Genomic DNA, 72089 nt, shown 5'->3' with positions numbered 1-72089 from the left:
TTATTGGAGAGTACAAAATGTTCCAACAGTTTATTCCACTTATTGGAGGGAAGGTGGTTGGGATGTTTATTCATTAGAGACTTTTGGGGAGAGAGAGACTGATTCCAATCATAGTAGTGCTAAGAGGACTCTTGAGCTTCCTACTCTTTGGAAGGTTTAACTTTTCTTTATGTTGATCTATTTATTCTTTTAACACACTGCATATATGCCAGTGATGGAAAGTTGATGTTAAATTTATGTTAAGTTTCAACTAAAATAAATCAGGGAGCATAATCTGTTTTGTGAACTCTTTGAAATTAAAAAATAAAAATGTATGTTCAGAAGTAATTGTAATTGTTCTTTTGTAATTGTTAATTTCCATTACTTTCACTGTTAAGAAGTCTCACATCGGATGTGAGATATTCAGGCCAACTCACATCGGATGTGAGACTTCTTAACAATTTCAATAGACTTTAACATTTTAAAATCCAATTTCTCTATTTATTTTTTTTTTGACAAAAAAATCCAATTTCTCTATTATTATTATTATTATTCCAAATAATCAAACTTTTACTAGTCTGATAGCACTATCAATACACTTTTCTTTTCATTCAAGCTTCTGCTTTCATTAGCAGCAGAATAAAAATTCAAACCAAATAATCCAAGAGTAAGAGACTTGAGAATGACAAAACAAAACCACTTTGTTTTATAGGGCTTTGATTTAGAATGTGATTGAGAGTGAAAATAATGTATCGTGATTAGAAAGCTTCTCTACCCCCTAAAATCCCATTTTGCCCCTAAAAATATGAAAAAATTGGGAACCAAAAAATTCGGATTCTACGAACCGACCAATTAAAACTTCGGTTAATAGAAACCGCTGGCTAAAAATTTTGGGGAACGTTGCCCGAACAAATGGCTATAAAGACAGGAACAATCAGAATACCATTGTCACTTCTTATTCTTCATCAATACACTACCAAAAGTGTATTGCGAATCCAATCCGTGTTTCCTTCAATTGGTGGCCTCAAATCAACATTGGAACATATGCTAAGGATTTCTACATGCATTGAAGCTCAATCTTAAGGTAATCTTTGCTTTAATCTCGTTATTTTGAGCGATACCAGGTGCTAATTTCGTAGGTTTTCTGACACCCTAATCGTTCGGTAAACAGAAACCGAAGTTTTTCCAAAATTCGGGTTCTACGTACCGAAGCTTCCTGGGACTTGAAATTTCATGCGCCCCTGACATTTCCTTGACTTTGTCAACGTAGGGGAATGAATTCTCCTAGCTGAAATATCATATGTAAGGAAATCAATTCTCACTTCATTGAATCTTATGTTCCAAGCAAACAAAACGCAAACTCTTTCCTTCTTCTGTGATCTTAAAAAAATTGAATCTTCCACAGACTCAAATATAACGTTATACTAGCAAATAACCTTCTTATGGATTATCCAAAATACCATACAATATTAGTACAATGATTACACCATTAAATTGAGAACTGTGGGTATACACCATGGGACATTGTGGTGATAACAGTGACAATTGCTGAAAATACATGGAACAATATTTTGCACATATTACAGTGGCAATTATTTAGAAACTGAAAACACATGACAATGAAATGAAATTAGAAAGCTACTAGTAGTAGGTTGCATGCAAATCTACACTGAACACAATCATACAGAATCAAATGTTGCTAACCCAATTCACTGAATAACAAAATAGTAAAATAAACATTGCCACAATGTACATCAAGCTGAATATTCTTCTCTTTCCACAAATCACAGTTCAGCTTTAATAATTAATAAAGTCAAATTATAACGCCATAAGGATTTAGTGAGTTAATTCTGATACAAATAGGCATATAAAACCATCAGTTTACCTCACCAGCGAGAAAGGCCTTTTTGATTATGATAAGCTCTCTAGTGACATCCACAATATTCATTCTTTCTTTCGGTGATTCCATTGAACAAACAAGTCCAATCTTAAAAAGTGAAATTAAGCACTCCTTTGCACTTGGAATAAGATTCTCATTGTTTCAATCTTCTATTGCTACTTCTGCATCTCTTGATATAAGATTTGGGCCCAAAATTTTTATAAGATTATCATGAAATAAATTCCCCACAAAGTTATGCAGATTTTGTCCATCTTCAAAAGCTTCATCAGTGGGTCTTTTACCAGTAAGCATTTCCAACATAAGGATTCCAAAGCTATGCATGTCACCACATGTGGACACTTCAGAACCCATTCCATACTCTAAGATATGTAGCAAAAGCTGTTAATAACATGTCCCTAGCTAGTATAATATTAAATCCACACTGAAACGTAGAAGTATTCAAAGAAACAATGTAAGATTCAAGAATTTAGAACATACCTGGAGGAGCATAACCAACAGTTCCTTTTATTCCAATTGTACTGGAGTATTTATGAGAGGTGCCGTCGATGACTGAGACGAGTCTTGCTATGCCAAAATCACTCACATGAGCAACCATATCTTCATCGAGAAGGACATTGCTTGGCTTTAGATCACAATGAATGACCAATTGCTCACATTCTTGATGAAGATAATGTAATTCAGAAGCAACATCAATAATGATGTTTAATCTATGACTGAGGTCCAATGTTGTTGGAGGCTCTGCACTTAAAATCTCAGGATGAAACCATTGTTCTAAGCTTCCATTTTTCATGTAATCAAAAACTAAAGCTTTAAATTCTTGACCTTTGTAATCTGTACTAGAACAACATGTTAAAACCTTAACTAAATGCCATGATGGTCGGAGCTGCACATCTGCATGAATTGGATGAAGGTGCAAATGCAACCAAGACAGATGCAGTCAAATTGACAAAATTTTCTCAAACTAAAAATCAACTAAAAGTATCACTGTGATGTAATGCATAAATCTCTCATGTTATCAGGAGAAACAATAAGCCATAAACCCCAAAATTGAAGATAACAATAGTGGGTCAGAACTCTGAAATATTATTCTAAACAAGCAACTTGAGTATCAAAATGATAAAATCCATGAAACCCTCAAGTTATCAGAATTCAAAAGAGAAAAGAAGACACAAGACATAAATGAATCACAAAGTTGTTTAGTTAATATACCACTTTGAAACAAAACTAGACGTCGCGAAATAGAACGAGAAATAAGTACCTTATCTCCCATAAGAAGCCCAACAGCACATTGCAGAAGGAGGTGGCTTCCCACTTAGTTGATAGAGTCTGGAAAGAATTAAAAACATAGTAGCAAATTCATCAGTTATAATCTGGGTGTTTTAACACTTTTCTAGAACAACTTTACAGACAAAAACATAGGTTTAAGATTATGTTTTCTGATCTTGGGTCCTCCTTTCAGTTATTAAATGTTCTATTATGAACCATTGTGTGGGATCAATTACAGGTCTAGACGTGGTGGAATCTTTCTTTCGACCTATGGTGAAAGGGAAAAGTAGAGTCACCCTTGAGAGATTCCTCGTAGATATCTTAATACCAAACTACCTTTCTAAAGACTACAAATAATGAAGATATCTTAATCAAAATCAAACTTTTTCACATATAAGGTTTCTTTTATGCAGGATCAAATCAAGTTAAAAAGATAGAGTAAAACTAACCAATCAGAAATCCTAATTAAAAGAATTTGAAAAGGATGAAATGATCCTAATCAGTAGTTCAAGAATTTTACTTTCTCTGGTGTTATATCCACCAATATCACATTTGTTACGAAAGCTAGCAAAAGTAACAAGCCTTAACCTATTTCAAAGATGCATTGATATATTCAAGAGTCATGGATAATAGTCAATAAGATGCATGCATCACTTTCATCGAAATATAGAAAAGAAATACACATATGTTATGACTAATTTCAATGTGAATGAATGAATCATGGAAGTCAAATATTTAACATTTATATATTGATCATATACTGTAACGGCAATGAAAATTACAATCGATGAAAATTAAAAGTATCCTAAAAAAAGAAAGCTAATCATCAGCAATTGATTCCCTTAGGAACATGATGGTGAAGTGCAAATTGATATATGCATTCGGCACGGTGAGTCTCATTGCAACTTGCTTCAAAGTCTGCAAAAGCCACAAAAAGCTTCTGAGCTTCTTCATCATCCTCAGCAGCAACAACCTTATCCAAAGCTCTTTCAAAAACATTTCTTGTTGAACAAGCATCACCGTTCTTGATCTCAAATTTTGCATAACGTATCCAAGAAGCAACAGCAGGATGGCATAGAACAAAACGCTCGAATAAATCTCTTGCATGTTGGATTTCTTTGTATTTGAGTTCAAATTTAATATAAGAGAGCCAAGCATGACGATCAGGCATCCATTCCATCCACATCTCGAAAATCCTTCTAACTCCGGCGACATTGCCAAGCATGTTCTCCATATGAATGTACTTGTACCACAATTGATCGACTCTGGGCAAAAGGGTAATAGCACGATGCCAGACATTCCTTGCATGATTATCCCATATTTCCTTTGCCGTTTGACATGTTGAAATACGGAAAAATTCATCCATGCTAAGTGCACTTTGAACTTTGAAGTATATTGATTGCCTTTTTGTCGTTGAGTACTTTTTTCTTATCATCTTCATCCCATGAACTTTGGATTTTGGGTGTACCAACTCCATTGACAACACTCATAGGAACAAATGGCCCTTCTACAATAGCCTTCCATATATCATCTCCTTGCGCTTCTAAATGTGCCTTCATACGAATTTTCCAAAAATCAAAATATTCTCCACTGAACAATGGAGGCTTGTTACTACTACCACCGTCTCTAAAAACAGGTTGTGAATTTGCGGAAGCCATTCTGGATCTTTTAGGAACAGGTTACCTATAACCTGCTCTGATGCCAATTGTAAGTTTAAGAGTGCAACCTAAGAGGGGGGTGAATTAGGTTATGAGACTTTTTGTTTATTTTTAGAGATGTTATGGTAATTTTATTTTTCTTTAAGGTTTGTGATGAATATATGAATAAAGTGCAGAAAAATAAAAGTGCAGGGAAAGAGAAAATGGGCACAGGAGATTTATAGTGGTTCCACTAATGGTACGTCCACTCCCTTCACACCCCGTGAAGGATTTCACTATGATCTTTATAAAGTGAAACAAGAGAACAATCCTCTCTTTTTCACTCTCTTGCTTCCAACAATCCTGGACAGCAAGGTGATTCCCTACAAAGTGAAACAAGAGAACAATCCTCTCTTTTTCACTCTCTTGCTTCCAACAATCCTGGACAGCAAGGTGTTCACACTAATCTGAATTTTATACAAGAGTTTGAGTACAAGAGAATTTTGATACAACAAAATTCCAAATTTGTTTTCACTTAATATAACAATTCAGAATGATAAACTCTAAGTGCTCATGAAACTTTTATCTGATATGAAAGTTAGCAGGAAAGTTTCAAAGAGTTTTGTAAAAGTTTGTACAGAGAATTGTTATAAAAAGTTAATGAAAGTGATAAGTTGTTTTTGAGAAAATTCTGATGTATATTTATATAGAAAATGATACCTCTTTGAAAATAAAATTGCAATGATTTGGAAGAGGTATAATAATGAAAAGGTGTGTTTACATATCAGAATTTTCAAATGGATGCAGAGGTAAATCGATTTCCATTACCAGGTAAATCGATTTCCCTTTCCTTTTTAACGTTAAAAGAAGTTTCAAAATTGCACAGGATAAATCGATTTCCCTGTTTGGTAAATCGATTTACCTGTCAAAAATTCAGCAACAGAGTGTTGGTAAATCGATTTCCCTGTCAAGGTAAATCGATTTACCTGCTTGAAAAACAGCATTTCAGAAACAACAGACTGTAGGTAAATCGATTTCCCTGTTTAGGTAAATCGATTTACCTGCTTAAAAAACTTGAAAAAATTCTAAGTTAAAACCTTTTTTGATGGGAATCATGCAACATTATTATTGTTGTTTTCGGATTTAAAAAACCTTTTAAAAAATAATTTTTAGCCACCGAAGAGATTACTGGGTTGAGTCGCGGACTAGGTCGCTCTCTTTAAGACGTTTTGTGGCACTGCCCAAAATTGTGCAAGCAGACTATCAACCACGCCGTCCCCAGGATAAAACAGCCCAGTTACAACTGTATACCGATATGCTACTGCACGGTAGAAATCGGTCAAAGAATACACCTTCTTGAATGGTACTACAATACCACTCGAATTGATGCTACGACATCAATCTATGATTCATCGGTGATTCAGTGGTACTACAATACCACTCAAATTGATGCTGCGACATCAATCTATGAATCAACGGTACTACGATACCACATGTGGTACTACAATACCACATGTATTGATGATACTACAATATCAATCAATATAATGACACTAAGGTCATTCCAATATGGTACTAAAACCATTCTCAAATCAAAGGGATAATGGTACTAAGATCATTCTTTATTTGAAGGAACTAGTGATACTTTGATCACTCTCAAATCAATTAACACTAATAATAATATTATTAGTATCATATATAATACATAGAATAAATATTGTTTTTCTATAAAACAATTACGAATGCAAATCTTTCTAATAAAGAAAATAAAGAAACAATATAAACTATATTTTCATTAATCCAAAGTCATATAGAGGACAGATTATGAACTATAAACAAATAGAAAATTATATTCAACTTATATAATATCAAGTTATTCAATTTCCTCTATATATGATTCATCGACCCACCGCCAAGTTAGACTTATATAATGAATTATCACAACAAATAACAATATAAATTAATTACTTCAAGCTATCACCAATCTAAGTATATACTATACATATTCCTAACCAATTAAACAGATTAAGAATATAGCTTCAAAGTAATGAACATGATCATTTATCAATGACCAACATATCTAATAATAATAGTCATATAAGCATAATTCTTATAATAACAAAGTTGTGTTACCTGATCATGTTCTTAAGACATAATGGCACTAGATGCCTCGTCAACGAATTGGATGTTTAATCCTCTGAATCTACCAAATGGTTTTAGCAAGGGAAATCAATACAATTGAGTATATGAAAATGCTAAGCTGATTATAATGGTGGCTTAGCAACTGGTTTTTTTTTCTTGTTAGCAATTAGCAACCCAATTTAAAAATAGATTAAATTATATCTCTATACTTGGCAGCAACCAATACACCATATATTCCGTAGCCATGCTTGTATCTCATTTTCTATATATTTCAAGGAATCTACTCCTTCTTCAATGATATATTGGTATCCACTAAAAAAGAACATAGAAAAACTATGGTAGGTAGTCTTAGTGTAGCCATAAAATAGAGTTATTCTCCCATCAACTTAACCGTTACAAATTAATGGAAAATAAATCACAATAAATCAAATAAATAATTGTGAGACTTAATAAATTTATTTTCTCAAAATACACACTAATATGCTACAACACACTAGTATGTTCTAGTACCCGATATGGGACTCAATTTTATTTTCAATTCACACACCAATGTGAACTTTGTTCCAACAATCCCCCACTTGAATTTAAAAGAAAATTCCAAAATATCGTAGGACGCTTCTAAAAGATTGTGCATAAGCAAAGGTGTCTATGACTTGAACCTTTACATAGCAAGTAAGAGCCCGATTTAGTAAGAGTGACACTTGTCTTGAACTCTATCTCGGATTTTTCTCAAACCCGCACACAACCTTTTCTTAAGGTGTATCTTTATAGCCCGTGCTTTAATAGCCCTGCACGTGTATCCCAGTTTCATGAACGCTCTAGGAATTCGCCTCTAAATTCCATAGGAACCGGCCTCAGTTCCACATTCATATAGGTGAGTCTATCAAGAGTACTCCTGAAGCTCAGTACTCCACTCATACAGAGTATAGATCTCATTAAGAGTTTTATTATCTCATCCTTTCACTTTCAGGAATCATGCTTTTCTTATTTTTACTTGCATGATCATCTTTAACTCCTCACAACTTGTTATTACCCATTGAACCTATTTCTTGGGATCTCCAGTCATTTAGGTTGGGTTTCCATCATGAGAAATTCATTTAGGCATTAGTCCCATATTTACAGATGTATTATGGACTTCCACTTTAGCTATTCCTTTCGTCAAAGGATCTGCTAAATTTTTCATCAGTGTGTTCATGATCCATTCTTACAACACCTTTAGAGACTAGCTATCTCACTGTGTTGTGCTTTCTTTTTATTCGACGTCTTATACCGTTATAATAACGGTTCTCAATTTATGCAATAGCCGCGGTACTATCGCAATGGATCAACACATCTGGCATAGGTTATTCCATAAATGAATCTCAAATAGCAAGCAACCAATTGCTTCTTCACTAGTTGTGGCTAATGGTATCATTTCAGACTCCATATTGGATTAAGCCAATATATATAGTTTGTTTCTCTGATTTCCAAGATACAGTTTCTCTACTATATATTTCAAATATATAGTCACTAATTGTTTTGGAATCATATAATAATGTATTCCAATCTACATCACTGAATCCTTCAAGAACATCAGAAAATCTATAATAATGTAATATGAGATTCATGGTAATTTTTATCTCATGAATCTCTCAATAGCATACCAATGCTAGTTCTTCGGTTTACTAACAAACCGGCACAACAGTATCACGACATATAATGCCGGGTCAAGTACAATTAGTGACATATTGAATGTCAATAATGCTTTCATATTCTGATTGTATTATACTTTCAACAGTGTTCCTCCATAGTTTTTAAACTAGGATCATATAGTATGCAAACAAGTTTGCTTCCGTAAATATATTTCTTTAAAACTTTCTCATCATAGTGAGATTGATTTAAGGAAATTCGCATTCATGAATCAGTAATCTCAATATCCAAGATTACATTTACTTCGAAAATCATTTGACAATCATCAACTTGTCAAACTTTTCATGCCATTTCTTATGGCTTGTTTAAGCCTCTACAAAGTCTTATCTAACTTATTGACTTTAATTTTCTTGCCCATGAGTTAAAATATATTTAGGTTGTTCCATAAAAATTTCTTCTTCCAATTCACTATTTAGAAAAGTAGTTATAACATCCATTTGGCCGTATGGATATTATTCTTGTTATTGGAGAAAACATGTTGAAAAGATATATATTTGTTTTCCTTTCTAAAATTTATTTATAATCATTCAATTTGTACTCATGAGGCAAGTCTACTAAATGTCAAGTCTTATTAGACAATAGATAATTCATCTCATTATTTACGGCTACCACCATAAATCAACATAGAGAATCTATCTCATCATTTACGGCTACAACCATAAATCAGCATCCAATAAAGACAGTTTCTTGGAGGTTCGTTGGATCCTTTTCTAATCTATAAACCATGTAATCAGGTTCATACTTTTTAGCAACTTTTGCTATCTTACCTCTTCGAGGTTCTATTACATATTGTTCGATGTTCTCATTACAACTTCTGATCACTGGAATGTGACCAGGTACAATGCCCCCACTAGAGCCCCCACTATTTCTCAATTTTAAAGAGAAATTCATTTTCATAGAAATCATTTTTTGATTCTATGACCATTTTAGCATTTAGGCAACAACCTATAAGCTTTGATGTTAATTGTGTATCAACAAATACACATTCACAGGCTCTACTAGTGAGTTAAACTCTCTTGGAGTTGAGAATTTGAACCTACGTCAAATTACTCCAAGTTCAAAAAATAAGACAAGTTAAATTGTCTTTTCTACAAAATTTCACAAGTGAATTTTGTTCTTGCACTTAGGCACTCTATTTAGCACAAAACAATCAATTAATTGAATTCCCCCACTAATGAGACGCAATGCCGAAATTAAACATGACTGTAACAACTAGCTCGGCAAAAGGTTCTTTATTTTTATTTTATTTTTCTTTACCGTTCAACTCAAAAGAGTAAGTTGTAGTTGTTTCATGTATAATTTCATTCTCATTAAAAAATGTGGGAATCATATTTTGTGCCTTATAACAAAATGAAGTTACTTGACTTTCTTATTGAACTAATTTTCAATTTCAATTCCAAAGAATTGAAACATGTCAAGAACATTATTTATCACTTTTATTTTCCATAAGATTTATGAAAAATAATCTCAACATTCATCAACAAAAGTGATGAGTATCTTTTTCTGTTTCTAGTGTTGTTGTTCGAGACAACAAGCACTTCGTTATTTTTCTGATCTTGCTTTACAACTTTTTCTTTCAAAAGAAGACAAGTTATCAGACTTTCAAGTGCATCTTCTTTAGACTTTTTATCATTTTTAAACTTGTTCAATTATTTCAAATACAATTGAAATATAATCCTTCAACACGTTAGCAACTCTTTTATTGTTCTAAAAATATGATTTATTTTGTTGCTAATGTTTGAAGTGATTCCCTTTAAACCAAAATGGTTTGCCATAGTCAGCGACATAATAATATGAACCAGTAATTTCTTCGGTAGTCATGGCAGAAAGAAACGTCTTAAAATTGTTGTTTTCGGATTTAAAAAACCTTTTAAAAAATAATTTTTAGCCACCGAAGAGATTACTGGGTTGAGTCGCGGACTAGGTCGCTCTCTTTAAGACGTTTTGTGGCACTGCCCAAAATTGTGCAAGCAGACTATCAACCACGCCGTCCCCAGGATAAAACAGCCCAGTTACAACTGTATACCGATATGCTACTGCACGGTAGAAATCGGTCAAAGAATACACCTTCTTGAATGGTACTACAATACCACTCGAATTGATGCTACGACATCAATCTATGATTCATCGGTGATTCAGTGGTACTACAATACCACTCAAATTGATGCTGCGACATCAATCTATGAATCAACGGTACTACGATACCACATGTGGTACTACAATACCACATGTATTGATGATACTACAATATCAATCAATATAATGACACTAAGGTCATTCCAATATGGTACTAAAACCATTCTCAAATCAAAGGGATAATGGTACTAAGATCATTCTTTATTTGAAGGAACTAGTGATACTTTGATCACTCTCAAATCAATTAACACTAATAATAATATTATTAGTATCATATATAATACATAGAATAAATATTGTTTTTCTATAAAACAATTACGAATGCAAATCTTTCTAATAAAGAAAATAAAGAAACAATATAAACTATATTTTCATTAATCCAAAGTCATATAGAGGACAGATTATGAACTATAAACAAATAGAAAATTATATTCAACTTATATAATATCAAGTTATTCAATTTCCTCTATATATGATTCATCGACCCACCGCCAAGTTAGACTTATATAATGAATTATCACAACAAATAACAATATAAATTAATTACTTCAAGCTATCACCAATCTAAGTATATACTATACATATTCCTAACCAATTAAACAGATTAAGAATATAGCTTCAAAGTAATGAACATGATCATTTATCAATGACCAACATATCTAATAATAATAGTCATATAAGCATAATTCTTATAATAACAAAGTTGTGTTACCTGATCATGTTCTTAAGACATAATGGCACTAGATGCCTCGTCAACGAATTGGATGTTTAATCCTCTGAATCTACCAAATGGTTTTAGCAAGGGAAATCAATACAATTGAGTATATGAAAATGCTAAGCTGATTATAATGGTGGCTTAGCAACTGGTTTTTTTTTCTTGTTAGCAATTAGCAACCCAATTTAAAAATAGATTAAATTATATCTCTATACTTGGCAGCAACCAATACACCATATATTCCGTAGCCATGCTTGTATCTCATTTTCTATATATTTCAAGGAATCTACTCCTTCTTCAATGATATATTGGTATCCACTAAAAAAGAACATAGAAAAACTATGGTAGGTAGTCTTAGTGTAGCCATAAAATAGAGTTATTCTCCCATCAACTTAACCGTTACAAATTAATGGAAAATAAATCACAATAAATCAAATAAATAATTGTGAGACTTAATAAATTTATTTTCTCAAAATACACACTAATATGCTACAACACACTAGTATGTTCTAGTACCCGATATGGGACTCAATTTTATTTTCAATTCACACACCAATGTGAACTTTGTTCCAACAATCCCCCACTTGAATTTAAAAGAAAATTCCAAAATATCGTAGGACGCTTCTAAAAGATTGTGCATAAGCAAAGGTGTCTATGACTTGAACCTTTACATAGCAAGTAAGAGCCCGATTTAGTAAGAGTGACACTTGTCTTGAACTCTATCTCGGATTTTTCTCAAACCCGCACACAACCTTTTCTTAAGGTGTATCTTTATAGCCCGTGCTTTAATAGCCCTGCACGTGTATCCCAGTTTCATGAACGCTCTAGGAATTCGCCTCTAAATTCCATAGGAACCGGCCTCAGTTCCACATTCATATAGGTGAGTCTATCAAGAGTACTCCTGAAGCTCAGTACTCCACTCATACAGAGTATAGATCTCATTAAGAGTTTTATTATCTCATCCTTTCACTTTCAGGAATCATGCTTTTCTTATTTTTACTTGCATGATCATCTTTAACTCCTCACAACTTGTTATTACCCATTGAACCTATTTCTTGGGATCTCCAGTCATTTAGGTTGGGTTTCCATCATGAGAAATTCATTTAGGCATTAGTCCCATATTTACAGATGTATTATGGACTTCCACTTTAGCTATTCCTTTCGTCAAAGGATCTGCTAAATTTTTCATCAGTGTGTTCATGATCCATTCTTACAACACCTTTAGAGACTAGCTATCTCACTGTGTTGTGCTTTCTTTTTATTCGACGTCTTATACCGTTATAATAACGGTTCTCAATTTATGCAATAGCCGCGGTACTATCGCAATGGATCAACACATCTGGCATAGGTTATTCCATAAATGAATCTCAAATAGCAAGCAACCAATTGCTTCTTCACTAGTTGTGGCTAATGGTATCATTTCAGACTCCATATTGGATTAAGCCAATATATATAGTTTGTTTCTCTGATTTCCAAGATACAGTTTCTCTACTATATATTTCAAATATATAGTCACTAATTGTTTTGGAATCATATAATAATGTATTCCAATCTACATCACTGAATCCTTCAAGAACATCAGAAAATCTATAATAATGTAATATGAGATTCATGGTAATTTTTATCTCATGAATCTCTCAATAGCATACCAATGCTAGTTCTTCGGTTTACTAACAAACCGGCACAACAGTATCACGACATATAATGCCGGGTCAAGTACAATTAGTGACATATTGAATGTCAATAATGCTTTCATATTCTGATTGTATTATACTTTCAACAGTGTTCCTCCATAGTTTTTAAACTAGGATCATATAGTATGCAAACAAGTTTGCTTCCGTAAATATATTTCTTTAAAACTTTCTCATCATAGTGAGATTGATTTAAGGAAATTCGCATTCATGAATCAGTAATCTCAATATCCAAGATTACATTTACTTCGAAAATCATTTGACAATCATCAACTTGTCAAACTTTTCATGCCATTTCTTATGGCTTGTTTAAGCCTCTACAAAGTCTTATCTAACTTATTGACTTTAATTTTCTTGCCCATGAGTTAAAATATATTTAGGTTGTTCCATAAAAATTTCTTCTTCCAATTCACTATTTAGAAAAGTAGTTATAACATCCATTTGGCCGTATGGATATTATTCTTGTTATTGGAGAAAACATGTTGAAAAGATATATATTTGTTTTCCTTTCTAAAATTTATTTATAATCATTCAATTTGTACTCATGAGGCAAGTCTACTAAATGTCAAGTCTTATTAGACAATAGATAATTCATCTCATTATTTACGGCTACCACCATAAATCAACATAGAGAATCTATCTCATCATTTACGGCTACAACCATAAATCAGCATCCAATAAAGACAGTTTCTTGGAGGTTCGTTGGATCCTTTTCTAATCTATAAACCATGTAATCAGGTTCATACTTTTTAGCAACTTTTGCTATCTTACCTCTTCGAGGTTCTATTACATATTGTTCGATGTTCTCATTACAACTTCTGATCACTGGAATGTGACCAGGTACAATGCCCCCACTAGAGCCCCCACTATTTCTCAATTTTAAAGAGAAATTCATTTTCATAGAAATCATTTTTTGATTCTATGACCATTTTAGCATTTAGGCAACAACCTATAAGCTTTGATGTTAATTGTGTATCAACAAATACACATTCACAGGCTCTACTAGTGAGTTAAACTCTCTTGGAGTTGAGAATTTGAACCTACGTCAAATTACTCCAAGTTCAAAAAATAAGACAAGTTAAATTGTCTTTTCTACAAAATTTCACAAGTGAATTTTGTTCTTGCACTTAGGCACTCTATTTAGCACAAAACAATCAATTAATTGAATTCCCCCACTAATGAGACGCAATACCGAAATTAAACATGACTGTAACAACTAGCTCGGCAAAAGGTTCTTTATTTTTATTTTATTTTTCTTTACCGTTCAACTCAAAAGAGTAAGTTGTAGTTGTTTCATGTATAATTTCATTCTCATTAAAAAATGTGGGAATCATATTTTGTGCCTTATAACAAAATGAAGTTACTTGACTTTCTTATTGAACTAATTTTCAATTTCAATTCCAAAGAATTGAAACATGTCAAGAACATTATTTATCACTTTTATTTTCCATAAGATTTATGAAAAATAATCTCAACATTCATCAACAAAAGTGATGAGTATCTTTTTCTGTTTCTAGTGTTGTTGTTCGAGACAACAAGCACTTCGTTATTTTTCTGATCTTGCTTTACAACTTTTTCTTTCAAAAGAAGACAAGTTATCAGACTTTCAAGTGCATCTTCTTTAGACTTTTTATCATTTTTAAACTTGTTCAATTATTTCAAATACAATTGAAATATAATCCTTCAACACGTTAGCAACTCTTTTATTGTTCTAAAAATATGATTTATTTTGTTGCTAATGTTTGAAGTGATTCCCTTTAAACCAAAATGGTTTGCCATAGTCAGCGACATAATAATATGAACCAGTAATTTCTTCGGTAGTCATGGCAGAAAGAAACGTCTTAAAATTGTTGTTTTCGGATTTAAAAAACCTTTTAAAAAATAATTTTTAGCCACCGAAGAGATTACTGGGTTGAGTCGCGGACTAGGTCGCTCTCTTTAAGACGTTTTGTGGCACTGCCCAAAATTGTGCAAGCAGACTATCAACCACGCCGTCCCCAGGATAAAACAGCCCAGTTACAACTGTATACCGATATGCTACTGCACGGTAGAAATCGGTCAAAGAATACACCTTCTTGAATGGTACTACAATACCACTCGAATTGATGCTACGACATCAATCTATGATTCATCGGTGATTCAGTGGTACTACAATACCACTCAAATTGATGCTGCGACATCAATCTATGAATCAACGGTACTACGATACCACATGTGGTACTACAATACCACATGTATTGATGATACTACAATATCAATCAATATAATGACACTAAGGTCATTCCAATATGGTACTAAAACCATTCTCAAATCAAAGGGATAATGGTACTAAGATCATTCTTTATTTGAAGGAACTAGTGATACTTTGATCACTCTCAAATCAATTAACACTAATAATAATATTATTAGTATCATATATAATACATAGAATAAATATTGTTTTTCTATAAAACAATTACGAATGCAAATCTTTCTAATAAAGAAAATAAAGAAACAATATAAACTATATTTTCATTAATCCAAAGTCATATAGAGGACAGATTATGAACTATAAACAAATAGAAAATTATATTCAACTTATATAATATCAAGTTATTCAATTTCCTCTATATATGATTCATCGACCCACCGCCAAGTTAGACTTATATAATGAATTATCACAACAAATAACAATATAAATTAATTACTTCAAGCTATCACCAATCTAAGTATATACTATACATATTCCTAACCAATTAAACAGATTAAGAATATAGCTTCAAAGTAATGAACATGATCATTTATCAATGACCAACATATCTAATAATAATAGTCATATAAGCATAATTCTTATAATAACAAAGTTGTGTTACCTGATCATGTTCTTAAGACATAATGGCACTAGATGCCTCGTCAACGAATTGGATGTTTAATCCTCTGAATCTACCAAATGGTTTTAGCAAGGGAAATCAATACAATTGAGTATATGAAAATGCTAAGCTGATTATAATGGTGGCTTAGCAACTGGTTTTTTTTTCTTGTTAGCAATTAGCAACCCAATTTAAAAATAGATTAAATTATATCTCTATACTTGGCAGCAACCAATACACCATATATTCCGTAGCCATGCTTGTATCTCATTTTCTATATATTTCAAGGAATCTACTCCTTCTTCAATGATATATTGGTATCCACTAAAAAAGAACATAGAAAAACTATGGTAGGTAGTCTTAGTGTAGCCATAAAATAGAGTTATTCTCCCATCAACTTAACCGTTACAAATTAATGGAAAATAAATCACAATAAATCAAATAAATAATTGTGAGACTTAATAAATTTATTTTCTCAAAATACACACTAATATGCTACAACACACTAGTATGTTCTAGTACCCGATATGGGACTCAATTTTATTTTCAATTCACACACCAATGTGAACTTTGTTCCAACAATTATAGTAACTTTAGAAAGGTTTAGATGAAAGTTTGTGAGCACCTAAAGCTTATAACAATGAATTGCATATTGTACCTAAGATTATTCCCCATAACTTGATCAACATCTTCATGTGATAAATTGAATTTCTTCAACCTTGAGCACTTGAACATATCAATCTTTATCTTCTTTTCACATATTTGTCTTCATCAAAATAACTTTAATCTAGAAGTTTGTCTTCACATTCTCCCCCTTTTTGATGATGACAAATGCATACTTGATGTTTGTGAGTTTTCCGTAATACTCCCCCTAGGATGAATACCTCCCCCTTAATTCATGACTTGTGTTCATTTGAAAATTCATGATGTACCTGGATATCAAGGAGACAAGGAAAACACACATACATATATACATCCTTCTCCCCCTTTTGACATTATCAAAAAGAAGGGAAAGATGGGTAAAAGTGAAAGAAAGTCCAAGAATAAATGTATATAGACATAATCTTCTAGACGACATAAGTAATTCAAACATAGAAAATTTTAAGCAAAAAATGTCATCATTAACTTTAAAAGGTTTAATTTGAAAGACAAAAGCCATATTTAAACATGCCTCACATAATTTATCTTTAACAAACTTAATCTTTGGCAAACCAATAACTAGATTATGTTTCACTAATTTAAAAGATTCATATGAATATGGATTGCCCTTTTATGCCAAAGTCATGAGTCATTGTTGTTTATCATGAGACATTTTACTTTCAAAGATGGATCATCTAAGGAAATCATGAAAATATTATTAATTCTTTTACCTTTGAGTTTTACCTCATGCTTGGCTTCATCTTTGATCAAGCATTCATCCTTGGTGAACTTGATTTCGAAGTCTTAGTCACAAAGTTGGCTTATACTTAGAAGATTGTACTTTTAATCCTTTAATATTAAGAACATCTTCAATGGATGTGAAAGGTGGTGCTCCAACTTTGCATATGCCAAGAATTTTTCCTTTGTTGTTGTCTCCATAAGTGACATAATCCTTGGCTTTAAACACTAGATTTGAAAATTTGTGTATTCAAAAAAGATTTGAAAATTTGTGTATATCTCCCGTCATATGCTTGGACCAACCACTATCAAGATTCAAGATACCATAGATTTGTAGTGGTCTTCAAGCAATCCTACAAAACAAATTAAGTTTTTCTAGGTACCCAAATTGCTTTGGGTCCTTCATAATTAGTTCCTTTCTTTACCCACACATAATGCCCACTTGGTACACTAAAGTTTCTAACATAGCAAACATTAGGTGTATGGCCATTTATACCACAATAAAAACAAGTAGGAACAAAATTACTTCTATATCTAGGAATATAGGATTTCTTTTTAGAAAATCTTTTCTTAGGATAATGATGAACTTTTGGTGCTTTATTCACTTTCTCTTTGCTGGATTGATCAATTGCCTTAACAAAGATAGTTTTATTTGTACTTGGTTTGTCAAAATTAGAATAACCAAGTCCACTTTTATCATTAGAAAATCTTTGTTGACTAAGGATATTGTCCAATCCAACTTGTCATTTTTCATATCTTTCAAGAACTCTTTTCAATTGGACAATTTGGAAGGAAAGTGAATCACACTCTTTGCATGTAAAATTTTGTTTTTCTTTTTCAATATAACTTTGTTTTTCATTTTCAAAATTCTTTTCCATGGTGTCAATCTTTTCTTCAAGAGATAAAATTTGTTTCTTTTGTGTTGACACCGTTTTATATAGAATTTTACATTCATTAAGTAATTCATTAATAGCACCTTGATAATCATTACTATAAGAAGAAGATTTACTACTAACCTCTTCACTTTCATCATCAGAATGATGTGATGCCATTAGTGCAAAAATTGCATATTCTTCGCTCTCTGATTCAGATGATGAACTTATGTCATTATCATCCCATGCAATATAGGCTCTTTTGGGCTTTGACTCATTTCTTCTTTTGAAAGTACTTTTCTTTGCAAGATTTGGACAATCCGTCTTTATGTGTCCTTGTTGCCCACATTCATAACAAATGATATTTTGTGTGGATGTAGATGCTTCCTTCTGGTCAAAAAATTTCTTCTTTTTCACAAAGTTAGAATTATCATTATTAATAAGAAATTTACCTACCCGTTTTACAAGAAGCATGAAGTCCTTGTCTTCCTCCGGATTATCTTCTTTTCCATCTTCCTTGGAATCAACCTTTAATGCAATACCTTTAGATTTTTTATCTTGATTCTCATGCTTTTCAAGTCTTCTAAGTACTGTCTCGTATTCTTGAAGTTTTCCGAACAGCGTTGCGGAAGTCATTGTGGATAGACTTTTCTTCTCGGATATTGCCGTCACTTTTGGTTGCCATTCCCTGGTTAAAGATCTAAGCACTTTAAGATTAAGTTCATCGTTAGTAAGAGTCTTACAAAGTGCTTTTAAATGATTTGTCAAATGCACAAATCTTTTCTGCAAGTTGAGGATTGATTCTCCGGGTTGCATTGTGAATAATTCGTATTCTTGACTCAAGGTCTTCAATCTTGATCTTTTAACTTCAGCAGTTCCTTCATGAGTTTCAACCAATGTATCCCATATTTCCTTTGTCGTTTGACATGTTGAAATACGGAAAAATTCATCCATGCTAAGTGCAATTTGAAGTATATTGATTGCCTTTTTGTCGTTGAGTACTTTTTTCTTATCATCTTCATCCCATGAACTTTGGATTTTGGGTGTACCAACTCCATTGACAACACTCATAGGAACAAATGGCCCTTCTACAATAGCCTTCCATATATCATCTCCTTGCGCTTCTAAATGCGCCTTCATACGAATTTTCCAAAAATCAAAATATTCTCCACTGAACAATGGAGGCTTGTTACTACTACCACCGTCTCTAAAAACAGGTTGTGAATTTGCGGAAGCCATTCTGGATCTTTTAGGAACAGGTTACCTATAACCTGCTCTGATGCCAATTGTAAGTTTAAGAGTGCAACCTAAGAGGGGGGTGAATTAGGTTATGAGACTTTTTGTTTATTTTTAGAGATGTTATGGTAATTTTATTTTTCTTTAAGGTTTGTGATGAATATATGAATAAAGTGCAGAAAAATAAAAGTGCAGGGAAAGAGAAAATGGACACAGGAGATTTATAGTGGTTCTCCTAATGGTACGTCCACTCCCTTCACACCCCGTGAAGGATTTCACTATGATCTTTATAAAGTGAAACAAGAGAACAATCCTCTCTTTTTCACTCTCTTGCTTCCAACAATCCTGGACAGCAAGGTGATTCCCTACAAAGTGAAACAAGAGAACAATCCTCTCTTTTTCACTCTCTTGCTTCCAACAATCCTGGACAGCAAGGTGTTCACACTAATCTGAATTTTATACAAGAGTTTGAGTACAAGAGAATTTTGATACAACAAAATTCCAATAATTTGTTTTCACTTAATATAACAATTCAGAATGATAAGTGCTCAGGAAACTTTTATCTGATATGAAAGTTAGCAGGAAAGTTTCAAAGAGTTTTGTAAAAGTTTGTACAGAGAATTGTTATAAAAAGTTAATGAAAGTGATAAGTTGTTTTTGAGAAAATTCTGATGTATATTTATATAGAAAATGATACCTCTTTGAAAATAAAATTGCAATGATTGGAAGAGGTATAATAATGAAAAGGTGTGTTTACATATCAGAATTTTCAAATGGATGCAGAGGTAAATCGATTTCCATTACCAGGTAAATCGATTTCCCTTTCCTTTTCAACGTTAAAAGAAGTTTCACAGGGTAAATCGATTTCCCTGTTTGGTAAATCGATTTACCTGTCAAAAATTCAGCAATAGAGTGTTGGTAAATCGATTTCCCTGTCAAGGTAAATCGATTTACCTGCTTGAAAAACAGTATTTCAGAAACAACAGACTGTAGGTAAATCGATTTCCCTGTTTAGGTAAATCGATTTACCTGCTTAAAAAACTTGAAAAAATTCTAAGTTAAAACCTTTTTTGATGGGAATCATGCAACATTATTATAGTAACTTTAGAAAGGTTTATATGAAAGTTTGTGAGCACCTAAAGCTTATAACAATGAATTGCATATTGTACCTAAGATTATTCCCCATAACTTGATCAACATCTTCATGTGATAAATTGAATTTCTTCAACCTTGAGCACTTGAACATATCAATCTTTATCTTCTTTTCACATATTTGTCTTCATCAAAATAACTTTAATCTAGAAGCTTGTCTTCACACTTATTAGGTTTACCACTAAGTCGTATCAATTAATTTGATATATTTTGTAACCAACATATATAATCAATATGCGCTAAATACACAATTTTTCTTATCCTATATATTTATTGTCTTATATCACCTGCCACGTTTTTTTCTTTTTTTTTAGATACAATCCCTTTTTTTTATCTACAAATCCAAATTTATGTATGTAATCCAAATTCAAATTACCCCATTTTATTTGTTACTTCTCCCACTTTTATATCAAATAAATGTATTTGTTTGCAATAAGTCATTTCACATTGGTAACGATTTAACACTTTTATTGATTTTATTTTAGGGCGCGTAGTCATGTTGCCAAAAATGTTTTCATCGAATTTTCGTGACAGTGTAAATCATATGTTACACTAATTGATCCAAACGGAAATCAATTTGATGTTTTCGTTGAAAAAATTAATGGCACTATATATTTAACACATGGATGGTTTGCGTTGCCTAATTTTTATAATATTCAGTTAGTACTATTTATTAGTTATTGGACAAGATCAAGCTTTTTTCTAATAGGTGGTTGAAGACGACGAATGTTACTTTAGTCTCCAACTACCATAGTTGGTGGTCTAGTCCTTTTTTATGTTTGGGCCTTGTATGATTGCTTGTATTTCTTTCTGTGACTATTTGTAAACTCTTGTAGTCTTCTTGGCACATCTTGTGCTGAAGAGGCTTTGTTACTATATCTCATTTTGGCTTGTTCAAAAAAAAAAAATAGTAATACTAATATTATTCATACTAACTTAAATATGCCGATATAGTAGGTTAAAAGGCTTTTCTAATGGTCTGCAGTCTGGCCTATTTAACTAAATAGGCTTATAAAAAAGCCTTGATCTGCTCTATTTAAAGAAATAGGCTAGTCTGATATGAGCTATATAAGCTAGGCCTCTGCCAATTCCCACCTCTACTGCCGCCTCCGTTTGGAACAACTTCTTTATCAATGCCTAACAACTCCTAATTGACGCATATATAAACCACCTTTCATAACATGACAATGGTATGCTTTCATATATATCCCTTAAACCTCTCACTCTTGCTCTCATATTGACTTAAACTTCAGAGTGTATAGGTACACCACCCTCCATTTCAACGGACATATAAGTTAGCATTTTAATTGTTTCATTTTTTTGCTAATGATTGTTTGTACTAACAAAACACACTAGCAGCCAAACAATTGTAAAGTACTAGTCATAGAAATTGACAGCTACAGTACAAAGAACCATAACATGAACATACATTTTTATTCTGTAATCTCAAAGAGTTCAGAAAATAGATTATACTCTCTGATATTTATTTGATTGAAATTTAACAACAAATTTCCATCACTGGAAGCATATATGCAGTGTGTTAAAAGAATAAATAAATAAATCAACATCAACAACAAAAATAAAAATAAAAAGAAGCTAAACCTTCCAAAGAGTAGGAAGCTCAAGACTCCTCTTGGCACTACTATGATTGGAATCAGTCTCTCTCTCCCCAAAAGTCTCTAATGAATAAACATCCCAACCACCATCCCTCCGATAACTAGTATAAACTGTTGGAACATGTTGTACTCTCCAAAAGTCTCTGCCTACATTTGGACGTAGTTTCATAAGCAATTCATCAGGCATATCAAAGAACTCGATTGATTTTAGCTTTGTTAGGTGTTCAATGCCTAATGGTACATTCTTGAATGAACCACAGCGTTGGATGATCAACTTTTTAAGACCTTGCATTGCTCCTTTCTCAATCGTTATAGATTTCAGTACTTCTAAATCATCAAGGCCTAACACCTTTAGACTCGGAAAACCTGCTGCTTTGAAACACAATGTCTCCCCAACATATACTTGAAGAAACTCAAGATGTCGAAGATTTGGCAAACCTTGAAGATACACCAGTGGATCCTCCTTTAACCTGCTCCATTTTAAGAAAACTCTGACTAAATTATTGCAAGATTTTATCCATTGTGGAAACTTCTCTAGACATCCGCTCAAGTATAACTGCTTAAGATACCGAGGAGGCTTAATGGCATGAATATCGAGTATCTCATCCTCTGTTATTGTAGATATCGACACTGATCTAAGATGGATCATTTTCTCAATAGATGAACACAAAGTGGGACCATCTTCTTTCCTCAGTTTTTGAATGCCTAGTCTCCTAAGTTGAGTAAGTTTTCCCAACTCAACCATGATTGCTCCACTTCCTTGATCTACCTCTATATAACAAAGCTTTTGCAATGATTGCATGTTTCCTATAGGTGCGGCCACTTTGAATCCATGCTTTGCGTGGAAATGAGCATAGGATACAATATCATAACGGTACACGAGGAGATGGCGTAATCTTTCCAGTTCCACAATTTCAGCAGGCAATTCAGTGACATAAGTGTGTTTAAGATCCAATGTCTCCAGGTACTTCAACTTCTTAATGGAACATGGAATGCTTTTCACCTTTGTATTCTTCAAACTTAGATACTTCAGTAGGTAAAGGTCGACAATTTCAGCGGGAAAATCCTCCAAAGGTGCATCCTGCAAATCTAACACCCTGAGCAAATTAACACCAGTGGAGGAGCATAGTTCACGGATAGAAAAATGATTAAGTGAATCTGATAATGCAAACATTAGCAGAGACCTAAGTTTGAATATGGTCTTATTCTGTTTAAGTACATTATGAAATGAATTTATGATTGATAAACGACGAACTTGTTCCGTCCATTCTGTATCTTGTTCATCTTCTCTGGCTATTGTTGCAAAGTTTTGATCCATCGACTTCAAATTAACAATTTCCCTTAGAAGGTCATGCATGCGACAAGTCTTCATCCTTCCATCACTTGTTTTTTCTACCACTTGGAGAAAACTTCTGTTCAAAAGCTCCTTAAGGTAACTATCTGCAACTTCCTCCAGTGTCTTGCCATCTTCACCATTTACAAACCCTTCAGCTATCCACAATCGAATCAATCTCATATGCTCAATAGGGTGAAATTCGGGAAAGACACTTAAATACAACAAACATGATTTAAGATAATAAGGCAACTCATTGAAACTTAAGGAAAGTACTTTCTTCATATCCTCCAATTTGTCATTGCCTCTAATTTCAGATCCAATGCTTCTGCAAACTATCTTCCACTCTTCTTCAAACTTTCTTGTAGCCATAACGCCACTGATTGCCACAATTGCTAGTGGCAACCCTCCACACAATTGTAAGATCTCCAGACAAACTTCTTTAAGATCAGGAGGACATGAGTTACCCTGAAATGTTTTCCTAAAAAAAAGATCCTGAGCTTCTTTCTCAGGTAAGAATTCAAGGTGAAAATCCTTACCCAATTCTGTTATGTTTGTCTTGCGCGTTGTAAGAATCACTCTACTTCCGAGGTTGTTATTAGGCAAAGCAAGCTTTACAGCATTCCATAGAGTCACATACCACACATCATCAAGCACAATTAGATACCTACTCTGAAGCAAATTCTTGATCAACCGTTTTAGCTCGTCATTTTTCATCATTCCAATTGCTTCTGGAACTGGCTTTCCAATGAGAATATGAAGCTGTTGAACAAGGTCCTTCAGTAACTCTTCAATCTTGGAAGATTGAGAAAGATTAACCCAAGCATGAATCTTGAAATGTTTCTTGACTTCTGGATCATCATAGACTTGTTTTGCTAATGTTGTTTTCCCTAAACCTCCCATACCATTGATTGAAATCACTTCTCTTTTTGATTCATTGTTGAAGAGCAAATCACAAAGCTGCTTCTTTGGTTTTTCAATTCCAACTAAGTCAGCTTCCTCTAGCAAAAGGGCATCACCTGTTGAAATTTTTTTAATTAAAATATTATATTTAAACATATATTTAAACTAATCATACCATCCATTTATCATTTAGGAGTCATAATTGATTAGTGATCAAATCAAATAATAACACTAATTACATTTCTAATTGAATAATTAATTGATGGTTCATTTCAGAATAACGAGAACTTAATTGGTCCTCATTCTAAACAACATAACACACCTTGCCTCTTCTCCCCATCTAAAAGCTATCGATCATCGGTCATAAGCTAACTTATCAGCTATCCGCTATTTTTGTCAAATAGAGTCTAATGTTTTTTTTTCTATTATAGTCTAAATTTATTACCCACTCTTTTTCCAACTCTTCAACTTATCTTTCACATATCATTATCATTAATGAACAACAATTTTATAAACTAACTCATAATTTCTCTCTTTCATACAAAGATAATTACAATTCTTAATTTGTTTCGATCAATCAAACTGACTTACTCCCTTCGTCCCTTATTATAGGAACTTTTGACAAAAATAACAGATATTAAGAAAAGTTGTTGAAATAATAAATTTGTTTTAAAAGTATGTGACTATTACTCCATCCGGTACTTTTTATAACGAACACTTTAAAATTCTTTTTAGTCTTTTTTATAAAAAACACACTTTAAATTTAAACTTTATTAAATATATTAAATACACTATTCTATTTGTATCTTTATTAAATAAAAACAAATACAGTAATTCATTCCACCTAAAATCAAATAATTTATTGGCGTGAGTGAATGGATTCTGTATTGCCGTGAATGAATATTTTGTTGTGGTAATTAGCATGATTATTCATGTGAATAGGAAGAGACATTATTGGAATTAAGGACAGTGGTTTATTGATAATTACAAAATAATAATAATAATAATAATAATAATAGGATTAATGTTTTATCATTAGTTTGGAGTAAAACATAAAATTTTAGAATTATTTAAAACAATTAGTTTTTTTAGTTTGTTTGATTTTTTTAAAACGTTCCTTATAAAAATAATCGGGAAAGTACTAAATTGTTCTTTGTGTATAAGTGTATTTATTTTTTTATTTTTTATTTATTATTTTCACCACCAGTTGAATCTGATTCGGGGGTCAGTTCTGGCATCAAGTGGTTTCAGTCCCCTCCCAATCGCAGTTGCGGGGATCGAACCGTGGTCCTCCCTACCAAGTTCAGCGTCAATCACTACTGAACCAACTAAAGATTGGTGTATTTATTATTCATTTTTATATTCCCAAGACAAATTAATAGTATTAATAAGGGGTATTATGTTTGAAACAAGAGTAATAATTAATAAATGCATTTAGAAATTCGTAAAAGATTTTATATTTAGGGACAATTTTTTTTTTTTATTTTATAAAAGGGTCTTATGATTATAGATGAAAAAAGTATAATGTGAGACATGTGAAGTAATACAGTTATAATCAATGTACTCCCTTCGTCTCAAAATATAAAGGAAAAAAACTTTTTTTTTTCTTGTCCCAAATTATAAGAGAAAAACATAAATATTTATCGTTTTTAAGATTTTTTTTGCTTATTCTCATGAAATTAAATACAAACTAAATTTAATTTATTCTCTCTCTTATCTTTTCCATAATCAATAAGCAATAAAAATTGTTTTTACATCTCATTATAAAAAAAATTCTTTTTACATCTTCTCATGCAATTATTTTCAAGAAAAATACAATAAAACATATTTCAAATTATCATGTTTTGATTTTTCTTAATAATTGTGTTTTTTTTTTCCTTTATAATTTGGGATAGACGAAGTATGTCTTGTATGCAATTTATTATCAAACCTCGGTTTGAATCCCAGCTCTCTCAGTTATGTGTGTGATTTTATGATGATTTTCTCATTTCGTTTATGTAATGTAAAAAAAAAAAATAGTAGGTCTTGTATTCAATTAATTACTATTATTATCAAAATTAATTCCAATGTCACCTTGACAACCAAGTTCAGCGTCAATCACGACTGAACCAACTACCGATTGTTATTACGATTGAGCATGTGCGTAAATATGGTATGCAATTAATTTATAAAATTAAAACATTACCTTGACTATCAAGCCTTGGTGAACGACTTTTACTTGAGCTTGAACCTACACCAGATATGTTTGGACGTCTGTGCGAGATGACTTCAACTTTGGATTTGATTCCTTTAATATTTGAAGCTATTATGTGCCTAGCTATCATGGTCTTAAAGTAAAAACAAATCTCTTGAAAATAACAAATATTGTTGCCTTGTTGATGATGATCAACAAGGCGAAGATCGTATTCATCTATAGCATCTTCCATGTCTTCAGCAATTTTTCTTACACTTTTAACCCATTCTTTGAGTTCATGGTTTTTGTTTTCCAATGAATCAGCTACCATCAAAATGGCTTTGTGGTGTTCAAGTTTATCTTTGATGTATTCAACATCTTCACGGACCCCTCTTTGTAGATTTACTTCTGCTTCAAGTAACCAAGATAGCTTGTCCAATAAAAATGATACTGAACTTTCTGCCATTTTTTTTCTTTCACTAATTTAGTGCCTTGCCTTATATTTCTACTTGTCTCTCTTCTATTTTTTCTCTCTAGATGGGAAGAGTGGCAAGAACTTGATGATGAAAACTCTAAATGTGTTTTTTTAACTACTTTGGAGAGGACTAGTTGCAATTGCAAAGGCTTATGATTGGATTTTTGGATATGCTTTTCTTTCTTTGTTGGTGTGCTTATATATACCTTGAATACAAAATTTTTTTGTGTGGACTTTTCATAATACCAACAATACCTTTGATTTGTTTTTGAGCAACAAATATCTTTTATTAAAAAACTCACCATAACATAAGACATGTCTTTTTTTTTAGCAGCAAAAATCTTTTATTAACAAACTCATCATAACATAAGATATGTCTTTTTTTTTTACATAAGTTTGCATAATAGACAACGCAGAATGCGCCCTGTCTGGCCACTAGTATAAATAAATTATAGATGTGTTTGATCTGTTAAAGGGTAAGTACTGGAGAAAACATCACAAGCTAGAACAACACAAGACATAACATCACAAAACAAACTTTTATGATATTGAATAATTTTTAATCTTATACGATGTTTGGTGAACAAAATGGTATTTAGGTATTTTAGACAACTTGTACTTGTGACAAAAAGTTGTGTTGTGGTTTAGTGAGGGACACAAATTTATGATTTTGTCGCGTCTCTTGCCTTCCAGTTTGTTCAATTCTTAAAACAGTTTTACAATTAAACACGATATAAATGAAGTTGTCCTGTCAAGTCATTTATATTTTTAGCAGATTAACCACACCCTATGTGATTGAATTTCAAGGTTATATTACTATGTTGTATTGGCTTTGGCTAACATGAACTATCGAATAATGTTGTGCATGGTGCACAAATTTCCAATAACACTATAACGAATACGAATTTTACAAAATTCACCGTTGGATTAAAAGATCATATCATATAGATCATCCATAATTGTTTTTAGAGAAATTGAAAATCATTTGATATGCTATTGAGACCCATCAAGATTAACGGTTTATGAGTGTTTATTGAATATCGTTAATTTTGATGAGTCTCAATAACATATCGAAAATGATTTTCAATTTCTCTAAAAAATATTATGAATGATCTATATCATATAATCTTTCAATTCAATGGTGAATTTTGTAAAATTCAGATTCGTTATAGTGTTATTGGAAACTTGTGCACCATGCATAACATTAGTCACTAGTTCATGTTAGAATTGGCCGTATTGTATTAGTTTGTACATTAAGTCATTAACTATTAAGATATTTTTTTTTGTTTTTTTAACGTCTTTCGAGAGGACTAGTTGCAATTGCAAGGACTTATGATGGGATTTTTGGATATGCTTTTCTTTCTTTGTTGGTGTGCTTATATGAATAAATTATGAGTGTGTTAAGTACTGAAAAGAATAACAGAAGCTAAAACAGCACAACACATTGCAGAACATTACAGACAAACTTTTATGTTATTGAACAATTTTTTGGTCTTATACGATGTTTGGTGAACAAAATAGTATTTAGATATTTTAGACAACTTGTACATGTGACAAAAAGTTATGACGTGGTTTAATGAGGGACAAAAATTTCTATTTTTGTCTGGTTTCTTGCCTCCCAATTCCTATAACAGTTTTACAATCAAACACGGTATAAATGAAGTTGTTTTGTCCAATCCCTTATTTATTAACAAATTAACCGAACTCTAACTTTCGAGGAAATGACCAACTACCATCATATTATATTACTATGTTGTATTAGTTTATACATTAAGTCATTAACTATTAAGATTTTTTTTTATTTTTAACTTCTTTCGAGAGAACTAGTTGCAATTGCAAGGACTTTGTGATGGGATTTTTGGATATGCTTTTCTTTCTTTATTGGTGTGCTTATATAAATAAATTATGGGTCCGTTTGATTTGTTAAAAGGGTAAGTACTGGACAGAACAACACAAGCTAGAACAGTATAACACATGACAAAACATCACCGAACAAATTTTTATGATATTGAACAATTTTTTGTCTTATACGATGTTTGGTGTACAAAATGATATTTTGGTATTTTAGACAACTTGTACTTGTAACAAAAAGTTGTGATGTGATTTAGTGATGGACAAAAATTTCTGGTTTTATCCCGTCTTGCCTCCCAATTTATTCAGTCCCCGAAACAGTTTTACAATCACAGTACAACTGAAGTCGTCATTTCCAATCATCTATCTTATTAGCACATCAAACGCACTCTATACGATTGACTTTCTAGGAAATAGCCAACTACCATTATATTACTATGTTGTATTAGTTTGTACATTAAGTCATTCACTATTAAGAAACCATTAACTTAAACCATATTACCGCACGACGAAAGAGATGTAATATATTGTATGTATATTATTTGACTTGATCAAACAAAAATGATTACTTGAATTTTTTTTCTGAAGTTGACAATTCAAAATACTCAAGATAAATAATAAAATTCATGTATGTGTCCTTGTCCATCGTGCTGGCTTCATTTGTTCTATATTAAAATTAAAATACTTGCATAAATTTATTTTGATTTATTCGATTTACAGACCTATTTGCTGCGTACAAATTAAGGAGTGGAGTGCAAGCAATAATGTAAAGGATGAATGATTAGTGAAGTCATCTGAAAATAAATTGATGAATAATGAATAAACTATCAATTTAGTTGTTAAACTATCATCCTCAATCTGATTTTCTCTTTAAACTATAGTAAGAAAAAAGAGTTTAATGGAGATGCATTGACTGTGTAAAATAATTTTACACAATCATCCAATAAAAAACTATCAATTTGTCATGTCATGAAAGTCAGGTGAAGTGGATGACGTTGTGGAAAACATGGTTGGTATAGGTTGACAATGTAAAATTATTTTACACTCAGTACATATTCCAATCTCTCCAGGTTCTGCAGCTTCTTTATGGGTTCAATTTCAAACCACTCTGTTGTTGCACTCACAAACATTCCTTGGGCGTGCCTTATACACATACCAAAAAAGGATGCGTCGATGTTGCACTTGAACCTTCCTGAGATTGGTTTGTGCCATTCTGCTTGTTGAGGAACCTGATGCATACTATTTGCTAGTGCGCGAACATTTTGGGCATTTCGCTAGCTTGTAATTAAGTGCCTAGCATGTTCACACACAGTTTGATCAGAGCCGGTGATGTTGCCCCATACTTGATTATTCGTCCACTTCCAAATACTCCATACCATGATGCTGAATAGCTCTTGTTGGGCCTTATCAAGCCTATGCAGAACTATAAACAGGTTGTCTGCAATATTATTGTTTACATTCAGACCTGCGCTAACCTGATACCAAAGTCATGCTTGTTGCCAACACTGAGTACTGTGTGGACAAAGAAACACCGTGTGCACACTGTCATCGTTACAGCCAGCAGAGTGCACCGAACATTGAACTCCACAACTGTTCAATCTAACAGGTGATTTACTTTGGTGGAATTTTTTTATCGCCAAATGTGGTTCCATACAACTGATTGAAACATAAGACATGAAAACACAATTGTCGTATAACTGATGTTGGCGGAAATTTGTGTATTAACTTTGATAGCATCATTTAATCAAACATTGTAATAAGACATAATGAAAGACCTGCTTCGTATATTTGAGTTTTTTGGAAAAGTCTCAGTCAATATTACTTGACTCCAAATCAACAGATAAATCACAAGTATAAAGAAGGCTATCTAGCTATCTGCCCCCTAGATCTTTGCTACTCTTATCAGGTGAAGGACGATATGCATGACATCATTACATTCCACACCACATGGTTTTATATTTAAGAAATTTTCATATTCTTTCTACCTTTGCATGCTGAAAGTAAGTTATAACCTAGGTACCTAACTAAAACTAGGATGGTAGCTACATCATTTTGTTCCATCAATTTGTATTTCTATTCATTTGTTTTATGGTAAGAAAATTTGTTTTCCTAATTTCAAATATTTCCATTAGAAATCTAGCGTATGCATATTCTATTCTTAGTAGAAACCTTCTGATCAATCATCTGCTTAAAATGCATTTACGTGTTGATATATATTTTTCATCTGAATATATTTTCTTCCAAACAGATAGACAAAGTAAATGATAGAGTCGTCAGAAGGGCTTCATGAAGAGTATCAAATTTAAATTTAAAAACATGTAACATGAAAATATTGGTAAGTTTAGATATAATCAGGGGAGATGCAAGTATAAGTACAAATGCAAAAATGCATTTCATGAAATGAAATATCAGACTAGGATCCAAGCAAACAAAACAAACTCTTTTCTGCTAGAGACTCATGTATAACTTTATAGTAACAAATGATCTTATTATAAACTATCTAAAAGACCATACAATCATGGTAGTTAAAATCGGGATTTTACATAAAATCGGAAAGGGGAAGTAAAATCGCAAATCGTACAATCGTAACATTAATCGTAAGATTATACAAAATTCATAAAACTCAAATATATGCATGTAAATTCATATATATGGATATAAAATTGCGTAAGACAAAGAAATCCTTAAATTACAATTGAATACTCTGTAAATTTAAATTTATTAGCATGAGAGTTTGAAGCCATTTTGAAATGAAACAGAAGAATGACAATGGAGAAGATTTTTTTGAGCAGACGCAAGCATAATCGCTAAATTGCTACAAGTTTTATGTGTGTACGTATAATCGTTGAGGCCAAACATAATCGCAAAATCGTAAGATTTTACTATTCAAATCGGGATTCCACCTGATTCCACAAAAATAGGATTATACGTGTACTCATAATCGCTGAGGGCAAACATAATCGAAAAATCGTAAGATTTTAGGATTAAAATCGGGATTTTAACTATCATGCATACAATATTACAGTGATTAGATCACCATTAATCTCATAATCGCGCAAGAGTTGAGTTCAAAGTTCAAACCATTAATTGGCCTATTACTAAAAATACATGAAACAATTGTGCGCCTGCAATTTTAGCTACAGTGGCAATTCTTAACAAAATGAAAATACATGACAAAGGAATGAAGATAAATTTGAGAGAAGTAACTTTCACTTTTATTGAATTAGAATGCAATACAACATTACTTATAGCAACTAGAAATCAACAAATGTTGCTGACTGAATATAGTTTCTCAACAAAAGTACATCATGCTGCATAACTTCTCTTTCCACAAATGACTTGGAAATTTAGTTCAACTTTATATTCTAATTATGAGTGCGAAAACCTGAAATTCAAATAAAGAAGCTCATTATTACGTTGTATTTTGTAGCTTAGGAATTTTGAAATGCACAATAAGATGACAAAAATTAAATTATAACTCCAACTGTAATTAATGCATTAGTTATGATTCAAATAAGCATATAAAAACATCAGTTTATCTCACCAGTGAGATAGGTCTTTTTGATTATGCTAAGGTCTCTAGTGACATCCACAATATTCATTCTTTCCTTCGATGATTCCATTGAACAACTAAGTCCAATCCTAAAAAGAGAAACTAAGCACTCCAAATTTTCAATGCTTCCATCTTCTGTCACTTTTGCATCTCTTGATATAATATGTGGGTAACAAATATTTCCAAGATTATCAGGAAATGAAATTGCAACAAAGTTATGCAGATTTTGACCATCTTTGAAAACTTCATCAGTGGGTCTTCTACCGGTAAGCATTTCCAACATAAGGATTCCAAAGCTATACATGTCACCACACGTGGACACTTCAGAACCCATTCCATACTCTAAAACATGTAGCGAAACAAGGGGATATTATGTCAGTAGTAAAATATTAAGTCTACACCAAAACTTAAAGAATTCAAAGAAACAATGGAATATTCATGAATTTAGCACATACCTGGAGGAGCATAGCCAACACTCCCTTTGATTCCAATTGTACTACTATTACCACAAATGGATGAGACAAGTCTTGATATGCCAAAATCACTCACATGAGCAACCATGTCTTCATCAAGAAGGACATTGCTTGGCTTTAGATCACAATGAATGACCAATTGCTCACATTCTTCATGAAGATAATGTAATGCAGAAGCAACATCAATAATGATGTTTAATCTAAGACTGAGGTCCAGTGATGTTGGAGTCTCTGCATTTAAAATCTCAGGATGCAACCATTGTTCTAAGCTTCCATTTTTCATGTAATCAAAAACTACAGCTTTAAATTCTTGACCTTTGTAATCTGTACTAGAACAACATGTTAAAACCTTAACTAAATTCCGGTGTCTAATGTTTCTGAGCACATTACATTCAACAAAGAAACTCTTGCGAGCTCCCTTCTTTTGGAGTTTAAGGACTTTCACAGCAACAACATTATCTTCTGAAACAAGATTTCCTCTGTAAACAGAACCAAAAGTTCCTGATCCGATCAAATTTCTAGTTGAGAAACCATCCGTTCCTCGATCTAAGTCTTGGTACGAAACCTTAGCTAGTTGATCAATTGTTGGTGAATCCAAATGTCGTTTTAGATTTCTTTTCCTCATCCAGTACATAGTTATGATAAATGAAAGTATGAGAAGAAAAGAAACCACACTAACGATCACTGCTATCAACCTGAATTTATGGTGTTTTGCATGTTTCCTACCCTTGATAAGGCATGGTGGTAGATGCAGCTGTGAAATACCACCACAAAGCTTATTGTTTCCAATAATTGCCACTTGAGTTGCATTTCCAAATACACCATCTGTCGGTACCTCACCTTCCAACATGTTGAAAGAAACATTGAAATGTTTTAGGAAAGAAAAATTTTGCAAACTTTTTGGAATTGCCCCAGTCAATTGATTTCTAGATAGATCTAAACTTTGAAGACCTTTGAGTGATGCCAAAGAGGATGGTATGATTCCTCTAAAGGAGTTCCCTTTCAAATTAAGATATTCTAAACTTATGCATTCACCAATGGTTCCAGGAATGTCACCCGACAAATGATTCTCAGAGACATCTAACCAATCAATATTTTTTAGCATACCCACTTCTTTTGGTAAGCTACCACTCAATGAGTTATGTGACAAGTCTAGTGTGTTTGATAATGATGAAATGTTAAAAATCTCTAAGGGTATGACTCCTTTGAGGTTGTTTTGTGAAAGAGTTAAGTATTGTAATTTTTGACAATTTCCAATATTTGGAGGAATATTACCTTCAAACATATTTTCATCTAGTCCCAAAGCATAAACTTGACTAAGGTTGCCTATGAAAGATGGTATAACCCCTGATAAATTGTTTCCGTACAATTCTAATATTTGTATCTTTCGAAATTTTCCAAAAGTAGTTGGAATTGTTCCTTGGAATTTATTATAGTCCAATGTCAAGAGACTCAAGTTAATTAGATTTCCTAATTCTATAGGAATTTGTCCATATATTTGATTAACCCCGAAATGTAATTGATCAAGTGTGGTGGACAAATTGCCTATAGAATTTTGCAAACTACCTCCAAAATTATTATTTGACAATTGGAGCATTTGCAACTTACTACAATTTGTCAATGAGTTTAAAAACTCCAAATCCTTTGTGGAATTGTCTCCTAAATTGTTGTAACCCAAACTTAGCACCCTCACACTTTGTAGCTTACCTAGATTTGAAAGTTGTCCGAGAAAATGGTTTTTAACAATATCAAATTTTGTCAAAGTAGAAGCATTTGCAATGGAAGTGGGTATATGACCTGAGAAATTATTTTCTCCGATTAAAAACATTTGGAGATTGGGAAGAGTGTGAAACATATTGGGTGGAAGAGTTCCATTAACATTATTGTATGCAGCTGAGATCATAATAAGAGATGACATATTATAAAGACAAGAAGGAAATGTACCCGACAATTTATTGACATGCACTGCTATTAACTTCAACTGTTTTAGGAAACACATTTCTCGCGGAATATTTGTTGGGGTTGATTGCAAATGTAAGTCCCACATTGCTAATGAAGGGAAAAAAAAGGTCAAAGAAATTATATTGAAGAAGTCCCACATCGCTTAGAATGGTGAAGCAATGGGGGAATCAAGGCTATATAATGGACCTAAGTTCTTTGTTTATAATTGCACCAGTCAGTAGCACTTTAAGCTTAAATCTGACTTTTTTGTTTTTCTCTTGTACTCTTGTATTAGAGGGTTGAGAGATGTAGTTAGGTATTTGCTTTGGAGAGTGTGGGTGTATTGGGGGCCAAAGGAAGGTTGAGGGTAGTCTATGTGTTGTAACAATTTTCACATAGTGTTTATTCTCTGGTTGTCGTTTTTGACAACGACCGTGGTTTTTTCTCCGGTTTGGAGTTTCCACGTTATATTCTTGTGTTGTTGATTGCGTTCTTTTATTTTCTCTATGCCGGTTTTTCCCAACAACTGGTATCAGAGCTCTTGGTTTGATCCAGGAGAGGGAGTTCCGCTGTGAAGTTTAGGCTAGAGAAAATTGATGTTTGGCTTGTGGAAAATCAAGTCAAGGATGTGGTGATGCAATCTGGGTTACACAAGGTCAGCCTGGAGAGGCGGTGGTAATAATACTCAACATCAGCCTGGAGAGGCGGTGATAAGAATACTCGGGTTACGTCTGAAACAACAACTTATTATGAGGATGCGGAGGTGCTAGTGGAAGTTGAGAATCGGTGGAGTGTTGAGTCATGGACTTTGGAAGCTCCTATCACATGTGTTTGAAGAAGAAATACTTTTGAATCCCTAGAGCTAGTTGAAGGTGGAGTTGTTCATCTTGGTGACGGAAAGCTTGTAAGGTTCAAGGTATGGGTGAGTTTCTTTTAACACAGTGCGAGGTATTTTCTTGAACTTTGATGCATAGATAGTAGGTAGATTACTTGTTAGATAGTTCTACTATTATTGGTTATGCATTTGTTACTAGTGGTGATTCTCATGTTTTGGTTAAGTTGTGGATCTTCGGGTGGGTACTTGTTAGTGACATGAGTTTAGTTGGACTAGTGAAACAAGGTTTACTAGGTGATGTAACTAAACTGGAATTGTCGGAGCCTAACAATGGCCTGAGGTGGTTTCACAGATGTTTGAAGTTGTTCAAGTGACACATGGGCATCAGTTGACATGGATGCAAGGTGTGTGATGATAGCGTGCGGGCATTGGTTGGCATTGATGCAAGGTATGCGGTTATCTCGATGGCTGATGAACTTCCGGAGAAAGCCAACATGGAAGTTCCACCATAAATTTTCAGCGAGGTTTCGAGATGAAATTCTTGGGATGACTTGATTCCAAGTGAAGAAAAATCTTGGGATGGTTTAGTTTCAAGTGAATAAAATTCTTGGGATGGTTTAGTTCCTAGTGGAGTATACTCTTTATGGTGGAGTATGATAATTTAATTTGTCGGTATAGACAATGAGAATTATGATTGTCGGTGAAGACAATGATTGTCGGTATAGACAATGGAAGCATAAGATAATGATTGTCGGTGTAGACAATGAATATTGAAGACCATTACAATCAAGGTGGAGATTGTTGGGGTTGATTGCAAATGTAAGTCCCACATTGCTAATGAAGGGAAAAAAAAGGTCAAAGAAATTATATTGAAGAAGTCCCACATCGCTTAGAATGGTGAAGCAATGGGGGAATCAAGGCTATATAATGGACCTAAGTTCTTTGTTTATAATTGCACCAGTCAGTAGCACTTTAAGCTTAAATCTGACTTTTTTGTTTTTCTCTTGTACTCTTGTATTAGAGGGTTGAGAGATGTAGTTAGGTATTTGCTTTGGAGAGTGTGGGTGTATTGGGGGCCAAAGGAAGGTTGAGGGTAGTCTATGTGTTGTAACAATTTTCACATAGTGTTTATTCTCTGGTTGTCGTTTTTGACAACGACCGTGGTTTTTTCTCCGGTTTGGAGTTTCCACGTTATATTCTTGTGTTGTTGATTGCGTTCTTTTATTTTCTCTATGCCGGTTTTTCCCAACAATATTTCCCACCAAGTCATTTTCACCCATCGAAAAAATAACAATGGATGATAGATTACTTATGGATGGTGGGATTTTTCCAGATAAATTGTTTCTTCCGATATAGAAAACTTGAAGCTTTTGAAGAGAACCAATTTGACTAGGTATTTTGCCAATCAAATTGTTTCCTTGTAAGTCTATGGTTTTGAGCTCATAGCACTTTGTCAAGTTTATAGGAAATTCCCCTGCCAATAAGTTGTTGAGTAGAAGGAAATACCGTAATCGTGACAAACGGCCCAATTCTTGTGGAATGTTTCCGTAGAATTTGTTGTTTCTAAGGTTAAGGAATCTCATATGAGAGAGATTGCCAACATATGGAGATATGGATCCATGCAACTTGTATCCTTCCAACTTCAACTTCGTAACTCTTTGATGCTTGGCATTGCATATGATTCCTTGCCAGTTGCAAAAGTGGGTTGAACTATTCCAAGAATCTAGGATGCCATATGGATCATTAGATATTAGTTGCTTGAATTGAAGCAAAGCCAAATGATCGGTTTGGTTTCCTAGTTCCATTGTCAAAGTTCTGTTTGGACCAAAACACATTAAGGTTAAGGTAATAAGATCAAGCAAATGAAGGTATGCGTACCAAGACATGGGTAATAAGAAAATATAAGGTTTCATTTGGTTGAGAAGCATGTTCCTTTCCTCTCTTTCGGTATGGATGGATTTAAATACTAGATGCATGTAGTTGTTGTGGCAGTTAAGTTCTACATTGCTTTAAAAAAAGTAGAGAAAGTAGAGGTTAAACACTTTATAAATGAGAGAACTCATAAACCTAACATCTTAAGGTTTTGAGTAAGAGTGTGGTATACAATTCACGGAAATATTTTTTTCTACCCCAACATATTTTTCAAAATGCCCATTATACCCTTATCAAATTTCAGTATATTTTAATATTTTTTATTTTGTCATTTTATAACTCTTCCGGTAGACTGATCACATCCCCGAAAAACTGTTCCGGTAAACTTTTATCTTTTCCGGTATGTTAATTTTACCGGAATATTTTTCTCAAAATATTCCGGTTTGAAAAAACTATCGATGTTTACCGAAATACTTTTAAAAAGTGTTCCGGTTCAAATCATATGCAGAATCAATTGTATTACATACCGGAACACTTTTTCAAAAGTGTTCAAAGTGTATCGATATGAAGTTTTTCGCTTACTCTCTCTTTTTCCCCTAACTCACACCGACATACTTTCTTTGAGTAGTGTAGAAAATGAATTTTTTTTTCAGTGTTACCTTATATATGAGGGTAGATTTGTTATTTCAATTCAATTTGTTGAGGTAAAGTGATAATTGTTTGGGTAGAAAAAAAATTGTCCCAACTCACTTGTATTGTTATTCTTGAACCCAATGTAGATCATCCCCGACCGCTCCCATGACCCATAAACCAATGCTTCAATGCGGTGGTTGGGTGGTAGTAATCTTGTTTGTCCTTTGGGTGGAAAACAAGGTCTCATCATAATGGAATTTGGTAATCGTTGTACTAATAAATATTTTTTACGTGCTTTATAATTTTAGCATTTTTATATAATTTTTTTTTCTATTTTTTGTCAATTTTAAATTTATATCTATTGTTAGTAATGTCTATTATTATTTATTGTAGAAAGAAAAATAAATAAAATGAAAAAAAAATAAGTAAGGCTATTTTATGAATAATTATTAAAAGTAATAAAATATATTATTTGTATTGTCAATAATGTCTATTAGTATTTATTGTAGAAAAATATAAATATAATATAATAATAAACAATTAAGCGTTTTAATGAAAAAGAAAAATAATTATATTAAAAGTAATAAAATTTTATTAGTTGTTTTGATTTTAAAAAGATAAATTATTTAATGCAGTCATTGTAAAATCATTAAGATATATCCCCTTTTTTCTTTTTTTCTTCATCTCAGAATTGTCAAAAGTGTTTATGGAATTTGAAGAATTTTATAGATATTCTCTCTAAGATAAATTACAAGTAAAATTAACTTTTTTAAAAATCATTGTATAATTAATATATCTAATATAAATATATATCAAGTACATAAATATACAATGAATCTAAAAACTAAATTTTACTAATAGAGTATATTGTCATGTTAAGACCAATAATACATGCATTTCTATTTGGTAGTATATAATTATTAAAATATTGATGTATTGGTTGGACATTAAATTGAACTAACTGGAAAAAAATTGTTGTAACAACCTAAGGCCCCATTTTAGGTCCCGGACCTGCCACCTCATCATGATCTTTTCTATTTGTAGAGTTTTTGTCTTTCGTAAAAATCAAACCATGTATCTTGGGGTTTAAGTACATGTTCAATACATTCCCACCTTTTGAACATGTTCTTGAACATTAGTAACTGTAAAAAAAAAATCTCTCAATATTAGGCAAGATTTGTGTGTTAAGAAGTGAAAATAAACAATAGCACAACAATACCCATCAACCGGTTTATTTTCTTGTAAAGAAGTGAAATACATGGTGCCGTAGCTAAACCAACCAAGATGCAATTATCTCTTACCATACTCCCAACCAAAATGTTTCAAATCAATCACAATGCTCCCAACCTATAACCTTGATTCTATTTGGAAGAACAAATGTCAGTTCAACATGGTTGGCTCACTTCTCAATTAAGAATAATGAAGATCAAGTGAGCCAAGTATGCTGATAAGGCATCCATTCCATCCATCCACCATCTTTTACTATACAGCACACTGGTGTGTCTCCCTTTGGTTTGGCTTCCTCCATCTCCATGCCAAAACTCTGTTTTCACCATTTAATCAACTGCCTTCTGTCAACAACAAAAATACACTATAAATTGATGTGGTGCACAAGTTTACTATTAATTCCTCACATAAAAAACCACTATTTTTTCTACACTACCCATATTTTTCTAAACTATAAATTAGCCACTACCCATATTTTTCAAATTAGGTGTCAAAACCGAACCGAGTATAATAATTTTTCCAAAGTAGTATTAATTGAATTAAAAGAGAATAGCAAACACAATCAAGTTGAAATAACAGTAGAAGCATATATTCAGTAGGTATAGTAGTAATGTAATAAAGATTACAATTGAGGAAGATTAAAGCATCCTATAAAAAAGAAAGCTAATCAGCAATTGATTCCCTTCGGAACATGATGGCGAACTGACAAGTTTAGTCCGATTGATAATGATGAAATGTTGAAAATGTCTAAGGGTATGACTCCTTTTAGGTTGTTTTGTGAAAGAGTTAAGATTTGTAACTTTTGACAAATTTCCAATATTTGGAGGAATATTCCCTTCAAACATATTTTCATCGAGTTCCAAATCATACAATTGACTAAGATTGCCTATGAAAGATGGTATAACCCCTGATAAATAATTTACGTACAATATTAACTTTTGTATCTTTTGAAACTTTCCAAAAGTAGTTGGAATTGTTCCTTCCAAATTGTTATAATCCATGGTCAAGAGATACAAGTTAATTAGATTTCTAATTCTATAGGAATTTGTCCATATATTTGATTACCCCCTAAACGTAATTGATCAACTGTGATGGACAAATTACCTACAGAATTTTGCAAACTACCTCCAAAATTATTATAGCCTAAAGAGAGTGATTGCAACTTACTACAATTTGTCAATGAGTTTAAAAACTCCAAATCCTTTGTGGAATTGTCTCCTAAATTGTTGTCTTCCAAATTAAGGAATCTAAGACTTTGTAGCTTACCTAGATTTGGAACTTGTCCGACAAAATGGTTTGTACCAAAGCCAAGTGTTGTCAAAGTAGAAGCATTTGCAATGGAAGTGGGTATATGACCTGAGAAATTATTTATTCCTAATGAAACAAATTGGAGATTGGGAAGAGTGTGGAACATATTGGGTGGAAGAGAGCCACTAAAGTTATTATCTGGAGCTGAAATTGCATTAAGAGATGACATATTATAAAGACAAGAAGGAAATTTACCTGACAATTTGTTGACATGAACTGCTATAATCTTCAACTGTTTTAGGAAACACATTTCTTTCGGAATATATCGCACCAAGTTATTAAAATCGATCGAAAAAATATTAAGGGATGAAATATTCCTTATGAATGGTGGAATTTTTCCTGACACATTGTTTTTTTCCATGGAAAGAGCTTGATGCTTTACAAGAGATCCAATTTGACTAGGTATTTTGCCAATCAGTTTGTTTCCACCTAAGTGCATAGTTTTGAGCTCCGAGCAATTTGTCAAGTTTATAGGAAATTCTCCGGACAACAAGTTGTTGTTTAGAAAGAAGTACCTTAATCTTAACAAATGACCCAATTCTTGTGGAATGTTAAGTTGTTGTCTCCAAGGTTGAGGAATCTGATATGTGAGAGATTGCCAACATATGGAGATATGGATCCATGCAACTTCAATTTTGTAACTCTTTGATGCTTGGGACTGCATATGATCCCCTGCCATTTGCAAAAGTGGGTTGAACAATTCCAAGAATCTAGGATACCATATGGATCATTAGATATTAGCTGCCTGAATTGGAGTAATGCCAAATGATCGGTTTGGTTTCCTAGTGCCATCGTCAAATTTCTGTTTGGACCAAAACACATTAAGGTTAAGGTAAAAAGATTAAGCAAATACCAGACATAGGTAATAATAAGAAAATATAAGGTTTCATTTGGTTGAAGAGCAAGAGGGTGTTTGATATTCAGGTGTTTGATATTCAGGTGTGGGGAATACAAAAGCTAAGCATGGATTTAAATACTAGAAGCAACATGTAGTGGGAAATGCAAAAGTGAAGTGATGGTATGGTAGTGCTGTGTGATAATTATGTGGAAATTTTAACACCAAATTTTCTACACTTATTGCTTTCCAATTTAATCCACTACTAACTTCATAGTGGATTTTATTAGTTCACAATGGTTTTAAAAAAGTTGTTTGGTAAAAAAACATTACATTTGTTGCTTAAAACATAGTATCTTTTTAGATAGATGAAATAGAAAGCCATTGAAAACTCACACACACTAAGTGGAGAGACCGAGGTTCGAACTCCAGTCATGACGTCCAACCTAATTTTTTATAAGCGCATATTGTTTTCTTATATACATATAGTGATTTGCTTATAAAGTATTTTCATTTCAATAAAAAAAAAAAGATTATAGTGTTGTCATAAATACTCAAACAACAGTGTTTAATAAATTAATAAAATGAAAAATACTTATAATATCTCATTCTATTTAATAAAATGATTATATATACTACAAGCATTACCACAAGCTACAAACCATGTTTTAGCAGGAATTACACCATTCAACGATCCTATCTTCTATTAATGATCCTTTCTTTGCCATCTCATTTGCTTCATAGTTTGCTTCCCACATAGATAGAATGCCCCACTGAGTTATAGAAGGCATGTTTCTTGGTGGAACTCTTCTATGCCTGAGTGATAAGTCCAAGTGGCTTTGGCCTGGTAGATAAACCTCAATGCTCACAATCATCATTTAGCCATTTCAATTCTGATGCAACCCAAACAGAGCCAACAATAACAAAGATGTACCAAACTTGTCTCAACTTATACAATTCATCCAAATTTGTTAATCTATAGTTATGAAATAGACTCAATTCCAAAGTATGCTAATATGATATAACTATACGCTATAAAAAAATACTATCAAATCCCCAACCAATGTACAAGGATGCGACCCTATAGCATCCAGCACTTACCCTCCTAAGATAACTTTGAGTATCCGTTTAAACTGTCACATTTTATGGAGAAAAAAATAAAACAGAGAAAATGACACTTATCCTCATAGGAATGCTCAAAGTTAAGGCATCATTTATTCCCTTTGTTAATCCAAATTTTAAACATGACAAACTTAGTTAGTGGTAATACTAAACCTTTGAAAATTGAACGTACAATATGATTAATTCAGAAGCAATACATAAAGTCGCCGAGAACATAGCATTTTTTTTTGTCAAGTAGCCTAGTGGCTAGAAAATCCACCTTAAAGGTGAATAAGTGGAGTGTCCCGAGTTCGAACCCGGGCTCCTGCACATATAGTGCGATGTCCCTATCAACTGAGCTAAGCTCACAGGGACAGCCGAGAACATAGCATGTTATGCTCTACAGAAAGGGCAACTAGGAATCTAGGGTGAGAAGCCAACATATCCACACACTCAGAAAGATAACATGTTCACATTCTGTTAACACCTTCACCTTTTCATTATCTTGGAAAATACTTGAACATATGCAGCATTCCTTCTTATTCTCAAACCCAGTACCATCAAAACCACAATGTTTCAAATCATTCCCAATGCTCCCAAACAATGCACCTTGATTCTATTTCAGTCTTAACTTTCCAATCAAACCAACCCAATTTATCAATTCAAGAAAACCAATGTACTATGGAATCAAAGCATCCAAGTTTTGGGGAAACAATTATAGGGTCTGTTTTTATGGATCACACAACAGTTATAACTAAAGCTCGCAAGTAATGTATCTTACCACATTGAGCATATACTTTTACTTAATATTTACTATTATTACTATTTAAGTTAATTGTTTTTTAATCAAGAACCAAACCCTACAGTTAAATGCCTTTGATGCACTAGAATATAATTTACTTAAAGTTGTTCAACATTATAAGACTATTATTACCTTTGCAAGTGCATCATTAATACCTGCTGGCACATGCATTTCAAGCAACACATTGATAGATTTGGCAGCCTTAAAAACTTGACGTACCACCTTTCCCTAATGAACCAGTCTCTTTCAGCTCCCAACCAAAATGTTTCAAATCAATCACAATGCTCCCAACCTATAACCTTGGTTTGGAAGAACAGATGTCAGATCAACATGCTTGGCTCACTTCTCAGTTAAGAATATTGGTGATTAAGTGAGCCAAGCATGCTAATAAGGCATCCATTCCATCCATCCACCATCTTTTACTATACAGCACACTGGTGTGTCTCCCTTTGGTTTGGCTTCCTCCATATCTCCATGCCAAAACTCTGTTTTCACCATTGAATCAAGTGCCTTCTGTCAACAACAGAAATCCTACAATATAAACTATTGTTTCTGCGCTATAAATTAGTCAATACCCATATTTTTCTAAACTATAAATTAGCCACTACACATGTTAAATTGGATTTTTCAAATTAGTTGTCCAAACCGAACCGAATATAATACCAAACTACCTTTCTAAAGACTACAAATAATGAAGATATATTAATCAAAATCAAACTTTTTCACATATAAGGTTTCTTTTATGCAGGATCAAATCAAGTTAAAAAGATAGAGTAAAACTAACCAATCAGAAATCCTAAGTAAAAAAGAATTTGAAAAGGATGAAATGATCCTAATGAGTAATTCAAGAATTTTACTTTCTCTGGTGTTAGTGTTATATCCACCAATATCACATTTCTTACGAAAGCTAGCAAAAGTAACAAGCCTTAACCTATTTCAAAGATGCACTGATATATTCAAGAGTCATGGATAGTAGTCAATAAGATGCATGCATCACTTTCATCGAAATATAGAAAAGAAATACACATATGTTATGAGTAATTTCAATGTGAATGAATGAATCATGGAAGTCAAATATTTAACATTTATATATTGATCATATACCGTAACGGCACATAGTAATTGTTTGTTAACGTAATGAAAATTACAATCGATGAAAATTAAAAGTATCCTAAAAAAAGAAAGCTAATCATCAGCAATTGATTCCCTTAGGAACATGATGGTGAAGTGCAAATTGATATATGCATTCGGCACGGTGAGTCTCATTGCAACTTGCTTCAAAGTCTGCAAAAGCCACAAAAAGCTTCTGAGCTTCTTCATCATCAACAATCCTATTTGGGTCTTACCAACAATATCCGGCCCAATTATTTATTTATCTACTTCTATATTTTTTTTTTTTTGTACAATTTATTTATCTCCTTCTATTCTAATCTAATCTAATATCTTTATATGTTTATATATCTAATCTAATCTAATATCTAATATTTTATATCTTTATATCTTTATTTATCTTTATATATCTAATCTAATCTAATATATTTATATCTATATCTTTATATATATCTTATATATTTGTATATAGTTATAAAGTCTCCAAGTAACTCTGATTTAACCTTAATCTTAACTCTAATAATTCATATTAAAATGATAAAAAAATTCCTCAGCAAAATTCGAACTCATAACCTCTCAATTACACTTCTTATTTGGTTTACCACTAAGTCGTATCAATTAATTTGATATATTTTGTAACCAACATATAATCAATATGCGTTAAATGCACAATTTTTCTTATCCTATATATTTATTGTTTTATATCACCTGCCACGTTTTTTTCCTTTTTTTTTTAGATACAAATCCCTTTTATTTTTTATCTACAAATCCAATTTTATGTATGTAATCCAAATTCAAATTACTCCATTTTATTTGTTACTTCTCACACTTTTATATCAAATTAATGTATTTGTTTGCAATAAGTCATTTCACATTGGTAACGATTTTAACACTTTTATTGATTTTATTTTTGGGGCGCAGTCATGTTGCCAAAAATGTTTTCATCGAATTTTTGTGACAGTGTAAATCATATGTTACACTAATTGATCCAAACGGAATTCAATTTGATGTTTTCGTTGAAAAAATTAATGGCATTATATATTTAACACATGGATGGTCTGTGTTGCCTGATTTTTATAATATCCAGTTTGGTGTTTGAGTGATTTTGTTATACACTGGATGATTCAGTTTGGACTGATTTTGAAGGACAAATTTGATTGTGTTATTCATCCTCCTAAGTTTACTCCTTCTATGAAATTTAATTTGGATAAATTTAATGTTCCATCATATTTCCCTGATCATCTGCCAAAATCAACTTAAATTTTAACGTTTTCTCATAACACTTGCATTAAAATTTAAAAAGAATTTGATTGATATGATGTGAAAACTGGATTTTTGGTGAGTTTTTTTATTTATATTTTTATGGGTCAACTGGTTCGTTTTTTACTTTTTGTTGTCTCTCTACAAAATTACGTGTTTTTATTCTATTAATCATCATTTCTATTTTCATCATGATTTAGAATTCAACTTTATTATTCAAATGTCTATATAACTTTATTTATAATTTTTCAAATACTCTTTTTTTTTTCACATGGTTCAAATACTAATTGCAAATTATAATTTTATATTTGTAGGTCGTTATGTGTTAAATGTTAATATTGTTCCTTTCACAAATATCGACTAAATGTGATTCTACGATTCTTTGTTTACAAACTAAATAGTGATCATACTTTCAATTTGTTGGTTATTTAATTTTGACACTTTAATGTGTATTAAATTTTCCACTATAATTTTACCTCATTGAAAAATTGTGAACAACACTAAGTAAAATAATATATAGTGAGAGTCACTCTCAAATGAACATGTAGAAATATAACTAAAATATTGTCACACACATGGAGAATCATTATAACACTTGTTATTTTATTTTTTATTTGTTATGACAATAGTGTTTGAAACACTTAGTTATTATTCTTCGGGTAACAACATTATTAATGTATGTATGAGAAAAAAAAAAATATAATAACACTATGCTATTTATATATTGAAAATAATATTATTTTTCACATTTAAGTCGGGAAAGATTTTAAATTTAAGTGATTGTGTTAAATGTTTATTTGTAAATTCTACATTTACTAATTTAAATTTTATATATACGGCATAATAAAAAACCCGGGTCAAAGTCTAGTAGTAGTAACTAATAAACCTCACAATCTAATATATCTAATATAATAATAAAATTGATTACTACCGGTCTGATAATAACAATCCTATTTGGGCCTTACGATCAATCCGGCCCAATTGTTTTTTATTTTTTTTTATTTTTTTAAAAGTAATTATTTATTTTATTAATACAACCTAATATAAACAAAAAAAACCAAATGAATATGTAGAATTTAAGTATTATATTTATTTTTTAATACAACCTAATATTTTAAGTATTAAATAGACTTAATTGGTATTTATTATATATATAATAAAATATAATACTGAAAAGAATCTCTAACAAAAATATTATTATTAACAAGAATATTATAAAAAAAAAAATACTAGTTGTTATAAAATTTTCACATTACTTTTACGTATCTCTATGGTTAGTTATAATGAATTGAAATTTTAATTTTTTTTTTTATTGTTTGATCAAGATCGAACAACCAATAACAGTGATTGTATAACTGCGTGAAAGTATTGTCTGCTTGGAAATACATTTGTGCATTAACTACATGACACAATTACTCACCTAGACTGTTTGATTTAAAATCGATGAATGGGATTATTTATAATTGATTTAATAACATGTAATCTTAAGCATCTAATCTCAAATCCACGAAAGACATTTATTACAACGAGATATTTTGTAAATACAAAGAATGAAGATCCTACTATTTTTTATGTCAAAAAAAAGATCCTACTGTTTTTATTTTTTTGGAAAATGTTAACCAGTGTCATGGGGCACTAGTTAAGGAGCTAAATAAGATATGTAAATTACTTCTTTTGGTATTCTTAATTAGTGCCTAAGAGCACTAGTTAGTAGCATGACCCTTATTTTTTATTTTTTTATAAAATGAAGATCCGACTATGTTTAATCCATTTACATAAATGTAGTTAGATGAAAGAAATAATTTTATTTTAACTAAAAAATAAACGCAATTTTCAATTTCAATAGTACTTGAAGTTTGGTCCCTATATTTTCACAAAATTTTCGTTTTAGTCCTTGAAGTTTGTTTTCAAACTTTTTAGTCTCTGAAGTTTAATTATTCAATGGTTTTAGTCTCTTCTGTCCACATGTGTTTAATGGAGGATGACGTGGCACAATCACATGTATATTTTATTTTTATTTATCTTTTTGGCTTGCCATGTCACTAATCATTTTTTTTTCAAAATTTTATTAAATTCTTTTTTCAACTTTTTTTTTTTCAGTTTTTTTTTTATAAAATTTTTGGCACCTCCAATCCCAATTAAAAGGAAAACAAATCCCTAATTATTTGCAATTTCTTTTCTAATTAGTTGGTTTTGTTATAACTAAATTTTTATGAATGAAAGAGTATAGAAAAATAAATTTAGTTAATTAATAATTAAATTGAGAAAAAGAAAATTAGGTTTATGGTCTTTTAACAATTTGGTTATGATGACGAATCGTCACACTCTCTAATCCATGCCTATTTTAGCAACATTAGATGCATTTTAGTAGGTTTTTAGCAATAAATATAAGAGAAATCTAACCATAAGCTTGATTACTTGTTTTGCAAGAAAACAGGAAAAATTGCAGGAAATGGAGGATTTTCACTACGCTGGGGGCGTAGCCCATCACGCGCCGCGTGATGGAGCTCACAGGGAGCCAAGATTTTTACTCTGATCACGCGCGGCGTGATGCCTTACCACGCGCGGCGTGAAGCTTTGTTGAAGATGAAGATTGCTCTCTGACTTGATCACGCGCCGCGTGATTCTGTTATCACGCGCGGCGTAGTTGATGGATTTGCAACCACGCGCGGCGTGATAGATCTGGCGCGCGGCGTGGTTGCCTTCTGTATATATAGTTTCTGCATAATTCTGTTTTCTTGGTTGGAAAATTCTGCAAATCTGATCTACATTCTGGTTTGGAACTTCAAGATTGGGATTCAAGACTCCAGAGGATAGCTCCAAGCACATCGATAGCATGGATTCACAAGCCATGACATTGAAGCTCGGACGCGAACAAGGGGAGATGAGGAGCTAAGTTCTTCGGAGGTAGGATCTAGGATAGCCTAGGATGTAGATAGACCTCATGTAATCTGCTATATGTGTAAGAAACTACTCTGTTCATAGTGTTGATTTAATGCAATTCCATGTTTAATGCTTTATAATCCTTCATTAGTGTTGTAATGATTTCGAGTTAAGTCACGTGCGAGAGTATTGATTTAATTTCTGAACTGAATTGCATTAAGCGCTCGAGTGTCTCCGGTCGAGAGATTGAGGCATAGAGTGTAGCGAACGATTGACGCGCGTTAATATCATTCGTTGTAGGTAGCTTCCGCCCGAGAGATCGGGGGAGTATCGACAACGAATAGAGTGGATTTTGACAAGAGATTGCGATTCACTAATTTGTCGATCTAGTTGTTAACACTTGAGTAGATTCCTATGATATAGTAGATTGCATGTGGTTTAACTATAGACTAGGCGATTCCGATGATTCTACCTCACTTTTCCATTATATCAAAGCACGTTTTCTAACAATTCATCACTCAACATACCCCCAATTTATGTGTATTTCTTGCATAATGTCTATGAGCACTATTCGACTAGTTTGATCACACAATCCCTGTGGATCGATATTTTTATTACTACGTGGTAATTCGTTCACTTGCGAAAATTATCCATCAAGTTTTTGGCGCCGTTGCCGGGGATTGTGATTGATTCGACAAGGCGATAGTGTTCATATTTTCTGTGTTTTCTTTATTTTTCTGTTTTATATTTATCTCCCGGAGCGTTCTACTTGTGTGTTTCATTGTGCATGCGGAGAACAGGTCCTCAAGAGCTGCAATTTGATCCAGAGATTGAAAAGACAGCTCGCGCAATTCGAAAGGCAACAAGGGAAGCTCAAGCTTCAAGGGAAACAGCTTTGCTAAGGGATACACCGGACTGTCAAGGACGGACTGCAGCAACAATGGAAGAAGAGCAGGTTCCACCGGTTCCTCAACCGCCAAGGCGTACCCTTGGTGATTATGGGAGGAGAGACAATGACGCGTTGGCAAATCAAGGCTTTCAGCCGGCGAATCCTGTCTCATTCGACATCAAGAACACGGTCCTTTCCGCCCTAAAGGAAAATCCTTATTCGGGATCGGAAGCTCAATGCCCGAACCTACACTTGTCTCACTTCTATGAAGCCTGCGACTATACCGATCCACCGGGGGTGAGCGAATCGGACAAAAGACTGAGGTTATTCAAGCATTCTCTCACCGGCCGTGCTAAAGATTGGTTAGACACGATACCCGCCGGAACTATTGAGACTTGCAGACAGCTGGAGCGGAAGTTCTTAGATCGTTACTTCCCTATTCATAAGTTCCTAGAAAGAAGGGCTGAAATTAGCAACTTCGAACAAGCGGATGGGGAGACGTTGTATGATGCTTGGGAGAGGTTCAACGTTTGTCTTAAAAGGTGTCTGAATCACGGTTTCGATGGCCACAATCAGATGCAAATGTTTACCCAAGGTTTGAGGGTTCAAACGCGAATGATACTTGACGCATCAGCCGGTGGTTCGTTGAAGAACCGTGACGAAACTGAAGCAAGAGAATTGGTGGAAAGCATGGCTCAAAACGAGTATAGAGCTACTAATGATAGAGGAGCCAAAAAGAAAGGCGGAGTGTTGGAATTGGATACTCAAACAGCACTATTGGCACAGCAAAAGCTCATGACTAGCCAAATGGAAGCAATGATGAAGCTGCTGTCCAATCCACAAGTTCAATCTTCTCCAATAGGTAAAATTGACAATGTGCGCTGTGATTTTTGTTTGCAGGACCACCCAAATGGCGGATGCTTCCCGGAGGGTTCAGAGGAGGCTCGCTACTTAGCCAATTTCCGGAAGCCGTACAACAACAATAACAACGGTTCCGGGTGGGGGAACGGTATGCAAAGTCAGGGTGCACCGCAACAGCAGCAAAGGCCTCCGTCAAGGATGGAAGAGACTCTAAATCAGTTCATGCTCATGACCCAAAGCAACTTTGAAGCGATGAAATCGAGTCAAGCAACCTCTAACAAGAATCATGAAGCTTCTATAAAGAATCTTGAGGTGCAAATGGGTCAGCTGTCAAGACAGTTTTCTATGTTGCAAAATCAAGGAGGTTTCGGTGGAAACACTCATGATAATCCGAAAAATGAAACTTGCAATGGAATCACTTTGAGGAGTAGAGAGATACCGGAACGGCCAGCTGTGGAGAAGCCCTTGAAAATAAGCAAGAGGATGTAGTCGAAAAGGAGAGAGTTGAAGGAGAAGTGGAAAATGAAATTATGTCTAAGGAAGTGGAGATTAGTGAGGATGAAGTAGAAGAAGTTGAAAAACAGAGGGCGATAAAAGAAAAAGAGAGTAAGAAGATAGAGAAAGGTAAATGAGTTGATGAATCGCCATATGCTAGGATGCCTTTTCCTAGGAGAAAGAAAGTTAAGAATCTTGAGCGGGAGAAGGAGTTCAAGAAGTTCATGAAGGTGTTGAACAAGCTTGAGATGGCTATACCATTGGTTGAGGCTTTGGAGCAAATGCCGAGTTATGCAAAGTTTTTGAAGGAGCTGCTCACAAAGAAAAGAAAACCATTAGATGATGAAATGGTAAGTATGACGGAAGAGTGCAGCGCTCTAATCCAAAGGAAGCTACCTCAGAAAAAGAAAGATCCGGGGAGCTTTACAATTCCATGTTCCATTGGAACGCTCACTATTGAAAAAGCTTTGTGTGATTTGGGGGCTAGCATAAATTTAATGCCGTTATCAATGATGAAGAAGATACCGGGAGCGGTAGCAAAGCCGACAAAGATGACTCTCTCTTTGGCGGATAGATCGATTGTGCATCCGGAAGGTATTCTCCATGATGTGCTAGTTAGAGTTGCTGGGTTTGTGTTTCCCGCAGATTTTGTGGTCTTGGACATAGAGGAAACTAGGGATTGGGAGCCCTTGCTCCTTGGTAGACCCTTCTTAGCAACTAGCCGTGCCCTAATCGATGTAGAGATGGGCGAGCTCATGCTAAGGACCGATGATCAGCAGGTCACATTCAATGTCTTTGACAAGATGGAGTGTGATGATGGAGACCCACAATGTTTTAAAATCCAGGTTTATGATCATATAGTTAAACATGCTCTTAAGTTACCTTGGAATGCACACTACTTGCCACATGGTGGCACTTCTTTTCCTTAACCCTTAGGGGTATGGAACGTCAAGCATCGGGACGTTAAACAAGCGCTGGTTGGGAGGCAACCCAACGGTTTCTAATGTTTTAGTGTGTTTGTTTTTGAAGTATGTAGGTAGGTGTGTAGCAGAAGCAAGGACAGGAAGCAGAACAGGGCACAACAGAGTTCTACTACGCCGGGGGCGCAGTACAATCACGCGCGGCGTGATCCTTCAACACAGAGGAAGGAGTTTCAGAATGTATCACGCGCGGCGTGGGGATGCATCACGCGCTGCGTGAAAACTGGAGAAATATGGAGTCTCTGACTAAGTGATTACGCGCCGCGTGATGGTGATTACGCGCGGCGTGGCCTGTTTGAAAGAAGTTCTTGACCGTTACAGTTCGTACTACGCGCGGCGTCGCAGGGGTCACGCGCGGCGTGGTTGCACAGGAAAGCGTGTAAAATTTGAATTTCTTCATCTTTTCAACCACTCCATCCATCCCATCATCAATTCACACGGTCTCCCACGCGAAAAACTCCATTGATAACCCATTTTCACTCTTCAAACCTCTCCAATTTCACTTCTAATCACCTTCAATCATCCATTTCCTTCACATTCACATACCACCCATATCACCCACTCCTAATTCCACTCCAAATCCCTCATTTCATCACATTTCACCACTTTCCCAAATTAACCCATTTCAATCTTTACAATATCAAGATGTTGACACGGCTAACCGGAAAGGGAAAGAAGAAGAGTGATGCTAATCCAACACAAGAGCCACCAAAGAAAGCAAGAACAAAGATGAGTGCCAGCAAGGGGCAATCTTCGCGGTCCGCTCAAGCATCTCCTCCTCGCCGGAGCAATGTTACTCGGCCACAGGTTCACCCTCACTTCATCAGTGAAGTTCATGAGAAAAGGTACTCACAAATTCGAACCTTTACTATTAATCAAGAGAAGGGTTTTGGTGAGGATTTGCTGAATGGTGTAGCTGAGTTAGGAAATGAGATAAAGTCTAGGGGATGGGAGAAATTTAATAAGTTGATGATTAAAGATGAAGTGAATCCTGGCAATCAGATGTGGGCTAGGGAGTTCTTTGCAAATGCCTATCTACCGGATCAACCTATGTTTCCGGAATATACTTCGGTGGTTAGGGGTGTTAAGGTGAGTTATTCTTTTGAAACTATAAACAATCTGCTTGGTTGTGCTGCGGGAGGTGTGTGTGAACTTTTACGTGATAGAGAAAGGATCGACAAGAGTGGTATTGAAGTTAGGGAAGAGCTGAAAAGTATAGTGTGTCGACCGGGAGCAATGTGGCTAGCCCACTCACCAGCGTCTCTCCCTAGACGGTTGAGCTTAACAAGTTTTAATCCGGTTCACCGAGCTTGGGGTGAATTTTGGTTGAAAAATGTGAGGGTTGTTGGCAACAATTCAGAGATTCAGCTTGATAATGCGCACGCGGTCCGATTGTTGGTTGAAGGGAAGTATATTAATCTAGGATATTGGTTACAAAAAGATCTTCATGAGATAGCCAACCATCCGAATCCGACTTTTACTTTGGGACATTGCAATCTCATCGCTGCTTTGTGTAGGGCGAATAATGTTGCAATGAATGTGCAAGAAGGTGATCTTCATCCTGTTCGTCCTTTGTCATTTTCCTACTTCACCAAAAAGTTTGAGAGAGGTCCTATTGTGCCCCGAGGTGAGGGGAATGCTGCAAGGGAGGAAGCCTTGAGGGAAGAAGAAGAAATTAATCGGTTTGAAGAGGGTAACCATCCGGATCAACAGGGGGATCCGGCATATGAGTCTCAGGAGATACCAGCTCAGGACCCTCCTCGTTACTCTCATGATATGAATCAGCTGGCTTCGATGTTGCATCAGATGGAAATCTCGCAATACTCCGGGTTGCCTAATCTTTACTTTGATACCGCCTCTTCCATGTACACCGAGGCGATGACTTACCGGTCTACTTTCCCTCCTCCTACTTTTGGGACGTTGTATCCCATTGATACTGATTGGGAGGCGCATCAGGCGAGGGAACTGACATCTTTTCAAGCCAGACAAGCGTACAATTCGGGTCTGAGAACTTCTGAGTTGGCCGAGATCGAGAGGCGACGCCGGGTTGAGCAGGATGAGGCTGCTGCTATGGAGAGGGAGATGCTGGATGTGGATGGGCTGAATCTGAACTTGAATAGCCCGTTCACAAACTACTTCACTGGCCAGCCGGATGACGCAGTTTGACATTGTTGGTGATGATTTGCTGCTGCTGTTACTACTGCTCTACTACTCTATCTTTACTTAATTGTCTTTTACTTTCGTTGGTTTGTAATAATATTTGATGTTGCTTGAATATTGGCTGGATATTTTAATTGTGTACTCTGAATTTGAATTTTCTCTTGTTTGATGGTGGAATGGTTTTTACTTTTAGAGTTTGTTTCAAAATTTTGGCATGTTCTTTCTAGTTACTTGAGTATCAATTACTTGATTTTCTCCGTGTGTGATATGTGAAACTTGCAGTGCAATAGCTTGTTGCACTCATGTGATCAAGAGGCAAAGGACGGGAACGCACACTTTTGACCGGTTCTTTGATTCGACCCAACCGAGAGGTATTGAGCCAAACACTCTTTTTCCTTTTATGTGTGATATCCACTCATGTATTGTCTCTCGATTTTGCTTGTCGTCTTTTTATTTGATTGGTACTTTTGTAGCACACACGAGGCATGTTCCTTGGTACCTTTGAGCCTTTCTATCCACCCTTACATATAATTATCCTTTGCTTAACCAATTTGAGCTGGAAAAGAAAATGTTATTTTGCACAACCTTTAGAAATTTTTGATGAAAAAAAAAAGGAATGACTTTCTTGGAGGTTAGGCACCTAATTAGTGGTTGATGCGCATTGCTCACTACTAAGTTTGGGGTTGCCCTTTGGAATTAGCAACAAATAAAGTTTGGGGTGAGGGTACTAGAGAACGTACAAAAAGTTTTGAATTGAAAAATTGAAAAAGAAATCTCAACAAGTTGCAAGGCTTTAGACAAGGTGAAAGAAAATTAAAAAATAAGAGATGAATGAATGTGAAAAATCAAAAAAAAAAAAAAAAAAAAAAAAAAGAAAATATAGAAATGAAGTGATAGCCTTGAAGTCAAAAGAATTGCAAAACTTTGTTTGATGATGTGAAAAAAGTTCTCTAGTCCACTATAGTTCAAAAGAAAAGGGTTGGTTTATGAATTTTTGACCATAGGGGGATCTAACTCCAAGTTTTTCTACTACTTATCCCAAAATATCACCATCCACCCTAGCCAAGCCACGTTATAACCCTAAAAGACCTCTAATGTGTGTGCACAAAGTGAACCGAATTAATTCTTAGACTACTTGCAAAATTATTGTTGACTTGCATTGATGTGTTGATTTGAGTGAATTACCCAAACTGAAGAGTGCATGTGAGTAGTGTGATGGAATCATAGAGCCTTGGTCGAAAAGTGTGAACTACTTGAAAATGTCTTGCGGGAACGGTTGTGCAATTGAGCATTGTTTGCAGGTGGATCATTGATCATCAGGTGAGTCTCACGTATGTATGATTCGAGTGAATTTAGGGAAAATGCCAAGGTCTTGACACAAAAGCTTGAGGTAAAAGTTGTTTCCTTGAGGACAAGGAAAGGTTTAAGTTTGAGGTTGTGATGACGAATCGTCACACTCTCTAATCCATGCCTATTTTAGCAACATTAGATGCATTTTAGTAGGTTTTTAGCAATAAATATAAGAGAAATCTAACCATAAGCTTGATTACTTGTTTTGCAAGAAAACAGGAAAAATTGGAGGAAATGGAGGATTTTCACTACGCTGGGGGCGTAGCCCATCACGCGCCGCGTGATGGAGCTCACAGGGAGCCAAGATTTTTACTCTGATCACGCGCGGCGTGATGCCTTACCACGCGCGGCGTGAAGCTTTGTTGAAGATGAAGATTGCTCTCTGACTTGATCACGCGCCGCGTGATTCTGTTATCACGCGCGGCGTAGTTGATGGATTTGCAACCACGCGCGGCGTGATAGATCTGGCGCGCGGCGTGGTTGCCTTCTGTATATATAGTTTCTGCATAATTCTGTTTTCTTGGTTGGAAAATTCTGCAAATCTGATCTACATTCTGGTTTGGAACTTCAAGATTGGGATTCAAGACTCCAGAGGATAGCTCCAAGCACATCGATAGCATGGATTCACAAGCCATGACATTGAAGCTCGGACGCGAACAAGGGGAGATGAGGAGCTAAGTTCTTCGGAGGTAGGATCTAGGATAGCCTAGGATGTAGATAGACCTCATGTAATCTGCTATATGTGTAAGAAACTACTATGTTCATAGTGTTGATTTAATGCAATTCCATGTTTAATGCTTTATAATCCTTCATTAGTGTTGTAATGATTTCGAGTTAAGTCACGTGCGAGAGTATTGATTTAATTTCTGAACTGAATTGCATTAAGCGCTCGAGTGTCTCCGGTCGAGAGATTGAGGCATAGAGTGTAGCGAACGATTGACGCGCGTTAATATCATTCGTTGTAGGTAGCTTCCGCCCGAGAGATCGGGGGAGTATCGACAACGAATAGAGTGGATTTTGACAAGAGATTGCGATTCACTAATTTGTCGATCTAGTTGTTAACACTTGAGTAGATTCCTATTATATAGTAGATTGCATGTGGTTTAACTATAGACTAGGCGATTCCGATGATTCTACCTCACTTTTCCATTATATCAAAGCACGTTTTCTAACAATTCATCACTCAACATACCCCCAATTTATGTGTATTTCTTGCATAATGTCTATGAGCACTATTCGACTAGTTTGATCACACAATCCCTGTGGATCGATATTTTTATTACTACGTGGTAATTCGTTCACTTGCGAAAATTATCCATCAGGTTAATTAATAAAAATAAAATTAGTTAATTAATAATTTAATTAAATTAAACCGAACGCGATTTAGTTAATTAATAATTTAATTAAATTAAATCGAATGCAATTTCAGTTTTGATTTATGCGATTGGAAAGATTGGAAGGTTTTTGGCACCATGGATTTTAGGTTCTGTTTTGCGTTCATCGCGTTTTGTTTTCTACTGGTTCTATTATGCGTTTATGGTCTTTTAACAATTTGTTTAATCTAATTTTTCTTTTTCTCAATTTAATTATTAATTAATAAAATTTATTTTTCGAAATTCTTTCACTCTTAGAAATTTGATTATAACAAAACCAACTAATTGGAGAAGAAATTGCAAATAATTAGGAGTTTTTTTTCCTTTTAATTGGGTTTGGGGGTTAGGGGTGTACGTGGGCCGGATTGGGTTGGGTTTGGCCAAAACCAAAACCCAAACCACATATGGTACTCCGGGTTGGGTTTAGTATAATAACCACCCGTTATAACATTGGGCCGGGTTGGGTAAATCCACTAATTTCCGGGTTGGATTGGGTTGGGTTGTGGGTTACCCAAATTATTTTTCTATTTTTTTATATTAAATATCTAAATGTTGAATCATCATATTTTTCATAAAAAATAACTCAATCAATGTATTTTCTTGAAAAATAGGCTAACTTTTTTTCACTATAAAAAATAATCATCCATTTTTTTGTGTAAATCTACTAATTTACGGGTTGGATAGCGTGTTATCGAAATGATGTTTTTGCATTTTTTAATATCAAATGACTAAACCATGAATCACTATATTTGTTTATGAAAATTATTCAATTTTTTAAAATTTTAAAAAAATAATGCGAAAAATTATCATATTTGTTCATAAAAATTATTCAATCTTTTTTATTTTTGTAAAAAATAGTATAACTCATTTTCAATATAAAAATATTTAATAATCAAATGAAAAAAATCTTTAGTATTTTCATAAAAAAATTTCAAGAAACATAGCACTAGTGGGTTAGTGGGTTTTTTGGGTTGGGTCCGGTTTTACCCAAAACCCGATTTTTTTAATGGGTTTTTCATTTTTGAAATCCATATCCACCCACTTACCCGACCCAACCCACTTTTTTGAATTGGGTTGGGTGGGTTTGACCGGGTCGACCGGATTTGCCCAACCCATGTACACCCCTATTGGGGGTGAAAAAAAAATGATTTTTTTTTTAAAAAAACACCGAAAAAAAAATTAAAAAGATTTTTATTATTGTTTTTTAAAAAAAAACACTGATTGGTGACGTGGCGAGTCAAAAAAAAAAAAAAAAAATTAGGAGTGCTAGCAACACACTCTTTAACAAACACACTCTAACACACTCTCTTCTATTGGTTAAAATTTATATGGGTCCCATAAAAGTTATATGGGTCCACATTTTTTTATGGGACCCATGTGAATTTCAAACAATAAAAAAGAGTGTGTTGGAGTGTGTTTGTTAAAGAGACTGTTACTAGCATTACTCATAATTTTTTTTTTATTTTAACTAAAAAAATAAACGTGATTTTCAATTTCAACAGTACATTCTTAAATTAACGGTCTAGATAAAACAATAATCTTGGTCTTTTTTTTTTTTTTTTTTTTGATAACTCAATAATCTTGGTCTCTAGTTGAGATACACATTAGAGCAAAATATCTCCCGCGGTTGTACCTTAAACTAACTTAGTCAAAAGTCAAAACCCTAAAAATTATAAAATCTCTCTTTTAACCCCTCTTTCAGTTTTCGCCTCTGGTTCGTTCGCGCTGCTTCACTCCGCTGCCGCCTTCTTCTATCTCCAACTACCACCATGGGTAAGAAAAACGGCGCCGTTTCAGCCAACGAACCAGTCGACGAACAACAAACCAATAACAACAACAACAACAGCGAACTCAAATCTTCGAAGAAGAACAAAAAGAACAAAAACAAACACGAAGAAAACACTCCCAAAAGAAAGCACGAAGAACTCAATCATCAAAACGACGCCGAATCGGAGAAGAAAAGTAAGAAGAAGAAAAAGCACAACAAATCAGATGAAAATGAATCAGCCAACGGTGTTGAGACGGTTACTGCATCTGATGAACCGATTACGGTTACTGGAAAGAACGCTGGAGATGAGAAATATGCGGCGGTTAAAACTTTTGTTGGTTCGGGACTTCCTGATAATGTGCTTGAATGTTGTAAGGGTTTTGAGAAACCTTCTCCGATTCAATCACGAGCTTGGCCTTTTTTGTTGGATGGTCGTGATTTGATTGGAATTGCCGCTACTGGTTCAGGTTAGGGTTGGTTTATTCTTGTGTAGTTTTGTTGCGCTATACTTGAATTTGATTATGATTTTCGTGTTATTTTACTATGAGGAAGTTTATGAAAACAGCTTATAACTTTTAGGAAAACAATTTGAATTTATTTTGGGACTGTTTGGATAAACAGCTTATTTGCAGCTTATAGCACAAGCAGTTATCATGATAAGCACTTGCGTATAAGCTTACATAAACTATTTTTATAGCAAAAGATATGAAAATAAGCTATTATTTTATGAGTTGTTTTCACAAGCTATATTGGAAAACTTATGAAAATAAGCTGAAAAAAACTTATGAAAAATTATCATAAGCTATTTTCATAAGTTCTCTCAAATGGTCTCACAAGTCAAAAAACTTATGTCAGTAGATAAGCTCAAATAAGTCCATCCAAACAAGCCCTTTATTGTTTGTTATGGAAATAACTTATAATAAGAGCTTATGCTATAAGTTGCAAATTAAATTGTTTATCCAAATAGGGCTTATTATAGAGATGTAAGACATTTTATTTTGTCAACCAATCACAAGTCATCATTTCCATGACTTTTAAGTTAGATATGATTGAAGTCCAATATTTTTAGTGATTTAACTGTTGTGCCAGTGTAAAAAATGTTTATACATCATATTCATGTTAATGCTATTAGGTTGTAATATGTTGTTTGGCAGTATAAAAATATGTAATTATGCATTTGTAAAAATTGAATGAACTTATTCAATGCAAAGCGCGTTTGTAAATATGTTGTCTTTTTTGTTATTAGGAAAAACACTTGCTTTTGGACTACCAGCTATTATGCATGTTTTGAACAAGCGGAAGAGTAAGGGTTCTTCCAAGGGTCGAAATCCTCTTTGCCTTATGCTCTCTCCGACAAGGGAGCTAGCTCAACAAGTATGTTTCTTTCTTTTAATACACTGGGTTGTTGCATTGATTTGGTTTTGAGATTAATTTTTAACTCCTATTATTTTAATTACTTTCATGTGCAATTTGTATTTGTTTGGTGCTAATTGAAATTAGCAATATTGTGTCATTTATGACTACTTCAGTTGATCCTGATCCCTTAACTAAGAACTAGGCCTTTCTATTTGGATTGTTTGTTTGCTTTGAAACGTCTAGCTTTTGTTTGGGAAACAAACGACACGGGAAGGAATGCAAACTTGCTAATGGATCCTGATATTATTAATGGGAATTAAATTTACTACTTTTCATTTTTCTCTCTTTTCTGCTGTCTTCCATTGCATAAGTCTGATTCATTCCTCATTTCTCTCTTTTTTGCAAAACAAAGGGTTACTTTTGGTCTGCTGCTTCTTAGGAGTGAAAATTGGAAAGGGGGTAAGGGGTGGGAGAATTTTCAGAGCTTTTTTCCATAGTGATATGGTATTTTTACATGATATAAGTCTGATTCATTTCTCATTTTTCTTCATCTATTTTCTACCTTGATAACGGGTGAGAGAATATTTCAGGTTCTTTCTCAGGTTACTGAATTTTTTTTGTGGATAACTGGTGTTTCAAATTCAGTAGTTATATTAGTAGCCTTCCCTTGATAGAAAAGTTCTGTGTAAATGAGCTGGTTGATGGCCGTCGACTTTTCTTTTAATAAGTAGACAATTACAATAAAAACATGAAACCTTTTTGAGTCAGGTTTGGAACCCTAAAACGAAGACCAGAAAGAGCATCTATCCTCATACTTGCGGTCCTGCCTGCTATTGGTCACTTAAATTGTGTAAGAAGATAATATTGATGCCTCATTACATTGTTTTAACTTAGAAGTTAGATCTCTCTCCAATGGAATGTCATAGCCAACATTTGATTGCAGATTTCAGAAAGATCTTAATAGTTTTTCTTTTGATTGTAACTGTTAAGTGGGTTATCCAATTCACTTTCCCAACTCAAAAAGAGGATGTTATTTTTTCCCGATATAGTGCAGTTATTTCTGGTGTCTGTCTTAAATTTCCAACTGGGTACTAGATCCTGTTACCGATTCACCAAATGATAAAATGTAGCCGTGGGTATTAGATGCTTTTACCGATTCACTAAATGATAAAATGTAGCTAATAGTTTTCTTTCATTCTATTATAGATATCAGATGTATTGTGTGATGCTGGTAAGTCTTGTGGCGTGGAATCAGTTTGTTTGTATGGTGGAACCTCGAAAGGACCACAAATCTCTGCACTCAAATCTGGCGTTGTAAGTCATCAAGTTCTTCCTTTCCTTTTGATGGTTTTGATTCAGATGCCAATTACAGTTGCATGCTGGTTTACGTCTGTGTTTAGGTAGCTTCTTTCTTTCTCTTATTTTATAGACAATTAAATAGTTTGTTTCTACTTTTTTTTCATTCAGGATATTGTCATTGGAACCCCTGGTCGTATTCAAGATCTTGTTGAAATGGGTATCTGTCGTCTACAAGAAGTATCTTTTGTGGTAAGAAGTAAATTGTTAGTCAGAATTCTGTTTTGTTCTGTCTTATTAATAAGTTGTTATTCAATGACTATATTTTTTTTGGTTGGCTCACGACAAACAATACATTTACTAATATGCTAGTGTTGAAAATTGAAAGATACTGGATCTTGAATTTAAATACCATTTGCATTTCTACTGATTGATTTTTTACTCTGGATAAACCATTACCACTTGTATTTTTTTGCAATCATTTGTTCTACTTCAATTCTATTTTCTTTGCAAAGTAGATTCCTGCTTATAAACTTACAATGAGACTTATGTATTACCATTTTTGGTTTTAGGTACTTGATGAAGCAGATCGGATGCTTGACATGGGTTTTGAGCAAATAGTCCGCTCTATACTTGGTCAGACATGTTCTGGTATGAGATAAGGAGACTTTTTTTATCAGCTGTTATCTCTTTTTTCTGGTCATTAACCTATTAATTCATTCCTCCTAGTTTCTTTTGAGTATAGATGTATTTTGTTTCCACAATTCTTTCCCAGCTTATTTTCTGTTTCATTAAAGAGATTGTGATTTTCAACAGCTCGTCAAATGGTTATGTTCAGTGCTACATGGCCGTTAGCAGTTCATCACTTAGCTCAGGAATTTATGGATCCCAACCCTGTTAAAGTATGTATCTTCATTTTCTAAAAGCTTTGAATTGTTTTTATATGTTGTAGAAAGATGATATTTAAATCTGTGACAGGTTGTTGTAGGGTCAGAGGATTTATCTGCCAATCATGATGTCATGCAGATAGTTGAGGTGTGAATGTTATCAAACGAAATTTTGATATGCAAAGTATATATGTTCTTAACAAATATTAATAATTCATGATACATTCATAGGTATTGGATGAGCGTTTACGTGATAAGCGCCTGCTTGCTTTACTAGAAAAATACCACAAATCTCAAAAGTATGCCTTCCTGTTATTCTGTGTTCATTCAATTCCCTCCTTTTTTACTGTTGTCATCTTCCTCTGTTTGCTAAGATCTTTTGAATCTTTCTCAGGAATCGAGTATTGGTTTTTGTTTTGTACAAATTTGAAACCACACGAGTTGAAAAAATGCTTCAACAAGGGTACTATGCTACTATTGTTGCAATATGTTTACATTTTTTTAATAATATATACCTGGTATAATTGTAATAGCTACTAATGATAAGTTAAATAATGTCTTCAGGGGTTGGAAAGCGGTGTCAATAAGTGGTGACAAATCACAGCATGAGCGCACAAAGGCACTATCATTATTCAAGAATGGAAGCTGTCCTTTGATGGTATGCTGGTTTATATTGTTATTATTATTAATTATATCAGTTTGCTGCCGCGGAAGTCAAAAAATATGTATGAATGAACTGGTTTATAGTTGTGTCCCATCAGCTTTTGGTTGTTTTCTCTGCATTTCTTTGCCCATGTTAGTTAATTGTTATTTTCTTCTCATTTTTTTTGTCACTATCTTTTTGCAGTATATTTTCTCTACTAGTTATCCTTAGATGGGTGTTTTTATTCAGATTTTTCTGTTATTTCCTTTTTCCCTTTCAAAGTTTATAGTTTTACAGCATTAACCTGTAGAAGAACAAACAGCATTAACCTTTTCCCTTTCAAAGTATAGCAAAGAGACTATCAAGACAATATTTTTTTCATAATGTGTTATCATACATACCAGTCTTTGAGCAAAGACATAATCACTCAAACATTCTCCACTTTATTTTTGAGCAAGACAATAATCACTCAAGAATTCTCCACTTATTGTCATTGTTGTTTTATTTGGTTAATTATTTGTTTTCTCAATCTAATGGGCAGATTGCTACTGATGTGGCTGCACGAGGATTGGACATTCCAGATGTGGAAGTAGTGATCAACTTTAGTTTTCCTCTAACTCTAGAAGATTATGTTCATAGAATTGGGCGGACTGGACGAGCTGGTAAGAAAGGTGTTGCCCATACATTCTTCACACACGCAAATAAGGTACTACTGATTCTCTTCCCGATCTAGTATAATTCCTTATCACGCCCCTATCCCTTATTTCAATTATATATCAGTGGTGTTTGTCATATTTGGCCTCACGAACGAATGATAATATTTCAGGGACTTTCTGGGGAGCTTGTGAATGTTTTAAGAGAAGCAGGACAAGTTGTGCCAGACGATCTTTTGAAATTTGGCACACATGTAAAGAAAAAGGTTTGTTCTTTTCTCTAGTTTTGTCCATGTACCAATTTAGATTTTTTTCATGAAACTACTAAGATAAACTTCTATTTGTTTTTTATTGTTAAATACAATTTTCTGTGTTAATATAGGAGTCCAAGCTTTATGGGGCTCACTTCAAGGAAATTCCTGTTGATGCTCCAAAGTCTACAAAAATAACATTTGACAGCTCTGATGATGAAGACTAAATGCTGGTGGCTTACATTTATTTTTGGTCGGATGAATATGCGAAAGCGGTTATTTATTGTTTTTTGGGGCTTGTTATTTATTTCTTTAAAAAGGAGGTAAGAAAATTATTGGAGTTAAAAGTAGATTAGCTAGTCCATTTTTGTTGTATCATGTAGCTGTCGGTAATTGGGAGCTTTTATTCTTTTTCTATAATTCAAGATGATAATTTAATTACATCTTAAGACCCTATGAATGATTTAAAGTTTTATAAAATATTTGAGGTTTTAGAGTTTTGATTGATTGAATTGTGTTTGATTCCACTGATTATTGTATTAAAATTGATCAATTTGTTCTATAAAAATTTAGGTTTTAATTTCTATTCGACAATTTTTAACTAGGAGTGATGCCAAATTTACCTTACGCATATGGTTAAAGACTCAACTTAACCGTATGCATACTAGTTACAAAAACCCGTGCAATGCACGGGTTGCTTATAATTTTAATGATTGAAACAGACCTGAATAATACTCTCATTATAATTTCATAAGATAATTGAAGTTAAAAATAGTAGTATACTATTCATCTTGGTCTTGTCTTTCTTACTCTATAATTGAAGTTAAAAATTGATACATTATCTCTTTTGTCTTTTACAAACTCGTATCAACCTTTGTCAACACAAGTTAAATATTGCCACATCTAATAAATATGGTTTGATATCACAAATATATGGTTTGGTGATATACTAGATGTGGCTTTGAAGTTACTCAACAGTTACCCGGATCTCTTTATTGAATCATCCGTGAAATCAAGCAAATTATCCGTCTTAGTTGCATTGGCTAAACTGCCTCACTCTTTACCAAGTTGTAGCGGATTCGGACTTCTAGATCAATTCATTTATGATTGTAAGTTTTCTATCAAACTATGAAACGGTATGCACTGCAGGGGGGACTCTTGTTTGGTTACCTTAAACCTCATGAATTATTAAGAAGTTTTACACGAATTGCATTTTTCTTTACATTTTTTAGCGTAGAAAAGGAATTTGCGAAAAACTATGGGAATTCTAATGCCAATATTGCGGACTTTGTGCGGTTAGTTACACGTTACGTTGTGTCGATAGAAGTCAACAAAAGACATGTTTTGGTATGCAATTCTGAATCGCCGACGAAATGTGTTCCAACTTCTATATTGTCTTAATGGATCGCAGAAGGAGGTGATTATATATCGCATAGACACGTTTGGCAATAATCTGTTGCACATGGCAGCACACTTAGGAACTTCATCTGACCAATGGTGTTCCTATATGATCAGAAAAATAGTTTTGTATTAAATTCATTTGCCTATCATGTTACATTGCCCGAAATCAATGCAGGCGGTAGAGGAAGTTGTGCATCCGACCGGAGACAAACAAGTATAATATAGAATAGAAAAGGCAATAAAATGATTATGAATTGACCAAGGACTTTAAAACAACAGTAAGAATTAATCCACATAATAATAAATTCAAACTAGTAAATAATTGGAACGAAACTTACTTACCCTTCAACAAGTTGAAACCAAACTTTCAACATATTCCTTGGAACCATACCATTTACAATTATCGGTATATCCAGTTTTTTCTGCTGTATTATAGAGAATTGCTTGCTTACCTCTATCCCATGCCAATACTAATGTATCACCATTCTCAGAAAGACATAATGGGAACAATGGTAATCGAGAACATACATTATAAACAATTGGAAGATCCTGATAACTAATTTTAAGGAACTGAATCCAGGACTCTTGCACTCCAAATTCCTTCATCTGCCATATAATAAAATTTGTTCCATTAAAATCATGACAAAAACAAAGGGAGTCCATCAGCATAGCAAGAGTCGGCAGAACAAGTGACACTTTATCAAAACCTTGAGGGGGAAGCAACTGACGATATGTCTCTGAACTCAAATCAAGTGAGATGATCACAAATTGGGACTCCTCTCGAATGACCAACCAATTAAGACTGTCATTAACATGTGCATACACATCCCGGTAACCATGAGATGCAAGGACACGGTCAAGAGGAAGAAGAACCACCGGAAAACTTTGAATATTTTTCCAAATATTATTACCTCCAAAATTAAAAACACTCACCTCGTAACTCTCTGGATTAAAAACCACAATCTTATAAGTCTCTGTTGAATTATCATAACCAAACGCAACCCTCCACTTAAAACAGTTCTCGCAATAAAACTTTATTTTGTTAGATAATGTCCTCGTTGCCGGGTTCCATAAATAAAACAAGATCTTCTTATAATTAATGTATGTAGGGGTGTGGTAATAACCAACTAAGCAGAACAATCCATTGCAGGAACCAACAACATTGAGGGATACACGGTCTTTGTTAATTGGGAAGTAAGGGACCGTGATGGTGCCAGATGTGTTCTCCAATAAACAATGCAGGCGAAAAGGTGCCACCCTGAAATTATAGCTAGTTTGCTGTATGCGTGAGAAGAGTGCTAGGTGCTTGTTTCTTGCCGATCGCTTAAGGTGTAGTTTGATGAACGCCGGATCGGAGATTAGGGTTTTCCATGATTTGTTCAAGCACTTTAGTCGCATCAGAGATTTTACCGGAAGGAATGATAGAACTTCTGTGATTAGTTCATCAGGGATGAATTCACGCAACATTTGAGTAGAATATGCTGAAACAAAACCCTAACTAACGAAAAAAGGCACTGAGTGAGTTTCAAACAAAGTTTATATAGTGGTAAAGTAAACTAACAAGTAACAATATATATAACGACAAAGTGGAGGACCTTGAAAAATTATAAAGCCCGATCAAAATTTCAGTATTAAAAAAAATAAAATCTTTTTATCATGATATTTTTTTATTTGACTCAAATCCTAAACTTCTTACAAATATCAAATTTTTTATTTGAGTCCGGAAAACTGCAGTTGGGTCTTGGCACCGCATATCACTACAATAAAATATAGATATATTTTAATTACAGAATAAAACAATTTTTTGTTTTTCTAAAAAGTAAAACAAATTTAAATATTGACTTTTTTTAACTTTCTTAACTTTTTGTTACAAACCATATCAATAGTTTCCTCCTCCGTCCCAATTTGATTGGCACAGTTGACTGTTTTACGCATGCCGATGCATAATTTTGACGATTAATATTTTTAATTGTATAATAGTAAAAATTATAAAAGTTTGATATTTTGACAATACTCATCGAGACGAATCAAACAACATCTTATATGCTAATATTTGTTTTTGTCCATTAGTAGAAAAATAAGGTCAAAGCAATATGTGTGAATCGTACACAACAGTCAACTGTGTCAATCAAATTGAGACGGAGGGAGTATTAAGCAAGGTTATCAAAACCGAACCGGACCGGTCGGACCGTGAACCGGTCATGAAAACGGTTCGGTTTTGAGCAAAAAACGGATAGGAAACCGAATGGCAAAAAAACGCGTGAACCGGGGTCGGATCGGGTTGAACCGGCGAACCGACCGGGCGGTTCAAGCGGTTTTGCAGTTTTTTTTTAATAAAAAAATAGGGCAAAACGACGTCGTTTTAATTTTATTTTTTTTAAAAAAAAATCTGAAACAAAACAACGACGTTGTAGGAATAGGAAAGGTTTTTGTTTTTCATCTATTTTTCATTTGGTTTGAATTATAAATTTTATTTTATTTTGACTTGTGATATTTTATCTTTTTAATGTGTGAAATTATGAAATATTGAGCAATTATTCATATATATTTATTTATATATTAATTAAAATATATATTTAATTAAAAACGGTTCGACCCCGATTGAACCCGGTCCGACCAGTTGAACCTTGAACCGGTGAGCTCGCCGGTTCGATGACCGGTCCGGTTCGGACAACCTTGGTATTAAGTATTAACCCTTTCAAAAAAAAAAAAGTCTATTAACAATATATTAAGAATTATTACTACTAAAGTATCTTATTTTATCTTCATCAATTTTAATACTACTAATATTTTAATTTTTTTTATTAATTTTACCTCTAAAGATATAAAAGATACACATTGTAACGACCCAAAATTTAGTATTCGTTATTTAATTATTTTATTACGCGAGGGCGTGATTTATAATTAAATTATTAAGTGGCGAATAATCATTTAGCGAGAACGTAAGTTAATGAGCGAGAAGTTACGTTGTTTGGGCCTTTGGGCGTGGATTAGGCATTGGGCCTAAGCCAAGTGGGCTTTGATCCATGAGAATAGAGAGAGCTATAAGTAGCAAGTCAAACCAATGAATAGTCTCATAAGTTGCAATTCTTGAGAAAGAGCAAGAGGAGGAGCTCATGAGGGAGAGGGAGAGCTCGTGGGAGAGAAAGAGAAGAGCAAGCTTGTGGATTCGTCGAGCTAAGGTACGAGAGTTAGATTACATATTCGTGAGTGATTCGAAAGAGGGGAGGATGTCGATTCCTCCATTCCCAAACTCTTTCCACTCTATTTTCCTTGTGGGTATTGTGGGTGATTTTCTTAATGGGAAATGGATTCTTTTGATCCTAATATGTGTAGTGAACTCATGGTAGATGAGGTAAACAACTTTGGGGAGTTGAAAGTGGGTATATGTAGATGTTTGATCAATGATTTGCATGTTTTGTTAAACTTGCTTAAAACCCAAGAAATTGGCATGATTTGGATTATTTGAGGTATTTGGATGTTTGGAAGAGATGATTAATGTTCCTTGATACCATATATGTTTGGAATGACTGTTTATATGAATTTATAACATGTTTGGATGAATTTTTGAGTTGATTCAATGTTAAACCGCCTTAGAAAACTCAAGAACAGATATTTTCTGGTGTGGTTCGCTACCTGTTCGCTACAGCGAACATGTTCGCTACGGATTCGCTATCTGTTCGCCATGTACCTGTAACCCTCTGATGTAGTTCGCTACCTGTTCGCTACAGCGAACATGTTCGCTACGTGTTCGCTACGGGTTCGCTACGTGTTCGCTACGGATTCGCTTAGCGAACAGCACTGTGACAGCAACTTTTTGATAATTGTTTTAAGTGCAATTAGGCACTTGTAACATGGTTTAAGGGTATCCTTACATGTTTGTTGATACATGTTGATGTCGTTAATGCTTATTGTTAATCGTTATATGATTCGCACGCGTATGCAATGACTTGTAGTTCAAGTAACTATGTTTATGTTTTAGCATTAATTTGCAATGTTAAGGAAATGATGTGTGTTTTATGACATAAGTGTAAATGAAACTTTATGTGTATAAAAATGGTTATGCAGATAATTATCATGTGAATAATTATGATTTGAGTGATAGGATATTGTGTTATCCTAATGTGTTAGATGTTGGAATTGTGTTTCCGCATCAGTGAATGAATAGCTTCGAGCTAGATAGCGTCATGTATTTGATGTGTTTAAAAGTAATCATGCATTCATGAATAATTGTGTTATGGGAATCATGTGAATTCCAATAATTGATGAAAATGGACTATGTTTATGAAAAGTGGCCGAAGATGGGATTATGTTATCCGAGATCTGGAGCCCATATCCAAACATGATATAAAACTGTGTGACTCCTCTTTATGGGAGAGATGGTTGATGATAACCATATCCTACATGATATAAAACTGTTATTGAGCTTATCCAAGGGAGATAAGGTGGTTCGGTAAGTTCCGACGCATCCAACAAGATGTAAAACTGGGTTCATCTTAAATGGGGTGAATAGCAGCATCCAACATGATGTAAAACTGGTTTGGTCCACCATTGGTGAGACGCTTATCCTGCATGATGTAAAACTGCAGATGTAGAGTCCGTGCATGACTATAATCTGAACAGTCCGTGCATGACTATAATCTGAACAGTCCGTACATGACTATAATCTGAACAGTCCGTCATGACTGAAATCTGAACAATGTAAAATTGGTACCACATGCATTAGTCGTGTCTAGGGATGACGTGACATTGGATAATTGGCATTAGATGCATTAGGGTAAATGCACATGTATTTGATAATTGTTATGTGACATTATCTGATTGGATTGTAATGTGTTTTCCGTATGCATTAAGCTTTAGTATTTACTAATTATTTAATACTGTGATTGTTGCCATGTCTTGGTATATGAGCAGAGTCCGTCATGACTATAAAATGAACAAGTGTAGAGTCCGTCATGACTATAAAATGAACAAGTGTAGAGTCCGTCATGACTATAAAATGAACACTTTGGTAGTGTCCGAGAAGACGTGAAACTATATGATTGGTGTGTTTGTAAATGAATGATTAATTGGTAGTCGTATTTGACGATGTATGTGCGTGAGTTAGAAATGTATGATAGCGTGTGAAGTGTGTAGTACACTACTCACACTTATATTTATGTTTATGTTTTCTAACTCTCTGCTTTGTGTTAATTGCTGGACCTTTGGGGGTCCAGGTTGACAGGTAATGTGTTAGCCTCGTCCGAGTGCAATGGTGAAGCTCTGTTCTGATTGAGACACGGGAAAAAGGGGTTTTTATATGTATATGCATGTAGTCCTCTTAGTATACTCTGTTGGTCTTAAGCTTTCATTTGAAAAGTATCCGTTTTGTATAACTAATAACGCATCGTTCGATGCGAGGTTTTGTTTTTAGTTCATTCGAATATTTTACTAGATAAATGTATTAGTACTATCTTTGAATGAAGTTTGTGATATTCAAACCAGCGCTTTATAAATCAGATTTTCAATTTTTCCGCTGCGTATTTTCGAAAAAGATTTTATAAAGGCAGAGTTAATTAAATAACGGGTTTGGGTGTTACAAAGTGGTATCAGAGCAGGTCGTCTTCGGACTGTGAGGTTACGTGTCAATCAGAGCCGTTCTGTGCAGTCAGATCGAGTGAGCGTGTGTGCCAGTTGTGTCTGTCTTTTCTTGTTGTGTGTACTTGATGCGATTGATACTTATCATTGTTATAAGTTATCAAGTCAAGTAGTGGTTGTGTATTTCTATGCTTAAAGTTTTAGAAATTTGTGTGGTTTGAACTTTTGGTTTGTAGATGCTTATTGCTAATTGTTGATGATCCAGCATGATGTAAAACTGCATGTGATGAAGATTTTGTTGAAAACATAAGATTATTTTCTTTTGAGTAAGTGAAAATGAATTTTTCACTAGAGTGAGAAAGGAGTAGGATGTAAGTAGATCCTAATGTGTGTTGTTATATGTTTGTTTATAACATGTGGTAGATTGATTTCTAGTACTTAGTGTGGTTCTTTAATTGAACTATGTGAATGTATTCTCATGATGAGAACTTGTTTTAGAACATGCTATGTTTTATACATGTTTGAGTAGTTGTTGTAAGTATGCGGGCAAATGAAATGTAATGCATGTACTTGACTCGATGTCTTGTGTACATGGATGTTTTGTTGTCTTACATATATTTTAGTTATAAATATATGTATTGACATGTTGTTGTGTTTATGTATGCTAGTTGTTACGTAGGTTGTTACATTAGCATAGATGGGAATAGTGTGTTTATGTATTTTGTAGTGGTGTGTATGTCAAAAGGATTGCACCGGGGTTTTGAGTAGATGCTTAGATATCTTACCTTATGTTTACCCTTTGCATACGACATGCATGTGAATGCTGTCGGTATTAGATTTCTCTTGGGAGGAATAAATTTGGAATCGATAGGACGGTTAGGTGCTTACACCGGATGTTCTAGTGGAAGTGTAAAGGTGGGTTTGAGATAAGTGGGGGAGAAGATTTTGTCTCTCCAAGATGTTTCGAACGCGAGGAGTAAGGACGAATAGAGATGTTCTTGAAGTGGATTGTTTAAGATTGAGTAGCGTTGTTCGATGTGGAGTTCTTATTTGGAGAATACTTTGGAGGAAGAGTGATAAAGATGGAAGCTTTGTTGATGAAAAGTTTTCAGAGGAATCTGATGAGAGTTGTGTTGGAATCAACAAGACGGAGATCATGGTTGTTTGGAAATCAACTCTTGATAGTAGCTGAGATTTGAATACAGAATTACTAGGTGATCAAGAAGAGCCTAGGAAGGATTTATAAAGGTTGAGTATGTTTGAACCGAGTAGTCATTTCTTGGAAGGATTTGAGAAACTTAGAAATAGAGGTGGAGCCTTGTAA

General features: G+C 33.8%; 7 protein-coding genes across 10 annotated transcripts in view; 2 read left to right on the top strand and 5 right to left on the bottom strand.

Annotated features, from left to right (window-relative positions):
• LOC123907627 (disease resistance protein RPM1-like) overlaps positions 1 to 460 on the top strand; it is a 3296-nt gene extending 2836 nt beyond the window's left edge. The window contains exon 1 of one of the 2 annotated variants that reach the window (XM_045957964.1): positions 1 to 460. This exon is cut by the window's left edge and continues 2836 nt beyond it. In XM_045957964.1, the coding sequence (XP_045813920.1) occupies positions 1 to 160 (160 nt within the window). In that variant the 3' untranslated portion in view covers positions 161 to 460. The other variant, XM_045957965.1, reaches the window with a different exon arrangement.
• Positions 461 to 1448: 988 nt separating this feature from the next.
• LOC123907626 (probable LRR receptor-like serine/threonine-protein kinase At3g47570) lies at positions 1449 to 3901 on the bottom strand. 3 transcript variants are annotated; one of them, XM_045957963.1, is made up of 3 exons: positions 3138 to 3633; positions 2357 to 2770; positions 1449 to 2238 (listed from the first exon to the last, which is right to left on the bottom strand). In XM_045957963.1, exons 2-3 carry the CDS (start codon positions 2667 to 2669, stop codon positions 2021 to 2023), a joined length of 531 nt encoding a protein of 176 aa, XP_045813919.1. In that variant the 5' UTR covers positions 2670 to 2770; positions 3138 to 3633; the 3' UTR covers positions 1449 to 2020. The 3 variants fall into 3 exon arrangements, 2 of the variants coding, with proteins under 2 accessions (XP_045813919.1, XP_045813918.1); XR_006809280.1 differs by having other exon boundaries at positions 1732 to 2238; positions 2357 to 2617; positions 3138 to 3649; XM_045957962.1 differs by having other exon boundaries at positions 2357 to 3901.
• Positions 3902 to 22049: 18148 nt separating this feature from the next.
• On the bottom strand, positions 22050 to 27354 carry LOC123907624 (disease resistance protein RPM1-like). Its single transcript, XM_045957960.1, has 2 exons — positions 26679 to 27354; positions 22050 to 24609 (listed from the first exon to the last, which is right to left on the bottom strand). Exons 1-2 carry the CDS (start codon positions 27130 to 27132, stop codon positions 22238 to 22240), a joined length of 2826 nt encoding a protein of 941 aa, XP_045813916.1. The 5' UTR covers positions 27133 to 27354; the 3' UTR covers positions 22050 to 22237.
• Positions 27355 to 32054: 4700 nt separating this feature from the next.
• Positions 32055 to 37715, bottom strand: LOC123907623 (probable LRR receptor-like serine/threonine-protein kinase At3g47570). Its single transcript, XM_045957959.1, has 4 exons — positions 37050 to 37715; positions 33001 to 35031; positions 32537 to 32887; positions 32055 to 32377 (listed from the first exon to the last, which is right to left on the bottom strand). Exons 1-4 carry the CDS (start codon positions 37705 to 37707, stop codon positions 32358 to 32360), a joined length of 3060 nt encoding a protein of 1019 aa, XP_045813915.1. The 5' UTR covers positions 37708 to 37715; the 3' UTR covers positions 32055 to 32357.
• Positions 37716 to 40543: 2828 nt separating this feature from the next.
• Positions 40544 to 41516, bottom strand: LOC123907625 (putative receptor-like protein kinase At3g47110). The gene is made up of 2 exons (XM_045957961.1): positions 41030 to 41516; positions 40544 to 40882 (listed from the first exon to the last, which is right to left on the bottom strand). The coding sequence occupies exons 1-2, from the start codon at positions 41511 to 41513 to the stop codon at positions 40548 to 40550; spliced, it is 819 nt and encodes a 272-aa protein (XP_045813917.1). The 5' UTR covers positions 41514 to 41516; the 3' UTR covers positions 40544 to 40547.
• A 17040-nt stretch (positions 41517 to 58556) lies between these two features.
• On the top strand, positions 58557 to 64299 carry LOC123907620 (DEAD-box ATP-dependent RNA helicase 5). The gene is made up of 13 exons (XM_045957956.1): positions 58557 to 59168; positions 59948 to 60075; positions 61264 to 61371; positions 61525 to 61605; positions 61926 to 62004; positions 62170 to 62255; positions 62332 to 62388; positions 62472 to 62539; positions 62635 to 62703; positions 62805 to 62898; positions 63425 to 63589; positions 63710 to 63802; positions 63919 to 64299. The coding sequence occupies exons 1-13, from the start codon at positions 58703 to 58705 to the stop codon at positions 64012 to 64014; spliced, it is 1590 nt and encodes a 529-aa protein (XP_045813912.1). The 5' UTR covers positions 58557 to 58702; the 3' UTR covers positions 64015 to 64299.
• A 1234-nt stretch (positions 64300 to 65533) lies between these two features.
• LOC123904277 (F-box/kelch-repeat protein At3g23880-like) lies at positions 65534 to 66655 on the bottom strand. Its single transcript, XM_045953960.1, has one exon. The coding sequence runs from the start codon at positions 66653 to 66655 to the stop codon at positions 65534 to 65536; it is 1122 nt and encodes a 373-aa protein (XP_045809916.1).
• Between the last annotated feature and the right edge of the window lie 5434 nt (positions 66656 to 72089).

This window comes from Trifolium pratense, linkage group LG2 (assembly GCF_020283565.1).
Source record: "Trifolium pratense cultivar HEN17-A07 linkage group LG2, ARS_RC_1.1, whole genome shotgun sequence".
Taxonomy (NCBI): domain Eukaryota; kingdom Viridiplantae; phylum Streptophyta; class Magnoliopsida; order Fabales; family Fabaceae; genus Trifolium; species Trifolium pratense.
This window is presented reverse-complemented; position numbering and strand designations above follow the sequence as displayed.

Coding starts and splice junctions, on each gene's coding strand:
- LOC123907626 (XM_045957962.1), bottom strand. CDS start 2,669: ATGAAAAATGGAAGCTTAGAACAATGGTTTCATCCTGAGATTTTAAGT. Junction 2,239..2,356: donor TGTTGGTTATGCTCCTCCAG/GTATGTTCTAAA, acceptor TACATATCTTAG/AGTATGGAATGGGTTCTGAA.
- LOC123907624 (XM_045957960.1), bottom strand. CDS start 27,132: ATGGCAGAAAGTTCAGTATCATTTTTATTGGACAAGCTATCTTGGTTA. Junction 24,610..26,678: donor ACCAAGGCTTGATAGTCAAG/GTAATGTTTTAA, acceptor AAATTTCAACAG/GTGATGCCCTTTTGCTAGAG.
- LOC123907623 (XM_045957959.1), bottom strand. CDS start 37,707: ATGAAACCTTATATTTTCTTATTACCCATGTCTTGGTACGCATACCTT. Junction 35,032..37,049: donor TGAAAATGACTTGGTGGGAA/ATATTGTTGGGA, acceptor CAACCCCAACAA/ATATTCCGCGAGAAATGTGT. Junction 32,888..33,000: donor TGTTGGCTATGCTCCTCCAG/GTATGTGCTAAA, acceptor TACATGTTTTAG/AGTATGGAATGGGTTCTGAA.
- LOC123907625 (XM_045957961.1), bottom strand. CDS start 41,513: ATGGCAGGGGATCATATGCAGTCCCAAGCATCAAAGAGTTACAAAATT. Junction 40,883..41,029: donor TCATGTCAACAAATTGTCAG/GTAAATTTCCTT, acceptor ATAATTTCTCAG/GTCATATACCCACTTCCATT.
- LOC123907620 (XM_045957956.1), top strand. CDS start 58,703: ATGGGTAAGAAAAACGGCGCCGTTTCAGCCAACGAACCAGTCGACGAA. Junction 62,704..62,804: donor GAAAAAATGCTTCAACAAGG/GTACTATGCTAC, acceptor TAATGTCTTCAG/GGGTTGGAAAGCGGTGTCAA. Junction 62,899..63,424: donor ATGGAAGCTGTCCTTTGATG/GTATGCTGGTTT, acceptor TCTAATGGGCAG/ATTGCTACTGATGTGGCTGC.
- LOC123904277 (XM_045953960.1), bottom strand. CDS start 66,655: ATGTTGCGTGAATTCATCCCTGATGAACTAATCACAGAAGTTCTATCA.